The 72,089-nt window shown below is 40.1% G+C and overlaps 2 protein-coding genes across 2 annotated transcripts; both read left to right on the forward strand.

The window, feature by feature from the left end:
• The first annotated feature begins 509 nt into the window (after positions 1-509).
• On the forward strand, positions 510-9,074 carry paqr5b (progestin and adipoQ receptor family member Vb). Its single transcript, XM_070965288.1, has 8 exons — positions 510-632; positions 935-1,062; positions 4,415-4,620; positions 5,236-5,362; positions 6,016-6,060; positions 6,892-6,988; positions 7,994-8,138; positions 8,765-9,074. Exons 1-8 carry the CDS (start codon positions 579-581, stop codon positions 9,052-9,054), a joined length of 1,092 nt encoding a protein of 363 aa, XP_070821389.1. The 5' UTR covers positions 510-578; the 3' UTR covers positions 9,055-9,074.
• Positions 9,075-10,680: 1,606 nt separating this feature from the next.
• Positions 10,681-23,285, forward strand: LOC139332327 (kinesin-like protein KIF23). Its single transcript, XM_070964195.1, has 23 exons — positions 10,681-10,770; positions 11,640-11,706; positions 13,042-13,170; positions 13,288-13,393; positions 13,997-14,133; positions 14,236-14,348; positions 15,838-16,008; positions 16,742-16,854; positions 16,975-17,096; positions 17,306-17,408; positions 17,537-17,616; positions 17,719-17,838; positions 18,094-18,253; positions 18,352-18,516; positions 18,856-19,022; positions 19,156-19,329; positions 19,647-19,859; positions 20,096-20,437; positions 21,684-21,917; positions 22,096-22,184; positions 22,758-22,818; positions 22,979-23,019; positions 23,153-23,285. The coding sequence occupies exons 1-23, from the start codon at positions 10,757-10,759 to the stop codon at positions 23,166-23,168; spliced, it is 2,937 nt and encodes a 978-aa protein (XP_070820296.1). The 5' UTR covers positions 10,681-10,756; the 3' UTR covers positions 23,169-23,285.
• Positions 23,286-72,089: the final 48,804 nt, after the last annotated feature.

Raw genomic sequence — 72,089 nt, forward strand, 5'->3', positions numbered from 1 at the left:
TAAGTTCAGCTCTGAGCTGAGTTTCTGCAGGAAAATGACTGAGGCCGTCTCTGTTGCAGATCATTACTGACAATCACAGCTGTTTTATGTTACTGAAGGGAGATTTTTTCCCCCCAAAACCTGCCTTATTGGCTTGACTGTCATTTCTTTGTGAGACGATTATGCAATTACAGAAATAAGAGATTTGTTTTGGAAACAACTGTCTTTTTATGTGAATGTTAAAATGCTGTGATTGAGGCTGAATTCATGAGGAGTGGCCTCAGTCTGGTCTAATCTTGAAAAACTTGTCTTCCTTAACAGACAAATCTCGCTGTGGCCAAGCGGCTTCTGTGTGTGACTGTACATGCCTTTGTGTGTGTGTGAGAAAACACCTGTGTGCACATACGCTTCCAGAGAGACAGGAGGAGGAGTGGCACAGGTACTCTGGATATTCTCGATGGGTTTGAAGAGGGAGGAGATGAAGGGGTGAAACCTTGAGGACAGCATGGCAACACAAGCCTTATAAAGACGGAGGCGCAACCTGCCGGCGGCCTCAGTTGAGCTCTCCTCCCAGAAAGCAGCAGCAGCTTGCAGAAATCATGCTCAGCCTCATCAGGCTACCTCGAGTCTTCACCATCAATCAAGTGCCCAAAGTAAGTTCATCTTCACTCTGTTTTCTGGACATTTAGGACATTTCAGCTTCCACACAGTCAGACTGAGCTGGACTCAGGGGGGTGAGTCTTGGCCAGGAACTTTTTAAAAACACACCTGGTTATTTTAAAGAAGCCAGATGTATAAAAAGGGGTATTCATTTTGCTAACGGAGCCACAAGCCAACAGGTTTTTACATTGAACACTTTGCGTTTTATCACACTTTTCTCACAAAAGGAGAAAAATAGGTTTCAAGAACCTGTAAAACTGACTGACGATTAAAAAAGAGCTTTCTCTCTCTCAAGGTTTTCCATGAGGACAGCATCATCTCTGGCTACCGACACCCCTACAGCTCAGCCACTGACTGCATCCTGAGCCTCTTCCAGCTGACCAATGAGACGCTCAACATCTGGACCCACTTTCTGCCCACCTGGTACGTTTTTGCTTTTTTTTTTTTTTTTTTTTTGCTGCCGTGAATCACATTTTAATAAACTGTAGACATGTGTTACCTGTCATGTGTTTGGTAGGCTTCCAACGTGTGACACACCCGAAGGAATTTATGTTCAGCATGCTTTTGGAGGCGAGTGGTATGATATGTACAAGAGGTCACAGCTGAGCAACCGAGTACAGTCTTATTTCACTCAGAGAGGAGAAGGAAAAGCAAACACAACCAACTTCTTGTAGAAGCAAAACAGAGCCTTAACAAGCGTTCTTTTGCCAGGTGGCTGTTAAAAAAAAGCTTGTGTAGCATTTAGGTCAGAGAGTAATCCAGATTTTCATTGTGTAGTTTTACAGGCTGACATTTTGATATCTATTATGACACAAAGGTAGAGGATTTCTATAAGTTCTGGCACATGAAGGACTGAAGACTTCCATTAACCTTTACTGCTTATATCCACCTTTACAAGGTCTGTCTCCTTAGTATTCATACTGTAAGTCAGTGGATACATCCCGGTGTTTATTTATGAGCTTAGATGCACTCCTCAAGGAGTTAATAAAAGCCAGGAGAGCAGTGGACTTTATATTGTAATAAAGCTGTTGTGGAGATGGCACAGTATACGTATGGGCCAAATCACTCACTCACAGCCGTCAGTCTGGACTGATGAGTAATGTGAGAAGGATTGTACATGCGCACAGGTTTGTTTTGAATTCATACATCCCAGCAACCATGTGGGTCTCACAGACCTCCTGTGGTCTCACAGTGTCTCTCTCTCAACGACCTTTTATGTGCAACAAGCCAAGAGTCCAACAGGACTCTCAGCACAGTTGCACAGTATAGTCCCTAACCCTATGGCGTATTACTCCTCCAGCTGCTCAGCCTGGAGGAGATCATTCGTTTGGTCATGTCTGGACCCATCAGCCTAATATTTCCTGTGCACATTTCTGACTGTATGCTCAAGGACCTCTCATGGTTTCAGTAATTCACTGGTTTTGAAAAACCTATTTTATTGACTGCTCTGTTTTATACCGTCATTGACTGCTGGCTCCCCACTCGGCTGGAAGAGGCTGCAACCGATCAACATCCGCTTCAGTCTTGACTTGTGTTTCTGCTGCGTGGACGTCACGTTAGCGTTGGTCGATTCTTTTGTTGGCATTTTCATTTGGAAACTCACATTTTGCATTGCTGGTGCTTTGTAACCTGCATATTATCTCCCCTTCATTCCACTGCTGTCATGCAAACACACCGGACACACAGCCTACCCTGCATGCCCTTTTCCCTACCCACACGCTCCCAGACACACCTGTTGATGATCTGCAATCTACTGAGTGCTCTCCTCTCCTTTATCCATTATTCAGTTCATACGTTTACACAGCTTTGTCCCATGCTCTGTGCAAACTGACATTGTTTGGTATACAACGCAGGTGATTGGTTAGGTGCATTTTTAGCTTATTAGCACACCGCCAAACATGTGTTATATTTGCTTTAAAAATCTCCAGAAAGCTTTGTTTTTGCTAATTTGAGGAAAGTCATGTAACAGATTTCAACCTCACATATGCTGTGTTGTGTGTGGGGGAATCAAACCTGACACTGCTTTACAAACAAACTGGAAATCCAGTCTAACAACTATAGACAATATAACTAAACACTTGTTGGATCAACTTAAAGTCTTAAGTTTGTGTACTTTGAAACTTTCAAGTCATCTAAACAAAGAAGTTCGTGTTGATGCGAGGAAGTGATGTAACTACCAACTTGTTTGATTTAACAAACAGCCTCACTTCTTAAACTGAGTTGACACAACTTGTTGGCTATAAAACTGATTAAACTTCAGGAGACTTTGCAGCTTGTTTCGTTGAGTTTTCTCATCTTTACATTTTTGCAGCGTATTGAGGGATTTAAGACAGGGAAGGCATGGGGGCTAGATCTGTCCACGACTGGTGAAGGCTCTGTCACTGCTGCAATTATCGTGTTGTGTTCATGTGAGTCTGTCATGATTTGAAGTTACTACAGAGGTTACTGCTCCCACTAGCCACACTGCACTTCCTCCCGGCTGATACCAGTTGCTTTGACTGCATAGTCCAGGGAGAAAGTGTGTGTGTCTGTGTGTGTCTCTGTGTGTGTGTTTTAAAGATATGCTAAGGACACATGGGTGCTTGTGTCATGGGGCTTGGCACAGACCTGCAGGCCAGCCGCTAATGAGCAGATCTGTGCTTAAGCGTATGCACTGTAGGAGTTGCCACAATTAGTTAAATGTTCAGTGACGGGAAAAGCACAAATAATGTTTATTAGTTAATGAGGTGCACTGAGACGTGGAAACAGTGGCCACAATTCACAGATACCAACGGCAAACTATCACTTCCTGATGAGATTAAGCTTTTTGTGTACAACTGTTAGCTGTTATTGCAACTGACAGTTGGTGCATGATTAATTGAGTGAAAATGAACGTGATACTTAACCGTGAACGTCTTGAGTTTGCTTACACTGACAGGTAATGAAAGGTGCAATAATGACCATTCCAGCCCGCAAATAATTTATGTTTTCATTAGTGTAAAATCACCTGAAAATAATAATTGTTGTGGTACTAATAATTTGTAACTGGACATTTCGCAGGATGTTTTATTCATTTCTGCTATGTTGAAGTTTTTCTCATTAATAAGTCTCTTACTTAGTGGGTTAAGTTTGCAGTATTTACTGCCACAAGCGAGGACAGTAACAGCAAGGAGCTGCTGACATGTTCCAGGCAGTTTTGATTTGCTAAAAGAATAAATGATTGACATTTTGGCAAATACGCTTATTTGCTTTCTTACTGAGCTCGATGAAAAGATGGATGCTACCCTCATGTCTGTGTCTGCATGAAATACGGAGCTGTCGCTGGAAGGCAGCAGTTAGCTTAGCTTAGCATAAAGACTAGAAGCAGATGGAAACAGCTATCATGGCTCTGTCTGTAGGTCAGAAATGTAAATTTAAAAAGAAAAAGCACCATACAGATCTCAAAGGTACTCAGTCATGATCTATACGTTCATGTCCTGTATGGAAGTATCTGCACATTTAGACACTATAGACACGTCCTCTGTATGTTTAGACACTCATTTGCTGCTCCTTTTTGTATTATGTATGGTGTCATTTACTTGACTGTAGATATGATGATCAGGCTCTAAGACTCAGTGATTAAGATTATGAAGTGTGACTGAAGACACTCCTAATTAGAGTAATTAAATCCAGTTGTATTACCCTTTTTTATTAGATGACTCGACTTAATTCTGCTCTCATTATTCAGCTGAAAATATCAAATGTACTGCTGCGTCTCCAGCTGAATCGACTCAGTGTAAACCGGTTGTCCCGGCAGGTACTTCTTATGGAAACTGGTGACGGTGGTGCTGATTCAGACAGCATGGCAGGACTCCTTCACCTGGCCTCTGGTCGTCTTCCTGCTCTCCTGCTGCATTTATCCGCTGGCATCGAGCTGTGCTCACACCTTCAGCAGCATGTCAGCACGGGCACGCCACATCTGCTTCTTCTTCGACTACGGTGCCCTCAGCTTCTACAGCCTTGGTGAGTGTTTGTGGTCCACTGTCACCCAGAGTGTGTAATAGTATTGAATGGTTCTTTTACATCCACATGCACGATGTTGGTGCTGACCTTGTGTTAGCAACTTAATAACATGGTATCTCAACCAGATATGGTCTGTTAAAGAAGTGCATGGTGCACTCATGCAAAAAAAGACAGGAGTTTTTTAAAATGAATTATATAGGACTGCAAGTAATGGTTATTGATTAATCTGCTGATTATTTTCATTATAAATCTATTATTCGTTCAGTTTCATTAGTCATCACCTTCAAATCACTTCTCTTGTCCGGCCAACAGTCCAAAACCCAAAGACTCTTCAATTTCTATCATAAATGACAAAGAAAAAAAGCAAATCTACATTTAATGTTTGACATTTTTGATTGAAAAATAGCAGAAATTATTTATCGATTGGGAAAAAATGTTCTGTCTTTCAAATAAGACAGCCCTGTAGTAAATTCTGTTATTGTGAAGCTTTAATGTTCAGCTTTAGACAATGATTGACTCTCTGTTGTATAGTTGTATTGGATGTCATTATATTGGCATTATATTGTAATACAGTGTTAAAGTTTACAGTTTTACATTGTGAGTGTCCTTGTGCAGGGTCAGCAATCAGCTATTCAGCTTTTGTTTTCCCGGACAAGTGGGCGAACAGCTTCTTCCATGAGTGTTACGTCCCCATCGCAGTGCTCAACACTGTCGTCTGCACCGCCGTGGCCTGCTACTCCAGGTACGGTGAGATACTGTAGTACTAAATCTTATGTTGCCTTTAAAAAAAGAGTAACATGTTACGTATGTTGGTGTGTTTATCAAGTCAACATGCTAACAGCTTGCCCCACTTTCAAGTCACAGAGTGAAGCTAATCCCACCCAGAAAGCTGTTTCACTTCCAGTCATTTAACAAATATCTCTCAAGTTCGTGCTAACTAACTAACTAACTAACTAACTAACTAACTAACTAACTAACTAACTAACTAACTGGCTTTATTCTGTGCTGATTTATTCCCAGCTTTTCTCAGTCTTCAATGTCATTCAGATCACAGTTTAATTTGGAAATAACAGACAATCTTATACTTAAAAACCTCTAGTCCTGATCCGTTAGATTTGTAATGTGCACTTGTGCATTTGAGTAAATATGTATAATAAATCCTGTAAATCCAATGACCAAATAAATTGAAAAGAGACATTTCCAAAGTTTGTATAACCTTTGTCCTTATGGAGAAACACCTCCAGGACTCATTCTGTATCAATACAGCACTGTTTCACCTCTTACATTTACAAAAGTTGTCATATTGTTAGCTCTGTTATCTCCTCACGTACTGGGTTAATGTTGGCTTGGTATAGCTAATAATTATTCTTTTACTCATCTCTCCCCACTGCTAAGGCTTGGCTTACCATTTCAGCAATACAATAATGACATCGTGAAGAGGTAAGGACTGTGTGTTTGCTCAAAATCTGCTTCTCTATCATTTCATTATTCCATCTGAAATTGTGTTTATTGTGCCTCGCTTGATGGTAGCAATGGATGAATGCAATTGAATCCTTTAAAAATGTGTGATTTTCCTTTGAAAGCCTTCAGACAGACTTCACCTCCACACACTGTTGCTCAAGCAAATTGAGCAACTGGCTGTTCAATACAATGGGTGTTACCTTAACTGTGACTACAGGGACCAACCCAAAACAACAATTTACTCTGACTGTAGTTTCAGCTGAGCAGGTTAGAGGAGCTGACAAAAAAGGTAGCAGAACATGAACTCGGAAAAAAAAGGAAAACAAGGTGACTCAAGTGCTCTGGCATTATGCAATGTATGGATAATAACCTTTTAAAAAATAATAAAATAAAAAATGTGTGTATATGAAAGTTCTGTGAAACACATTATTTGTGTACAGTCTGTCACAAATGCATTTAATCATTTAAATTTCAATGTTTTTGATGGATTTCTTTGCTTATCTGGAAATGTGCAGCTACTAAACAGCACACTCAATCCTCTGTGCTGATGAATGATGACATGACACATGGATTACTATACACTTGAAAATTAAATTTTAATTCCGTTAATATTTCAGTATTATGGTATTAAATGAATCACATATTAATTGCATCACATAATCCTGGCATTACCTGTGGTGATGTGTTTCATCCACAGCTGCGTTACGGTCTAAGAATATTAACTGAATATACTTACAAGTATATTCAGTTAATGTACTAGAAGTAAAGTTTGTTTTTATTAACAGTGACATCTTGCTTCTTTTATTTCAGATTCCCTGAATGCCAAAGTCCAAAGTACAGCAAATATCTCCGAGTCATTGCGTTTGCCTATCCCTACCTGTTTGACAACATTCCTCTGTTCTACAGGGTAGGGCTCCGTCTGTGCCCTTCACACATCTGTGTCTGTACTCGAGACACAGGTCAATGTGTGTGTGTGTGTGTGTGTGTGTGTGTGTGTGTGTGTGTGTGTGTGTGTGTGTGTGTGTGTGTGTGTGTGTGTTTGTTTGTGCGTGCATGTGTGTCTGTGTCTGCGTGTATGTGTGTATTTGTGTAGCAGCAGTTTTATAGGGGACTGGGTTTGGAGCATTAAGTCCAGTATATCAGATAAATGGCCTTAGAAGTAAAAATAGTGTCACACTGAATATACTGCTCACACTTTCAGGAACATTACCTTGTGTTAATGTAAATTTTGCATAAGTTATGATATCATATATGATGTTTACTCCACAAAACAGTTGATGCACAAAGGACTTTTCACCTGAAATAGTTTTTTAAAATGGCACCTACATGATATAAGTTCATCTCTGAACATGCATGTTTCATAATGAGAACCTTTAGCAGTTCATTGATAAGAGGTCAGGTTTCTTCTTGTATTGAATGCAGAACCATCCATATTGAGCACTGGAGTAAAACTTTATTTCCTCCTGTAATGCATTATGCATCTTTAAGGAAAATGAAGTATAACTTTATCAAACATTACACAGAATCAAATCACCAGTGCTTTAAGACTGAGAGTTGCAGAGTTACAAAACATTTTATTAGATCATAAAAGGAATGAATCATTTTATTAAAGGTAGAGAACCGATTTATGATGCAAGGTTGGGTGCACAGCAGGATGCATGAAAGGCTTTTGAAAAGGTCTACAAAACAATAACCGTGTCTTGTAAAAATCTTGTATCAAAAAAGTTTCCTCATTCACTCTTGAGACTAGAACCACAGCCTGATGCTGGAGTCACCCAGCGGCTCCATTAACAGACCATTAGTTAAAAATTTCATGCCTCACTCAGAAATGTGAAGGTCATAAAAGTGGTTTTGTGAATAACGGTGAAAGCAGTATAATCTGTTAAAATTGCTCTTTGTGTTGCATTCACAGGTGTTTCTTTGTGAAGGGGAAGGCTGTACAGACAATGATACCAACATCCTCCACTACAACCACATCGCCTTGGCTTTCCTCACAGGCTTTCTGTTTGCCACACATTTACCTGAGCGCCTGGCACCTGGCAGCTTCGACTACATAGGTAAGACTGACCGGAGGAGTAGCTGCTGCTGTCATTAGCATGTTAAGCATTGGTTCGATTGTTCAGTGTGCCAGCCAGTTTGCTGCTTCCCTCGGTTCAGCAGTTCAGCTCAGCACCAACCTTACAGCCTGCATGCAATGAAAAGTTCTCTTTCATCATTTAGGAAAAAAGATGGCTGAAAGATGATAATATCAATATGCTTACATACAAAATGTGTGACTTAAACTTGCAGCATTCTTTATAGAAATATGAAACAAAAGTGAAAGGTTTGCCATAATGATGCGTTCATGTACACCTACAGTTTTGGAACAATTAGTTTCCAGATCAATGAGGTAGCTTGTGAGTGCAGTGTTTTTTACAGCTGTCAGACGTCATTTTTCTGATCTTAGCCCACGACTAATAAACACTGGATTCACATTAACTTGGTAAATGTATTCTCATTTGTTAAACATTGTGAAATAAAGCTAATGTGTAACCACCTCCAGAGTTTTCCAATCCTGTTTAATTCAGTTTCTCAATGTGACTCATTTGCTCAGTTATGAGGGCTTGAATTTGCTCCCTCTCTTTCCTCTGTGACATGTGACTGCTGCCTGAGCTCAAACACAACTCAACTGCTCCCTCTGCAGGTCACAGCCATCAACTGTTCCATGTGTGCGGCATCCTCGGCACCCACTTCCAGATGAAGGCCATTGAACAGGACATGATGACGCGCCGCCCCTGGCTCCTCGAACACTCCATACCCATCACCTTTGCCAACTCAGTGGGTGCAGCGATGTTTTGTGTGGTGGTGAATTTCACTGTCATCATCCTCTTCAGTCTGCCTCTCCTCTCTGCACCAATCTGCCCAGAGAAGAAACATGCTAAAGGCCCAAAGAAAACCTCAACCAAAGTCTGCCCCGCTGCTACAGCTTCATAAGTCACATCTGTGGGATCTCAGCTGGTCACAAGATATACAGATGTGAAAAGAGTGCATTATGGGTGAGACAGAAACATTGTAAAGACCACTCCTGAGCTACGAGGAGCTATCATAAGGTTTAAGTGAATCATAACTTGCAGTCTGCACTAAACTCATGGTGGTTTTGGCCTTTGGACATCACCATGATGACTGCTGTTAGATCTGTTGGTAAACTGAAAATAAGGGCATAAGTTGCGCTAACAAACAGTGGAAATGAAACAATATTTGTTACCATAATATGTAATGAATCTAAATGTTTCTGAGGAAACTTGTTCCTGCAAAAAGCTACAAATGTAGCAGGTTAGCTACATTATGGGTCAGTGCTTTATATGTTTATAACTATCTTTTGCACAGTCCTCTGATTTCCACACATGTGGGGTATGAAGAGCTGCAGAGAGCAAAAACTGTACAATTCAAAATGATAATTTCATATTCAATTTGAAATTATAGTACTGCATTTAGAGACTATACTGTTTTATATTTCTTGTATGAGTGCTTGCACACAGCCCATTGGATTGTTCATGTTCAGTAAAAAGCAGTGTGACTGTACATCACTCATATAAAACATGTCAAGAGTTATGACAAGGGAAAAAAAAAATGTTTTGCTCATGAGTTTGAGCTGCCTGCAAAGCAGCAGGTTCAGTTACTGTTAATGTAAGTTATTCAATACAGACCAAACATTTTCAGAGTAATTTCCCTCAAATGATTGCTCTTTCCGTTCCAGCTGACCTGTGTGACATGTCACATGTCCATTAATTGCAAATCTAAGAGTATTTATGTACCATGTTATTTATTATGGTTTTTCAAATAAACTATTAGCCAAACCTGCCTGCATGTCATTCTAATTCTAAACAGGAGCCACGGGGTAAATGATCAAGTATGTCCTTTTTCTTAAAACAATCATGCAAATTAATCTAGGATTTATTTTGTAAGGCACAGTATCAATTCATTTTTGAATTCAATCAAAACAATCCTGTATTTGAACACACAATGTAACATACGCATGTATAAGAACAAGAAGAGCATAGTGCCAAATTTCTACTATAATTTACACTGATACAGGACAATACAAGGCACTGTTTATAGATTGATGTATGAGACGAGAAAAAAAATGGTATCAAATCAATAATCTCATCTCACTTTTTCAAATTTCACGCCTTTGCTGCCATTTTATTTGGCAATTTAGCTACATTAAGAATATCATTTAGACAGACTAAAGATAAGGTTTGTTTCTGACCATTTTTATCTAGAATTTGCTGAAATAATGATATTGCTTTCCTTTCATTAATTCCATTCCATTTAGGTCAGGAAATAGCGTTTAAATGAAATATTGTTTCTTTGTTTAGACCACAACATGAGTACTACGCAGCCTGTGAATCACACAAACGGTTACTATTTCCATAATATTCCGTACAGGAGAAATCCAAAATAAAATCAAGTTTTTGGGTCAGTGTCGATTCAGGGGTCTGATTCATTTTCACCGTTGACTGTATAAAACACGGGTTGACGTGCTGGGGGCGGGACTTCCGCGTCTGGACGCCGTTTCTGCACTGTGATTGGTTGAAGTATCAGACACTCGGAAAAACGTCTCACAAGAGGGAATTTTTCAAATCGAGAAGAGGCGCTCTGGTGTGCGGTGGAGAGGAGTTTAACAACACCAACAATGCAGAGACCTGGGTGAGTATTACCGACTTTTACATCGAGTATCTTATCTTATTATCGTTTACAATCTACAACAACGCAGTGTGCTAAAAGTTAAGGAGATTATCCATTGAACTAACGTTGAATGTTCTTTAAGAAAACACGAGTCAAGATAAAGAGCAGGATTAGTTTCGTCATGTTAGCGTGACGTTAGTTTGGCTAACGTTAGCCGCCAGCTAATGCTACTTGACTGGCAGCTGGTCAGCACTGGTGTTGGAGTTCATTGTTAATTCTTCAACTAAAGCTGTCACAGATTGGTGTTAACGTCATATCTCTGTGTAAACGGCAGTACGTAATACATTTGGTTAGCTTAACGTTAGCTAGCAAGTTTAATGTTAAATTCATATTTTTGTCAATCACCTATGAATGGACGTTAGCAAGTGGAACCTGAGCTAATTTAGCTAACATTAGTTGGCGTACCTGAGGTTAAGCGGCGGTGGGGATAAGGCACATAGTGCATCACAGAATATTACACTATATAAACAAAATTATGGAGACACTTTTGCCATATACACGCATGTACTCTTGGTCTGATTTGGTGTCTGCCACGGTTTGGCCTTGGACCCTCAGCTCCAGTTCTTAATGTTAAAAGCTATTTTTTACTGTCTCTACTTGACAATCGACAAAGAAATGTCTTTCTGAGTTTGGTGTTGATGAGCTTGACTGGCTTGCACACAGTCCTGACCTCAACACAACCCAACACCTTGATGTTGAATTTGACCTCAGAGTGTGAGCCAGGTGATGTTCAGGTGTAGTGTGCATTATCTTGATTTTTAACTGGCATTTAGAAAACGTAAATTTTTTTTGTGTTTTTGACCTTGATTCTCTATTGTTTTATCGCTCAGGAAAGGGAAGACTCCTCGGAGGCCTGGCCTTAAAAAGCCATCCAACATAGAGAAAGATCCTGTTGGAGTAAGTTAATAATTTTATTTTGTTAGTCCTCAGACTGGAAGAATATGGCACCACAGCTGCAGTTAAAGGACTAAATGTCTTTACATCAAAGATGCTTGGTGCTCAAACGCAGTCAGAGCTAGTGGAAATCTTTCCCAGATGCCACCTTTTTAATGCTAAGATGACCATATTGCCAATGCTCTCTTGTCGCTGCTGTTTACATTCACCCAGATGTAAATTCAAAAAATGCAATGCAGAGACTATTACTGTCTGGGTGTATACATGTATATGTATGTACAGTGACATGAAAACAGTTCTGTTACTGTAAGTGCTTAAATGAGTCATAAAGTTAAACATGAACAATGTTCTTGAACTTTATGAGCAAGATTAGTGTAGTATTTTTGGTTTGTACAATTTTAGACAGAAAAACAGAAAGGAGCACCGCACAAGAGTTTGAGACATTTGAGCTCTCATAACTTTGACCAAGGTCCTTGATTAGCTTGTTAGGACTATGGCTCGTTCACAGTCAACGTTAGGAGAGGGCAGGTGATGCAGACTTTAAAGCTTTATAAATACTCTGACTCCTTAAACGTTGTCCCAACAATCAGCAGCTGCTCCTCTAAGCTAAAGAGGAAGTTAAAGAAAGTTAAAATAGAACAATGGCAGCAATGAGCAAAGGTACGTTTGGAGAAAAATGGGTGCAGAATATTATGAAAAGAACACCTCTCCCTCTCCACCTGTAAAGTACAGGGGTTGTGTTGCAGCCAGTACCATGGGGGAACATTTCACTGGAAAAGGGAAGAATGGAGTCAGTTAAATACCATCAAATTCTGGCAGAAAATTATGGCTTCTACAACAAGATAATGACCCCAAACACACCCCAAAATCCACAATGGACTACCCGAAGAGGCACAGGCTGAAGGTTTTACCATGGCCGTCATGGTCCCCAGAAATCTGTGGGTGTACCTCCAAAGAGCAGCACAAGCAAGACGGCCAAGAACCTCACAGAACTAGAAGCCTTTTGCAAGGAAGATTCACCCAAACAAGAACTGAAAGACTCCTACTTGGGTACAAAAAGCTAAAGTTAACAAGCTGTGATAGTTGGCAAATGCAGTGTTGCTAGGTACTGACCATACAACTTTTGTTTCTGGCCTTTTTCCATTTTCGTTATTTTGAAACCATAAAAGACAAAAATGAAATGTTTGCATGCCACTGCTGATTGCTGATTAGTGATAAGTGGGCTTATAGTCTTTGTGATGTTGCGCTCAAATGAAGTTTGATGTCTTATGGACAGACTTCAAATCCAGATATGTGGCCTCAAACTGATTGAAAATGTATTGAATTTTCTCTGTGCAGGTATACTGCCGTATACGTCCGCTCGGAGCAGAAGATGAAGAATGTTGTATTGAGATGATCAGCAGTTCCACTATTCAGCTACATGCTCCTGATGGCCTTAAAGCCAACCGCAATGGGGAATACAAAGAGGTGAGTATGTTGCGGTTATATAACAGGTTTACATTATGGTAATAACAGTAGTTCTTATTGTCTATTTTCTATTGAATGCCATCACATCTATTTGTTTTCTCATTGTTGTTCCTTTAGACACAGTACACCTTTAAAAAAGTGTTTGGTATTAATACCACTCAAATGGAGCTGTTTGAGGATGTTGCCAAGCCACTGGTCGAGGACCTCATTCACTCTAAGAATGGTAAATGGTTTTAGTATATCAAGTATATCAAGTCAAGTATATCAAATCAAATCAAACTTTATTTATATGGCACTTTTCATACTTAAAAGCAACACAAAGTGCCTCACAGTGGCTAAAAACAGCAAAAAAGAAAAGAAAAGAAAACCCAGCCCTCCCGCCCCCATATATACATAGAGACATATAGAGACTAACAGACACGTACATACGTACACACACGCGCGCACCCATATGGACAAGGCAAGGAATAATATGATGGGCGCTATGCAGAATTCTATAAATGGACCATTTATTGTCTATAGTGCTGAATAGATTAGTTACTCAACGCAACTTTTGCGCTAAACAATTTTGATAATTGATTGTTCATTGAAGTTTATCAAGAAAAAATGTTAAACATTTTGCAAATTCCAGATTCTCAGGTGTAAAGATGAACTGTTTTCCTCAGCTTTTATGTAGTTTAACATCTAAAACCTTTGGATTTGTTAGTCGGCCACAGATTTTATCTGACCAACATAATCAGATAAATGAGTAGTGTTTATCACTGACATCAGCACTAATCCTGTCTGTGAAAAGAGGCTATGTACTTATGATGTTCCATGTTCACAGGTCTGCTGTTTACATACGGTGTTACTGGAAGTGGTAAGACCTTCACCATGACTGGCTCACCTGGGGAAGGTGGACTCCTCCCTCGTTGTCTAGACATGCTCTTCAACAGCATTGGCCCCTTTCAGGCCAAAAGATTTGTAAGATTTTCGTTCATGCTTTGTCTCATTGGACTCTAAAAGAGGATTACATTTTTGGGGAATGTCGGGACATTTATTTGAAGTGTTTCAAATCTTTATCAGGTGTTTAAACCAGATGACAAAAATGGGATGGAGATCCAAAGTCAAGTTGATGCTCTCCTGGAGAGACAGAAACGAGAGAGTCAGCAGTCGGTGCCTAAAACGCCCTCCTCCAGGTACCTATGAGTAATTTTATTTCACTGTTACACTGTTGCATAACAGCCTGGTCATGATAATTATTTCCATTCACCTGTTTAAAAACAGCTGGATGAAACTAACCCAAATGTCATATTACATATCACTATTTCCATGTCATTTTCTACCATTTAAGGTTTAACTGCTGGACTATTTTCTTGTTGCACCCCTTCCTTTAGCTATGGCTTAAGTACCTGAGTGGAGAATTAGCACCGCCAGCTGTTTATCTGGAGGCGCTTAATGTCTAATCTTAGCATAATGGTGGTGGATGGTGCTGCAGAGTACTTTGCATTTTCATTGCTGATTTTCTGTAAATTTGGGTAAACTTTGTGCTGCATGTGGACAGAAACCTGGCAAGTGTTAGAAATGTTGCAATAGATACAAAGGTAGACAGAAGTGTATTGTTTATTTTTGTTCCAAAGTTCAGTGCCACTAAATTGCTCTTCTTCATACGATGCACATTTATTAAACTGTTATTTACGGTGGCCAACAAGGGCAAACGCGCTGCAAACACTGGAATGATGCAAAACCAGAAACACACAAACACATAAAACAAATGCAGCAGTAAAACGCTACAAAGAAAAATGCTGCAATTACAGAAACAGAAGCAAAAACTTACAAACCCACAAAAAAAATGCCAAAGAAAAATGCTGAAAATATCAAAAAACACACAAAACCCCAAACAGCTGCAAGAGAGAAACGCTGCAAATTCACTCCACAAAACTGAACTGCGCCAGGCCACTAGGGGGACCAGACCTGAGGGATGGACCGGTCCTGTGGGACCAGACATGAAGAAGAGGAACGTTGGCTAAGTTCTGGAGAGGAGAGTGAAAATGTTTGTTTTCCTTTATGTTACGGCCAAGTGTTTTAAAAAAATACATAGAGGAAAACATACCGTAACTTAGCCAACTTTCTTCTTCTTCCTCTTCTTCTTCTTCTTCTTCTTCTTCTTCTTCTTCTTCTTCTTCTTCTTCTTCGTGTCTTTCAAGAGGGTCTGGTCCCACAGGACCGGTCCAACCCTCAGGTCGAGTCCCTGTAGTGGCCTGGCGCACTTCTGTTTTGTGGAGTGAATTTGCAGTGTTTCTCTCTTGCAGCTGTTTCGGGGTTTTGTGTGCTTTTTGGTATTTGCAGCATTTTTCTTTGGCATTTGTTTTGTGGGTTTGTAAGTTTTTGCTTCTGCTTCGTTTCTGTGATTGCAGCATTTTTCTCATGCAGCGTTTTACTGCTGCATTTGTTTTATTTGTTTTATGTGTTTTTGGTTTTGCATCATTCCTGTGTTTGCAGCGTTTTGCCGTTTGCGGCGCGTTTGCCCTTGTCAGCCACCGTAGTTATTAGACTTATATTCTGTTCTGCAGAAATTTAAGAGAAACAGACAAATCGTGAATTACAATTATTTGGATGACAATTGTAAACTAAAACTTCTCGATTGTGACTTTCCCAGTGTTCCTCATGTTTTTGTTTTTTTTAAAGGCTGAAGGCTGACCCAGAGTTTGCAGATATGATCAGCTCAGAGGAGGCATCTAAATCTGACAACGTGGATGAAGACTGTTGTTACAGCATCTTTGTGTCCTACATCGAGGTCTACAACAACTACATCTATGATCTCCTGGAAGATGCTCCATTTGATCCAATCAGACCAAAGTAAGAGACTGGATTCCAAATCAGTCTGTGCTTTTTGAAACACAACGTTTCAAAAATTTGAATCCAGATTATTTGTGGTGCTATTAATTTGTGATGGACGACTCCGTCCACAAATTGAGTTGCACAGCTTCCCAACACAGCTACACCCAATTAATGTACCACCATGTTTTTCTAGTAGTTGAGCAACCACACTGAACTAAATCACAACCACTTTGAATGTGTTTTTTGTTCTTTTACTCTGCAATTCTTTCTATTTTGACAAGTTGCACTTTTAAAAATCCTGTTTTTGTTAGGTGGCTTGGTGGAGGCACGCCTGTACGGAACAATGAGTTCATGTATGTGTCCAGTAGAAGTACAGTTAACAGTCCTCTGTTTATTCATAGTCATAACTTGGCTGTAGCTGATATGTTACGTAGGTCATCAGTGCTTTTCCGCCCCATTAATCCAAAACCCTGTAAATAGCATAGGTGTAGCTTATTAGCTCTGTCTCATTTTTGTGGCTGTCATCTTCAAGGATTGGCTTCCTGCTGTTAGTGTGGAGACACTAATGTCCCTGAATGGCTCAAGCTTGTGTGCAAACGCAGTGTGCATGTGTGTCTCCGTAGATTGTAATTTATTTAAACTTTGATGCTAACATCAATTGTCATTTTAGCTTTTGCTGCTCGTCTTACTAAAGCGACACATCGTGCTATGTTGTTGGTGTATATCGATTGTTTTCATCAACTTGTTTCAGACCACCTCAATCCAAGATTCTCCGTGAGGATCAGAACCATAATATGTATGTCGCTGGGTGCACAGAGGTGGAGGTAAAATCTACAGAAGAGGCTTTTGAAGTGTTTTGGAAGGGTGAGTGGTCATAATTTTCTCTAATACACAGCTCAATTTGAATCACAGAGTTTGGCACTATGAGGTTTCTAAACATGTTTAAGCTGTGTTTTTATTCTTAACATTTGTATCTGTATCCAGGACAAAAGAAAAGGAGGATAGCCAATACTCAACTCAACCGTGAATCCAGTCGCTCCCACAGTGTGTTCACAGTGAAGTTGGTCCAGGCTCCACTTGATGCTGATGGAGACCACATTCTACAGGTGACATGTAACATACTGAGAGATGTTTTTCATTTTGTTGTATGTATCTTTTTAATTTTTATGATAAATACTTCAATTCAAAGAAAGCCCATGGATCCACTCTGTTTTTCAATTTAAGCTTATCGGGCTTTGACAGAAAGCAGGTACACATCATGTGCCAAGAAGAAGCCGATGTTTGCTGATACTAACAGCGTGTTAATAAATTGCAGGACAAAAACCAGGTGAATGTGAGCCAGCTGTGTCTGGTGGATCTAGCAGGCAGTGAGCGTACCAGCAGAACCAGAGCAGAGGGAAACCGTCTCCGTGAAGCAGGTCAGTTCATTTTTTACAGTGGGTCCGTCTAAAGCCATCCGCAGGCATTTCTGTTGACTGGTTTTTAGTGTGTCTGTAAATAATGTTTGTTTACACACCACATGTCTCAAGCATTGTCTCGTTTACAGGAAATATTAACCAGTCTCTGATGACATTACGCACGTGTATGGAAGTCCTGCGTGAAAACCAGATGTGTGGAACTAATAAGGTTGATAATTAATGTATTTTACTGTTGCTTCATTTTTTTCTGTGCAGAGTATTCTCAGTTTTCCTGTTGGTGCAGTTTCACAGAGCCTTTATTTTCTTCCAGATGGTGCCGTACAGGGACTCTAAAGTTACACATCTGTTTAAAAACTACTTTGATGGAGAAGGAAAAGTCAGGATGATTGTGTGTGTCAACCCAAAGGCTGATGATTATGATGAAACCATGGTAAGACATTGTATTTGGCTTGAACGTAAAATGTTGTTTCTTTAATCTCAGACGCTTTCCTTTGTGTGAAGTCTGAACTGTCATTACAACAACTGGCTGGTTTGATGTCAAAACCACCAAATACAAAAAAATACAAATACTTCTTCTAAGATTACTGGTGACTCTTTGAATCTCAGCAGTGGGAGTTTCCAAACATCCACATCTGATTTTGGTGTTGCCGTGTGCTCTAATAGTATTCCACTGTATGTGCTGCAGCTGGTGATGCGCTTTGCAGAGATGACCCAGGAGGTGGAGGTGGCACGTCCGGTTGACCGGCCAATCTGTGCCTTAGCTGCAGGACGCAGACACAGAAACCAGGTCTTCAGAGATGAGCTGTCACGTCGCCTGGAAGAGCGAGGAGGTCCCAGCAATGCTGGTAAATCACCTCAAGTCTGTACTACTAATGTAGCTGTTTTATTTTGTGTGTTACTAGTTCCACACTAACTTTCCCATGACTTCTTCTTATTCATGCAGTGGATGACCCAGATCTTCTGAATCAGCTCATAGAAAGCCTTCCAGCCCTGCCTCCCTGTGAGCTGATGGACCCAGCTGATGATCAGACGTTGCCCCGCCTGATTGAGGTGCTGGAAAGGAGGCACCGTATCCGTCAGATGATGACAGAAAAGTTCAACAAAACTGGTACAGGCCCATCTCCTACACCACAAATAATTCTCTGGTGTATAGAGAGCCTACTTCATTACTGAGTTTAGGTATCAGTGAATTATTGAATTTATTCAGTACAGCAATGAGGCATCATTCATTTTTGAGGATATTTATTCAAGTGAGCTCATCATCTGCTGGTGAGCCTCTCAGTTTGTCAGAATGGCAGCTGACCCCTCTTCTAGGTTAGTTGGCAAATTGTGATTTTTTTTGTGTGTGTGTGTCACTGATGGGGTTTTTTTTTTTTTTTTTTTTTGAAAAGCAACATTTCAAGCCAAATGATTAACAGCTTACATTGATGTGTTTGTCCTCATTCAGCCAGTGCGCTGATGTCCATGCTTCAGCAGTGTGAAAGCCAGCTCAATGCAAAGGAGACCTTCCTCCACGATCAACGAAGCAAACTGAGCGAGAAAGAAAAAGTCCTCATCAACCAGAAGATGGAGATAGAACGGTTAGAGAAGAAATCCAAAACGCTGGAATACAAGGTGCTGTCTTCTTCACTTCGCAAACTTATCCTACCGTTTTCTATGTTTGGTTTGCAACATTTTAAACATTCTTGCAAAAATAAGGCTACAAGAATTCCTTTTTCTCTCTCACACTACTGGTCGTCCTCCTCAGGTCGATATCTTGCAGAAGACGACAGACATGTACGAGCAGGACAAGCGCTCACTCGAGCAGGAGCTGGAGACTCGAGAGCAAAGGCTACAGAGAGAGCTGTCAGAGAGGAGGCGCATGGAGCAGCGCATGCAGGGCATGGTGACGGACACGAAACACAAGTGGGAGAAGGAGTGTGTAAGTGGAAGTACTGACCGCAGCTCTGCTATATGGTAACGTTTGGTTTGTCTATTGAAGGCTTGCACATGTCAATAATTTACATCAGTAGAGCTGCATCTGTATGTTTGTTCTTGCACATTCTTTGATTCTGAATATGATGTATTTACTATGTTTTGCTCCTCTATCCTTCATCAGGTGAAATTCATATATCATCTAGAATGCCTTTCATTTAGAAATGAGAAACGTGAGCCATGATACCTCAGATCATTTTGTCAGGTATGATTAAACAGAGAGACTGTTCTTTCAATTGTGACCTGCTGGTGTTTTCTAATTAGGAGAGGCGAGTGAACGCCAAGCAGCTGGAGATGCAGAACAAGCTGTGGGTGAAGGATGAAAAGTTGAAGCAGCTCAAGGCCATAGTGACAGAGAGCAGCAGTGGTGGCGGCGGCGGCGGCGGCGGCCGTCCCACTGAGAGGCCTGAGAGACCCTCACGGGAGAGAGATCGCAACATTGCCCAGAAGAGGTCTGCGTCACCGTCACCACTTCCTGTGAGTTATTTACTCTGTAACTGCCTGTTCCATCAGTGTGCACTCTCTCATCAAACCTTATTTAACATGGAAATTTGCATGGTACTAATTATTACACTGATGATTTGTGAATTCTCAGATTTCTGTGCTCACTGTACACAGCAGCTTCTTTACTATATTACCCTGCTGTGCATTTGTGTTCATCTGGAGTCCCTAACACCCACAATGCTTGGCCCCATTCCCACATCACTTTTCAGGACTTCGGCCAAACTCCTTCCCACCACAGTCAAGCCAGTGTTAGGGCAGTTCAGGACCCTTACCCCACCTCCTCCTCCTCCTCCTCCTCCTCCTCCTCCTCCTCCTCCTCCTCCTCAGCCTATCCCTCAGTAGCCTCCTGCATCTCTGAGTGGGAGCAGAGGTTCCCTGTTGGTTCAAGCAGCCGGGCTAAGCACCCTGGGACTCCCCAGTACAGGACCCGGACTCCCACCACATGCCACAGCACCAGCAGTGTGGGTCGCAGGAGAGGCCTGCGCTGGGCCCCAGAGACTGAGGCCCCTGCTCCAACTCTTGTCTATGGGCTAGACCTAGAGTGCACAAGGGTTAGTGTGTGTGAGAACCTAGACCGTTAAGATTATTTTCTGCGAGCTTGTAGTCTAAGCCTTGCCTTGGTGTAAAACTTCACTCTGAATGTTATCAGTAGATGTCTGCTTGTTTAGAAATGCATCGAGTAGAAGTGCAACATCAGCGAAGGCTAGAGTTTCTGACATCCAGACTGTAGGGCAGACTGGTCTGTCATGCTTGTAGACCCTCGACTTGCATCTTAAGCCTTATGAGTAGTTCTATCATGTTAATGCGTTCTTTCTGCTTGTTGCCAAGTGCTCTCGAGACTTGTTTTTTCCTCATCATCACACATGTCAGAAGCACCACTGACAATGACAAAAACAGACTATGACCAACCTAAAACCTGCCCTTCCATATGGAGCTGCTCGGCGTCTTACAATATGAGCACATGTGCAACTGTTTGGTCTGTAAGTCTGAATCAGGCCTGTGATTTCCAAAATTTGTAAAATTATACTTACACCCAGCCTGTTTCCAGACTTTTGAATTGCGGCCAATATCTCAGATTTACTTTATTTTTACCCTCAGCGATTCAAATAATGAATGATTAATGAAGTGAAACCAAACAGTAGCTGAGTCTGATTATCAGGCTTTAATCGCTGCCAAGCAGAAATGAAATCTTAAATCCGCAGTGGACCATACAAAAGTTTAAATTGGGAGCACCAAGTGATAGTGGACTTCTTCATTCACCTGAAGTCAGTGTGCTGGGACCAAACAGACTAATCTTGTAATAGTTTTATGCCTTAGACTTGATTCCATCAGTTGGCATCTTAAAACAAAAAGATATTAAAAGCCTTTATTAGTCACATGTGCTTCAGACCACCTCTTAAACCGCATCTACAGACCACATCTGTATTCTGTTTGCATGTTGCCTTGATTGCTCGACCTATTTCAACACTATTTCTGCTTTGCATGTTAATTCTCACTCACTCTTCTGTGCTGCTCTCACTGTAGTGTCTCAGTCACTTTATGAAAATTTGTATAACTGGAAGGACAGAATACTGGGTGTGATTTGAGGACAGCGAAACCTTTGAAAAACCTTTTTACCAGAAATGTAAAAATCCAGTGGGACACACCCTGTGTCCATCTTGGACTCCCAGTCATACATTTATTTTCAATACACGCTAACACCCTGTAATGATCGACCTACTAACCCGACAATCTTTGAATGATCCCTGCTGGTGTCACATGTGAATAACTTTGTCTTTCTCACACTGGGATCACCAGATGGCTCCTCCAGTCCATCCAATGCACAGGCGCTCACACTCTGCGGGTGGGGAGAAGTGGGTAGACCACAAACCACCCTCTAATTTGGACCTAGACACTGTCATGCGGCCAATCATACCCAATGCAATCAAGGTGTCGACCCCCAACGAGAAAGCTCTGTCTAAATGCCACAAGTATGTGCTTAGACATCAAGAGCTTGCCTCCGACGGGGAGATCGAGACCAAATTGATCAAGGTAAAGTTACATAATTGCTTAATTTGAGACTTCTGATTATTTAAGATGTTGCATGAATTTGATTCTCAATCACTTTTTTTTTTTTTAAATTTCACATTGGGGTCCTGTTTTAGATATTACTGGGACAGAGTTACTGTGTGGTTTGAGACTATGTGTGTCTTCCTGTATTTTCCTTCAGGGCAATGTTTTTAAAACGAGAGGCGGAGGACAAGCTGTGCAGTTTATAGACATTGAGACACTAAAGCAAGAGTGCCCAACTGCACCAAGGTAAAGTATTTGTGCTGGTACTACAGGTTGGGATATTTGTGCACAGAGCAATTATCTGTAAATTATAGTAACAGTTTTTTATTCTGTCACTCAGTGATTCCTGTAGTTTTAATATATTTGACAGTGTCATGTCACGATTAGAAGTTTAACCATGTCCTAAAGTTGAAGTTAAAAGCAACTTGTATTTGTGAATGAGTGACTAGGTGCCGCATACTTTTAGCCTCTGCAGCAAGACCGATCACAGTTTACACATTCAAACAGCAAAGTGTAAGAAATTAGGGAAAGGTCAAAAACAGAAATATAAATATAGGTATGTTTTGTTAATCAGACCAGCCTTCGTAACAACTGTAGATTTAAGGTTTCTGATAATGAACAGGTAAAATGTCACAAAGTTCATGTTAACATCTAGAGATTTTAGTCACTAATTAGGCTAGCTTTTAGCTCTTATATGATAAATGTCAACAAATTATATTTACGCTTATTGTGAGTCACATTTGTAAGATGAAGTTTAAGTTGGAGGAATCCTTTTTCGTGTTTTGTCCCGAGAACTGACCAAAAGCCTTTTTGTTTCAGTCGCAAGAGGCGATCAGGGTCTGCAGAAGGACCAGCTCCAGTGGAGGACATAGAAAACCGGGTAAGCTTGAAATTAAACTGAGATGCAACAGAAAAATATAAATTTGCTATTAAACTATATTTATTCTTTCTGGTCATTTTGGTGTACAGTTAATATTTAATTCATACAGTTACCCTAATTTACTCTGTTTTGACCCATTTTCACCTTTTCCCTCTGTTAGGCTCCAGTGGCAGGCACAAGTACAAGCCATGTGTATCAAAAGTAAGCAAATAAAAGCATGTGTGTATGCACTGTTGTTGCACCATGTTTTATAGATGACAATATTTCAGCTTTTTGCCTTGGATTTAAAAGTTGAGTGAATGAAGTTTGTGCTTCTCTCTTTTCTGTCACGCAGACGCAGAAAGCCTTAAGTTGCCGTATGCATGAAGACTGCCTGACTGTCGGGACAGTGAAGGGACCGGCGTGTTAAACTATGCATCTATCTGGCAGTCAGAACATTTTTCTATTATATCTGATCTTATTACAAATTATTAGGGTGCAATTATAATTTAATCTTAGCCAAAATGACGTTAACAATTTAGAATATGTCACTTGTAAAATGCTGGATTAGTGTGCTTTTTTTCACCTTTTTGAATGCTGGATAATTACTTCTTAAACATATTTGCATATTAAGTAGCCCAATATGAATAATCCCTGATACATTTGATGCTTTTTTACTCCCTGTTACCTCTATCCAAAGATTAGAATATGTGAGCTTTAGAACAATATCTTTTTTTTGCTTTGTTTTATTGTAAAGTGTCATTGCTTCCTTTTTTCTCCAGGGGTTATTCATTTGTTGGATGCATATTGCTGATTATAAAAAACAGAACAGAACACTGTTGTTGGAAATGTGTAGAACTTAAGCTGTAAATATTGAGCCGGTAAGTAGGTTTTGCTTAAATCAATCTCTCGCTGTAAATACCTGTAATGACACCTGTTTATTGAAGCAACTCCTAAGATGTAGCGCACACTTTTTTGGTGGCATTAAATTTATTCCAACACAAAGTCTTCTCATAATGATCTCTTAATCCATGAAGACAGAAAGGTTTTAAGTCTCCATCTCTCAGGACCTCAACAAATTACCATGCTTTGGAAGGTTCTCTAAGTGTCTGATCAGAATAGAGGAAAAGCAATAAATGCTCTGTACTTAGTTGTTGCGCTTTGTTGAGGATGTGTTTTACATAGGCTAAACAAAAAGGAAACATAATTGTGGAAGAAATTATTAAATCTCAATTCTGATGATATTTAATAGCATGAAGAAATGAATTGCACACATTATGCTGGAAATTCTACCTTTTAAATTCATCTTAATGGCAATGGGACTTCCTCTCAATAAGCTGTATGGTGAGAGGCTGAACTCCACACACTAGAGGTCAAACACACACACACACACACACACACACACACACACACACACACACACACACACACACACACACACACATACACATACACATACACACACATTTCCTGCAACATTTTGTCACAAAGACCCACTCAGCCTGAAGTCAAAGGCTCACTTGAAGGCGAAGCACTCAGTTTACCTTGCTGACAAGTGGACACTTTATCCCTGTTTGTGCAACATTTTTGGCCTGTCAACAGGTGAGAAATGTCAAACCAAACTACACAAATGGGAAGAAGCATACACTAGCAAGTCTGTGTATTTTTTTTCTCACCATTGCTAAAATCCCGTGGACTGGATCTTTGCGTTCTGTTTGTGTGAATTTCCACCAAGGTGTTTAAAATGCTTTGAGGATGTAGGTGTTAGGGACAGATTGCTGTGGCATCAGCTTCTGGGAGCAGTGTGTCATCCTTCATCCAGTCCAAAGCACTAATTCTGAATGAACACTCATGAGAGTAGAATGATGGTCTGCAATCTTCAAAAGTTAAAAGTAATGTCATTTAAATATGCCTTAGTACTAATGGATCTGTAAGCAGAAACTTCACATCCCACAGGTAATTTCTTAGGATGTTTGCACATTTTATTGATGATATTGTGCTGAATGGAGATGTGCAGTATGTATGCAGTGAGTTTTACATTAATGCTATCTGTGAAATCCACTGTCTGGTCAGGCCTAAATGATTGCTGCGCACACAGTCAGCATAGGGAACAGAAAACTTGTAGTTTACAATATGAACAGCAGGTGGAACTAAAGACCCTTGCTAAGCACACATTTCTAAACAGATCATTGAGGAGTATGTGCTTCATATCTGCTTCAAAATAGATTTGGGTTGCATCTTCTTGAGGCTAAATCTGATGTGATATTTGTCAAATCTGGCTTTATAATCCACTAATCTACAAGTTACTTTCCACTTTCCTCAGAATCCAATAAGTTTGACAGTAATCCATTGATGGAAATGACTCAGTCACTGCCATGGACTCTAAACAGTTTGTTTTACCCAGGATGCACTGCTTCCTCATTGGTATCATTTCACAGTGACTGCCTGGACAACCAGGATGATCAGGTCACTGATTTCCTGAACTGCTTTCTGCCTGGATGATGAACTGTCATTAATGTCTCCCTTAGATTGAAATTGCCACATTTTCACTTCACAGCCAATGAAGCTGGAAAGTATGTGTGGTAATGGGCAATGTGCACTTGGCTAATTGACTATAGAAGGAAATTAGGTTACCAGAACTGGTTGATCAAATACGGGCGCCCCCCCCCCCCCCCCCCCTTTCTTTTTTCCTTTCCACTGAACATGAAGTCAAACACGCTGCCTGCTCACTTAAGCACCACGACAATTTCATGGTGGACTACAATTGCAGATTTTAAATGGTAAATGCTAAATCGTTGACACAGGTGTTTGCACCTGTTGTTTGACTTTTATGGGCCTTCAGATATTAAAACTGCCACTTTTTATATGGGAGGTTTTACAAGGTGTTAGAGTGATGCTGGGATTTTCTGTTTGGTTACATTATTGGTGAGCATGTTGTATTTTAATGGACAAATATGTTCAAAATCACAATCATCTTTACTGGTTAGGGGTTAGTATGTTTACCAAGATGGTTTGTTTCTAGTGGGTGGAAAAAATAGATGCATATATGAATATGTATAAAAATAACCCTGGACATATGCAAAAAATGTAATATATATAATATATATGTACAATGTCTATATGCAAGTCAAAGATGCAATAAATATTGAATGGATTATGTCATATCTCAGCTAAACTGCCTTTGCAATGGCATTGTGTTTTATTCTACGCCATGATATAATTCATTGTTAGCCCAGTTTTTGAAGGAACATGGAAAATAAAACCAACAAATACCTAAAAATGAAAGTCTATATTCTAATATCTTCTATCCCCAGCTGACAGCACTGCACATTTAGACTGAGAAAGCTATAGACAAGTGCTTAATGAATAGACTTATTAATCCTTGGCTCACGGTATGTGAACAGGGCTTTTGGCACACCACGATAAAGACAGCAATTAAAGACTGGTGACAAGGATAATGGTTATTTCATCCTGTGGTGATTTCTGTTGTCCACAGGATGTCCGTCCTGTCTGGAGGTTCAACCAGTTTGAGCACTGGTTGGATGTGGTGGGAAACGGCTGTCAGCCAATCTCAACCCTTGTGTCTCCAGGCTTGCCTATGAAAATATTGACCCTTCCTTCCCTGCCTGTTTAACTAGCCAGCCTCTAAGCAGTGTCGGAGCAAATAGCACATGACAGCACTGCTTTACTAAATGGCTTCTTTAACTCAAACACTCGCTAATGGCTGCTTAAACACAGCTCCTCTTATCTGCTGTGGACTTTGTGTTTGCTTTGGTACATTGTATTAGACCGGTCACCTTTGTGTACTGCTGAGTGTGAAAGTGAGAGATTAGAAAACACTGTGTTTGATGTTTGGACCTTTTACTTTCTGGGTAATTTTCTTTCCGGTGTGTAACAGATAGGTTGTGGATACACAGTGCTGGGTAGTTTTTGTTGGCCTGTGTACACACTGAAAGACGTGTTGATGCACAAGTCAACAAAAAGGTGGAAAAACAAGCATGCTGTTCAGTAGAGGTGGTAGCAGGAGAGGCTTAATATGCAACATAAAAAAAATTAATCAAACTTGGTTCTATACCTGTAGACTTTCTGTCACACCAGTGGATATTACAACAACCACTTTGATAATAAGGTGAATTATCTGGTTGTGTAAATATTGGTAGATTTGGCTGTAGCACTGATACAATATTGAGTATATGGTGTGACTGAAAACACTGAAAGCTTTTGAATAATAATAACCACTGTTATGACCAGTGGTGGATGAAGCATTCAGATTCTTAAGTAAAAGTATTAAAAATACTGTAAAAACACTCAACTGGAAGTCCTGCATTCAAAACCTTACTTCAGCAAAAGTATGCAAGTTTCAGCAAGATTATCAAAAGTGTCAAAAGTTGTTTTTTCAGCTAAGTGATGCTGTATTTTTAATCCTTAAAATAAACATCTTATTAATCTTATGAGGGGGGAGAATTTTCTCAACCTGTAAAGGAACACTTAAGTTTTCATTTTATCAGAAAAAGAATCTAAATCACCAAATTTGGAGCTACGTGGTTTTCAGTATAAGAGTGCGAAAAATAGTAATCTGTAAAGTAACTAGTGACTATAGCTGTTAGACAAATGTAGTGGAGTAAAAACAGTAATATTTGCCTTAGAGATATAGTGGCGTAGAAGTAGGAATAGGATATACGCAATAGAATGGGAATACTCAATAAGTACCTCGAATTTGTACTTAAGTGTGGTGCTTGATATAGTTATTTAGAGAGGCGGGGTACACCCTGAGCCGGTCGCCAGCCGATTGCAGGGCCACATACAAGGACAATCAAACATTCACACTCGCACTCACACCTACGGACAATTTAGAGTCATCAATTAACCTAATGAGCATGTTTTTGGTCTGTGGGAGGAAGCCGGAGTACCCGGAGAGAACCCACGCATGCACGGGAAGAACATGCAAACTTCACACAGAAAGGCCCCGTCTGACCCGGGGATCGAACCGGCAACCTTCTTGCTGTGAGGAACGCGCACTACCTGCTGCGCCACCGTGCAGCCCCACCCCCATTATGTCGAAAATGGTACAGTCCACACCTGCGCTAGTTTGGCTGCGGTCAAGATCACGGCTAACGTGACGAATTTCTTTAAGGTTTCCCAGAGAACAAAGTTCCGTCGGGTTGTTTAAAAAAAAAGAAAAGAAAAGAAAATACGGCACAGGGCCAAAGAAAGGAAAACGTAACGTTACAGAAGAGCAACAAGTGACGCACTTCTGAGAGAATATGACTGCTTCAAGGTAACGTTAGCTAACTTCGCTGATTTGTTGAGGTGGAGAAACTGAACGGTTAGCGTCAGCGGTTATCTCCTCAACTAGCTAGCTAGCTAGCTAGCTACGTTTCATGGAGTTCGCGTACGTTGACGTGAGGAAATTTAGTGCACATTCACAGAATAAAATTCAAATTAGCAGTCTAATCAGCTATTTGTATAGCAGTGGAGGGTTTGAGACCTCAGCAGCACGAAGCGCTGAGTTGACAAATGTGGTTAAAGCAGGATAAATATAACGTCATGAGTTCATATGATATTATCTGTTACTTTCAGGCCAAGTAAACGATGTTTCGAAGCAGATGGCTACAGACTGAAGCGCCTGCCCCCTCCCACCAACTAATGATGTTTACTGAAGACAGCAGACAAGGTAGGTACAGAACAGATGCAGTAAGCTCTGGAAAACTGGGCACTTTGTAACAAAGCTGGGTTTTTACTACTATCTATGGAAACTATATATGGAAAATAGGCTATTTTCCATGGTCATTCTTTCAACACTAGGACCTTTGCAATAGGTCCAGAAATTAGGCCTCCATGTCTAAACTAATATTGCAAGATTCACACGAAATCACTAGCAAACTGACCAAAGTATAATGTTTGAAGATGAATGAAACTTCTCGCAGCCATGATGACATAGACACTGTTGAATAATATTATTATTATTAGGGATTGTCCTTGAACCAGTATTGTTCATGTAAATTCTACCAATGACTTTGAGGCTGATGTCTTTGGGCCAAAAAAACTCTTGTCCAACCAACCTGTGGGCCAGAATGCAGAAAAACAGCATCTTTATTCAAAATGAAACCTTTCCCTGTCATATCTGACTTTTTTATGTGTTTGTGTGTGTTTTCCTTGAGCCATTTCCACATGGGGTGTCGAACACCCTGGAGGCCTATAGACAAGGAACACAAATGTCTCTGGCTTCCTGATGGAGCCATGGGTCATGTTCAGAGTTGCTTAGTTGTTGGTTATGCTTGGTGTGCTTGGTGTACTGTTAGGCTCCATTTAGACCAGTAATAGCACTTCATTCATTTCAATGAGAACACTGCTTTGGAACAATGGGGGTGTCGACACAGAAGGCTCCAGCAAAGAAGTTGAACCTGGCTCAACTTTTGTTGTAACATAATGCGTTGATATCTGACAGTCATGATCAATCAAGTATGAACAAGAGCACATTCCTGGGAGATTACTTTGTAATGTGTATGGCATAGTTCTGCTGTTTACTTTGCAAGCATAGCAACACAGGATAAAATGATTGTTTCTGTGATAACTTTCCCTTTGTAAAATCCTTTACTGCATCATATTAAATTTCCTGATCATGTTTCTTCTTCCCACTGGTACCTGTAGCAACATGCCCACACCAGTGCAGCCCCCTGTGTTGTTTAATGCAGGACTACTGTTGAACTGACCTGAATACTCACTGAGGGAGTGAAAGATTTTCCTTTAAATCATGGCTTGTCAATCATTTTTATATTGCTCTTTGGCTTTGTCTTGTGAACATAATGGCGAGGGTAAATTTGGTAGCTCTGACTGATAAGTATTCTTTTGTTTTGTACTGATAAGGGACATTCAAACCAGGACATTTTTCTTTTATCTCTGGCTTTATACAGTAGTCTGTGTAGATATAAGCATCTGGAGATGTGGCCAGTGTGCTAGATGTCGGTATCAGTTGCCATTGCGTATGTATTTTTCAAAGGCTGTTTTTTGCACTATAATAAAAAAATTGTTGTCACGACTAAATATATAGATTGAACCCTCTAGTCTTTCTAAATTACACACTCTGCCACCATTGTCTTAGAAAATGACAGCCTTCTTCTACATCACCCCTCCTCTTTTCCACCTACCTGCTGTGTCCCCTCCTGAGTCAACAAACAGTGTTTGTACAGCCGTTTATCTGTGTGTGTGTGTGTGTGTGTGTGTGTGTGTGTGTGTGTGTGTGTGTGTGTGTGTGTGTATTACTCATGTTGTGGGGACATAAATCTGTTTACGCAGTCACATTGTGGTGACTTGCCTTCCTTCTGGGGTCAAAACACAAGTCCCCATAACATAAATCATTAAATTTTATGGTGAAGATTAGGATAAGGGTTAGGAGGTTAGGGTTAGGCTAGTAGTGGTTATGGTTATGATTAGGGTTAGTCTCCAGGAAATGAATGTAAATCAATGTAACATGTAATGTGTGTGTGTGTGTGTGTGTGTGTGTGTGTGTGTGTGTGTGTGTGTGTGTGTGTGTGTGTGTCCGTTCAGACTAAACAACGGTGGTTTGAAACTGCGCTGAATTTTCTTGTTTCCCCATTTAATTTTCAGGTTGCACCTCAGTGGTCTATACCTATTGCCTTAGACCTTACCCTGTTCAGTGAATGTCAACACAGTTTATCACAGTTGTGATAGTAAAACAAATATGTGGGGGCAGTAAATAATGTAGCACTTAGGAAGGGTGGGGTTTAGAAAATGGGGAGCATTCGTTGAGGAAGGAAGATAGGCGTTTTGAAGAATGACCTCAAAATGCAACCTTCTCCTAAAAATTATGTGTATAGACTAGCAAATGGTCTTCCCTCTTACATTTTGAAGGGATCATAATCCCAGCTCCCTGGATTGCAGTTACTGGCAAGAAGTACACAGGCTTGTATCACACAGAAGTATGCAATGTGTATAACATCATAGAATGGAATTTCTTCTCTTCCTACTGTCACGTGTTACCGTTGACTTTTTGAATATTTACCTAAGGTGATGATCTTCTTTCAAGTTTAACCTCAAGATATTAATTAAATAAATATCCCATGAAGTTTTATTTATACTTCAGTTGCTATCAGCATAACTGTAAGTGAAACAAATGAAATACATCATTTGTGAGCGGTTTTGCTGTTTAAAATGATGAGAATATGAATGTAATTCGAAGGACATACGGTTGCAGATTGACAAGACTTGCCTGCCTTCAAGTTATGTGCTTGAGAACAGACCACAGTGGTTCGAACCAGTCAGCGGCCTATGAAGAACTTCTGGCAGCTACATGCAGCGTTTAGGTGTGATGACAGCGAGAGAAGCGACTGCTTGTCTGGCAACTATTGCGTTTCCTAAAGAGTTTAGATTAGATGCTGCTAAAGCATCACTTATATCAGAACTAGGGATGCACACGGTTAACTGTTTAACCGTTAACCGATAACAGGAACGTTAACCGATTAATACTAACGGTCAATTTTGTTTTTTAGCTACGTAAGTCAATCAACTCATGGGGGCGTGTCGAGTTCGTAAGTTCGTGGCTATTACAACGGACTGCTGGACCGCGCTCACAACAGAGAGCTACGTGACAATTACATGTCACTATATCGATGAGTACTGGAAAGTTAATTCTGCCGTCCTGTTAACGCAGAGCATGCCAGGTAGACACACAGCTGATAACCTCACAGCTAAACTGGTTGATGCAGTGGAGACGTGGGGACTTAGTGGGAAAGTGTCCGCATGCATCCACGACAACGCGCGCAACATCGTGGCAGCCAACTCTCCCGGACGGGTCAGCTGGGACTCGATCCCCTGTTTTGCACATACACTGCAGCTGGCGGTAAATGACGGATTTAATGTGTTTGTGCATCGTGTTATTGTTGCAGCGGGGCGGCTTGTCAGGCACTTCAACCACAGCACACCTGCATGCAAGGCACTGGAGGCCAAACACGACCAAATGCAACTTCCGAAGCACCAGCTTATTGTGCGCAATTACGCACAAAACACACGTTACATTGAATATTATTTCTTTTATCTCCAGACACGCCGCGGGTCGTCCAGGTTTACAGTAAAATGGTTCGGAATGAAGCCGCATCATCCAGATAAACATTGAGCTCCATCAGAACTGTTTAAAAATCTGATTTCAGAAGCTAAAACTTTATTTTGGAAATGAATCAGAACACACAATTAAAGAAATCACCAGCGCGCTTGCTCTCGACATAATTTAAAAAGCAATAGGAGACGATTGAAGCCTACAGTACTGTTAATTATCTAAATCTTGTAGCTTTTTTTTACATTTTAGATGAGTAATCTAACTATTTTCCATCATTGTAAATCTGCAGTTCGGACCGAACAGCGCCAGAGTCAGTGACTCTCTGATTCCAACTTTTCCTTACACGGAAAGCCTTGTCGGAATGGTGGGACGTTTGTGTGTCGGAATAGCGGTATTTCGGGATGGTGATATGTCTAAATGGTGGTATGTCGGAATGACAGAATGTCGGAATGGCAGCATGTAAGGACATTTAAATCTTATCGGTTAACGGTTATTAATCGTTAAAGGGCTTCGGTTAACGGTCATAAAAAAAATTAAAAATGTGCATCCCTAATCAGAACTGGAGATTATTTCTTCATTGAAAGAGGAGCAGAGAACGGTACTGAAGGCTTTTCTCTGTGGAAAAGACGTTTGCGCTCTAATCCCAGCTGACTTTGGCAAGAGTTTGATTTACGTCATGTGGTTCATTGATCTGATTGGTTGAAGTTAGCCCATAATAGACGTAATAGATGGTTCGTCCAAGTCACTTGCCAGGTACAGTTTGAAAGTTTCAAAACAGTTTCAAAGGACGACTTCCCAGATGGTTCTGTATAACAAACCATCTGGCGCATCAGGTTACTGTCTAGCATCTCGGCCCAACATCTCCCATAGGTATTTATTTGTGTTGAGATCTGGCTATAGCACATGATTCATGTCATTGTCATACTCATCAAACCATTCAGTGACCTATGGTGGCCTATGGATGGGAGTGTTGTCATCCTGGAAGAGACCACTCCCGCCAGGATTGAAATGTTTCATCATAGGATAAAGGTGACCACGAGCGTCTGTATTCATTATCTCATTTATTCATGTATTTCCTTCAATTTGTCACCCATCCGAATGTGTGTGTTGTTGTGACAGCAGCCAAGATAAAGCTTATATGGCCTGTGAAAATCCCCCAATGCTTTGCTTTCATAGTTTGAAAATTAAAGGCAGGGCTTGTGTGCTAGGTAAAGCTATAACATCCTCCACAGGTGATAGCCACTGTTAAACCTGTTTACCTGCCTTGCCTGTTGATCTTGCTAAAAGCCTCTCACACCCGCTTAATACACACACAGTCTCTCACACGCACACTAAACATGAGTGTGTGTACCCAGTTTAAACACACACATTAATAACAACTGTAATGCCATTCTTTGTCAAGTGCTTTTACAGGTTCAACATTGACCTTAGTGTTTAATCTTCCTGCACAAACGACCGTCACTTGATATGCAAACAAATCTTTAGTCACTGTCAGCCAACTCCCATGTTCTTTTGAGAAGGCGAACACAAGGACAAAGCTATTCTGTGCCCTGAGATAATTAAAATATTAGACTCGTAAGCTAAGATAACTTATTGTCTGCTTCTCTGATGGCATCATATGTCAACTAAAAACAGAGCAGGGGCAGAATTTTCATAAGAGTCGAGCTTATATTAAAATAATTTACATGTTTCTCACGAAACAGATTTTTTTTGTCTTCTACTTTTCCTTTTTCATTTTGAATAGTTTTTGAGGTTGAGGTCAGCCTGAAGGTGGTGTTAGAAGCTTTGTTGTTAGAAAGCTGTACATGAGAGATATGAGCCAAGAAGAGACACAAAGGAGAGGTTGTGAGGCTGAGAGAAGTGAAATTGCCCTGTTTGTTTGCCGTTGCACCTTTTAATCTCCTTGCAGTGTGTTTGCAGAGAAAGGAGGAAGATTTACGTCTCTCTTCTCAGTTCCTGTTTAAAAAGTTAAAAATACCTGCATATTCTACCCAAGTGTTGGGATCACAGTGTAGTGTACACATTCCACTTAAATGCCCTTTCATTACCCTTTTGAATGAACACAAGCAAAGCTGAAACAGAATGCAAATTAGTTGATTATTTCGTTAAAGTATCATAAAGGAACTGCTTTATCAGCTGATTATTTTTAACATGAACTGAAGTATACATGCACACATCTATCCACACCCTCCCCTGTATTATCATCTGCTGCCGTAAGATGTCACTGTGGTCCGTTCATTCTTGCATTTCCCTTTTCATCCTTCCCCCTCCAAACTGTTGACTCCCTTTCCAATAAGAAACAGATGGGAGACCTTTGCTGCGGGCTACTGCCAAATGGAGCAAATTCTCATTACAATGTCTGCAAGCTCTGTTTATTCTCTCCAAGCTTCACCTCCACCCCTCCCACCATTTTGCCATCTGATGTGTTCAACACTTGTTTCCGATGCAGACGTGTCAGTTTGATATGTCTTGTTTTGCTGATTACAGGATATTTATCATCTTTAGTGCAAAATGAGAAACAGACATCAGACATCATTTTTCTGTAGGCCTGCTTTCAGTGACCTGTACAGCTGTCCTGTGAAAACCATGCAGCTTCAAAACAACCAGCTTTTCGTGAGCCAAGAAAACAACCCTGTTTTCAGCTTCATGACAGTGCATTTCTTTGATAATCCATTGTGTTATTAACTGGTCTGTTTTACTTAGGCTGTGGTTCTCAACTGGATGGTCTTCACATGGTGTCGTGACATGAATGTAGTGGTTTGCAAAATGATTTCATAGGTAGCCAAGAAGAAAAGCCTAATTCTGCTTCACAAATGTATTTTCTTCCTCGTGAAATACTGTTGTCTTAACCTTTCCAACCATAAAAACTATTCAAATTAAACAGTCTGAGAGGGGAAAATCTTTCCTTGATTGGACTGCTCACATAAACATGAAACATGGGGAGACACTGCTTCCTATTGGTCAAACCCAAAAAGATTTTGAATCACCACTAATTCTTTATGAAAGGTGGAAAATTTTGACATCCATGAGCTGTGTTCCAGTCTAATTGTCACTATGCAAAGCGTAGTTTCATCTCTAGTTGGCGGTATATGCTACATTATGCATGGCTGTAATAAACCATATAGAGGTAGAGATTGCGCACTGGAAACAGACTGCTGGTCGCACAGTAAATAGTACGTATACTTCAGACATTTTTCAAGTCAGAGTGAGACAGACTGTTTGCACTGTAACACTTTCTGCTCACTGTCATCCTCACTCATGCCGTCTATACCCACAAACTTTTTCTCTCCCTATGGCTCTCTATCACAGACAAATCCCCAGCTCTGTTTGAGTCCCCAGTCTGGGAAGCTAGCACTTTGAATGGAATATAAATGACATCATTATGTAATATTCAATCTGTTGCTGCAGCAATATCCTATTCCACAGATAGCCCCCTTCACCACCAACCCCATATGCTCCGGACTCGCTGGTCTCCTGTTCTTTTTCATGGAGAATATTAAAGAGTTATTAAATTAATCTGTGCTCGCTGGCGCATGTTATTGCAGTGCAGAGATTTGTGGGGCGAATGAAGCCGTTAGGCCGCACCCTAAGCTGATTTATTAAGGGTGCCAGAGAATCACCAAATAGACCTGATAACCTGTTTTATTTTGCATAAGTGAACACTTTCCCTCAAATCCGCTTATGTTGCCCCCCACTTTTTTTTATACATTTAGCTATTTCTTGTATTTTCCTGTGACCTGAGGCGGTGCAGCCTTGTTGTCACAGTCTCTTTGTTAATACTATTATGAGAGCTAATAATTTACAAATGAATGGCACAAGTCATGCTTGTGGACAGTGTTTCATATGATGTAATATTGCTCATATGATAGACTTGTTTTTCATACAGTCTGTACTTTGGCTTTGCTCTCCTAATGAAAATTGTTCATTTCTCTTGTTTGGTGGAGCTTTATTCATTCTGTGCTTTATTAGAAAAAGGCTGTATATATGGTGTTGAAAAACAAAGAATCTGAAGCTCTTCTGTCACAGTACATCCCCACTGCTGATTTGAATTTCACCCCGGTGGTTTTGCATTCCCAGTCTCAAATCGTGGCTCACTGAATGATGGAGTATTGGACAGTTACAGTGCAAAAGTGTTAGAAAGACAGCTGGGGGGATGTGAGATGGAGCTGCCCAACAAGTGCATGTGCTATGTGCAAAACCAGGCATCTGTGTGTTCTCTCGCCCTGACAGAATCAGCAGATTTAACACCCGCTGATTCCACCCCAGATTCCTAACCTCATTTATCAGAGTGTATGCCAGCAGTGTAAACATTTAATCCAGCGTGAGATTTTTGTGCTCCTTTGGGTCAACAGTTTAGCTGTTGCTTTTTTTTCCAAGCCCCGAGACAAAGTCTGCTTTCAATTATTTCTGCAAAATTGCTTTACAGGGTCCACGCATGATTAAATATTCATTATGTTAAACTAAGCACTTTCTTTGTATATAAATCCATATTAGATTTGGCTGGCAGGCTGCCTGAAGCCACATGAGAAGGATTTCTGGTGCAAAAAAGCCTTGGACCTCCTTAGCAGCTCCTTTCTCCTAGGTTTGTTTGTTTTTGTTCTGATGTAAATGACGACTTGTTGATATTTTCCTACCTTTTTTGTGCTCCTGGCCAGGCACACACAGGCCTTTTCAGATGGGGGGAAATGTCGGAATTTAAAGTGGGCATGGGAAAAATAAACAAGCGTGTCAGTCGGTCTGGCGGCAGGGGAGCAGCACTGATCAGTCCAAAAAACTGGACTGCGTCTGAAGAAAAGCCATTTGTGTGTGCATCTGTGTCTCTAGCATAACATAAAACTGTGTGTTTTTCAGAATGAAGGGGTGTGTTTGCGTTTGTACACTTTATGTGTTTGGAAAACGAGGGACGGGGGTGAGGGAAGCCATTCCATTTCAAATATGACCAGTTTCCCTGAAAATATTTACCTAATATTTTTCTCTTTCCAAGCAAAATTGACCTCTTTGATTGCAAAGATTGCTCCAAAGACCTCATGGAAAATAAATTCAAGAGTATTTGAAATTCCTGAGTGGATTCGCCAGGGCTGCCTAGCGTGAGCCCATGTTTATTTGTTTTCCAACTGCAGGAGGGATCAGGGTTGTGTTGACTCAGAAGGTATTTGGTTTGTCTTCTGTTACAGACATTATGAAGGGGCTCTTACTGCAGATGGTCAGAAATAGGACAAACCTGAAGCAGCTGTGTACTCTTGTTTCCTCAGAAAGAAAAAAATACAGTTGTCTGTCTGCCAAGTAATATGCTTTATAATTTGCTACTGTGGTATTGTGTTTTATATGGCTTTTTTATCTTTATTTTCACTAAACCAGAGTCCAATAACTGTTTTACTAGCCATCTTGCTTTTGGCAGTGCAACCTGTCCTGCCTGGCCCTGAGCTGTTGAAGTGCGGCTGGTTGTTAGAGGCTGAAGAATGCATATCATTCTTGAATGAATTGGACAGGCAATGACCGCAGAACCGAGAGCCTGGTGTTCTGAAGAATAACATCTGAAGAAAAGGAAAATTTAATAGCAGAAGCTTCAGTCCTAACCTCCGTCCTCCGTCCGCATAAGAGAGATGTGTGCCAGGCCTTGAGAGGCAGTGGTATTCAAAGGTGTAGGACAACCATGCAGATATTCTGGGTGGCCTAGCACACAGGGACCCATAGAGGGTGTGTATCTGAAGTGCTTGTAACTTAAAACTTTCAGACTCATGCCAAATGAAAAGAAAGGTATAGGAACTAGCATGACAGAATTAGCTCCCCTCCCAGCGAATTGCACACAAACACACACAGAGTTCATATTACTAAGATAATGACCCCCCACTCACACAGGCCATGACTCACTCTGTAACATAAGTGCATCACTAGAAACACAAGATGCAGCCATAACACATCTTTTCATCCTTGAATTCGTTACTTGTGCTTGTGCTGGGCAGTGCTGTACTGTAAATGTGTTGCTCCCTGTTACAACAAAATGTAAAAGTGTTCAGTTTGCCATTTTATATTATTAAGTGATTGTTCAGTCATTCTTTTAACTCCTATTAAGAATTTTTATTTGGTCAGCAAAAAAAACGAAAAACAAATTTAACAAATCTTGCATACACTACAATGTGACATTTTATATGAACATCTTTTTCACTTTTTTTAGTTACTTAAAGTTGCAGGTCTTTACATTTTGTTAAGTTAATATAGGTGTATGTCATGTGAATAATCCAGTGCCAATGTTGGGTACTAGAGTACTGAGATAAGCAGTCTATAGATATTACCTAAAGTTAGTGTTGCCAGTAGTAGTAGAAATGGAGCAAATATTTAAGTGTCGCATACGAAATGTAGGTTTTGTCATAGCTGGTGAATCAGCCACGCAGATACTTAATTAACTTTACACAATCTGATTGCACTATTATCATTATTATATTGGGCTTTTATTAAATTGAGTCACTGAGCCAGAGCAGCTGTTAAGTTACTACTGATCATGCATTTTATACATTTTATTTTTTCTTTTTTTGGCAGGATACCTTTAAACCAAATAGAACTTTAGTTAAATGAGCCTTGTGCCCAAAGCCAGCCAAAATGTCTAACTCAACATAGAGGAGGAGCCTTTTTCAAGAGTGTTTTTGTCCTTGCCAAACAGGAGCTTGCACTCCAGCCACCTCCATGCCTTTTCCACCTTAGTTACAGAGCTTTTCCACCTTCTCAAAAATGAGACCTAAACAAAGCAGGTGAGGACTGGAGGTGTGTTTTTTTGTTTCCATTAAGTCTAATCATGACTATTTTTGGTGGCTACTCACCTTTGAATTGTGGAAAAAAATCCAACCCAGAGTCATACAAAATAATTTGTTTAGTCAAGATACATATCAGATTTGACAGTGAGGCTTTGCTGTAGGCAAATCTGATTTTTTTCTCAAATCGGATCTTTAAGACAGAATGTCTACACTGTTCTGTTATTTGCATGTGATCACATCAGATTTGTGTGTCCAGACATCACCGACCTAGCTGCATGGGTTGCTGTGGTAATGACATAGGGGTCAGTATCTATGCATGCTGGTGATGCAGCTCCAACACGGAAGCATGAGGAATGGAGATCCATCATCTCCAGACAATCTTGCTGTCAAGTTGTGGTACAGAACTTTCCAACATATGCTCTTTATGCAGCAGCATGGATTCTGCTCAGCCGCTCCGATGTGCTTCCATCAGTCTGGATTTGACATTGACATGCTTCGCATTTTGAGCGATGCAGCCAAAGTGTCCGGACTGAGACACATCTGTAGAAATTCGATTGGAATCGCATTTCATGTCGCGTCCAAATGATGGGCTTTGATCCGATTTGCAACAATCACATTTGATGTGGTTTTTCGCAGTCAAAACTGTCTAAAATCAATCTGGATACAGTCGGGATATGCCAAAAAATAGACTTGGGGTAGCAGTCTGAACAACGCCTGAGATAACTTCTGTGTGTCTCCCTGTCACCTTTACATAGATTCTGCTGTCCTTCACTCTTGATGTCCAATGAAACATCATGATCCCAGTCTAACATGAAACTCTACTCACAGGATATGACTGGCACCTGGACTGAAGAGGGCAAATGGAGAACAATCGAGGAACAAGGGCTTCTCCATTATGAGAATTAATCTAATTGCAGCTCCGAGCTGAAAGCAGGCTTTGTTAATGGGGCCTGTACAGTCAATTATCTTAATTGTTCCATTTAGAGAACCTGCTGCATGTTTCGGGATCAGGCGCTGGAACTTGAGGGATGAGCTCAGTCACTCTCCATAATTGTAATCGTCAATAGATTCGTTTATGAACATCAGGGCGGCCATGAGGAGAATGAGGGTAATCGCAGGTCGTTCAGGGTGAGGGGGTTACTGTGATGATGAGAAGTGGATGGAGGTTCATTTTGAATGGTTTTAAGCATGTAATGAGATGACATGTTTGATATTCTGTAAGGTTAAACAGCGTTCTGTTTAGATTTTCTTAATCTCATTAGGCCTAAAACATTATGCATTATTTTCTTTGCGATGTAGTTCTAACGGCTCATGCTAAACTGTCAAAAACCCATGAGGTAGACACTTCAACATTTTCATTTGTCTGGTACTCCTCCAAAGTCTATTATCCCTCACAGATTACTCCAAGGATGATAATGCAACTGGTGTCAAACCAGAGGAATTACATCCATAAATCACAGAGTGGAAGATAGATTATTTTCACCTGCTGCTCTGCTCTGATGCGCTGTCAGTGTGAACATCAAAGCCCAATCTCCAGCAACACCCATGCCCCTTATAGCGAAAAGCCTCAGCACTGAGGCTGGCCACGGTTGAGGGAGCCTTCAGACAAACCCTGATTGGGGTGGTCTGCAGTCCTTCCTTGTACCCACAAACACTGCTGTGTGAAATACTCAGAGAGAGACTGTCACACCGTGTTGGGACACCCAGTCCCAAGTCAGTCAACTATATCAGGGATTGACTGAAGAGAGAGACTCTAAGGGAGTGGATGAAGTATATTGTCAAAGTGTTTCCTCTCTCTCATATGTGCTTTCTATTTCTCCCTTCTCTGCACATATTCAGTAGCTGCGATAGTTCTGTTTTAATTTGGAGTTGCTGGAGAGTGACTAACATGGAGGCCCTGTGGAGAAGGTCAAGCATTGGCAGCCATTAAACTCACTTGTCTGAGATATCAAGTGCTCTGCTTTTTGACCATGTAGTGTTTGATGAGCTGCACCATAATATAATCACTTGTTCTCTGTACCACGGTGGCCTTTGTGAGCAGTGCTTCACAATGTTAGAGGTGTTATGAAACTGCAAGATTTAAAAAAGCCTGTCACTGAGAGATAGATAAAGCACTGTTTGGCTGAAAGAGAAGATGTTGATAAAAGGGATGGAGAGGATGAGTGGGGAGATTGAAATCTAATTTTAGACAAGCTGTCATGGAAAAGAGTGAAAGTATTGGTGCTTTTGCATCAGCTATAGGTCTTGTTTGTACATAGTTAGCTAATTTGGCTTATGTGGTTATTATTTTTGTTTATTCTTTTAATCCATCTAATTAAACCCTGTCCCCCTAGTTGCTGTGCCAAGCTTCATGTTCCTGCATGGCACGTAGGCTGTTAACATATCAGTGACAAAACCACCTCAAATTCTAGTCATTTTTGAAACAGTGAGTCCCTGATTTTAGACAGAGGTAGACAAAAGCAGGCATCTCATTTCTTGCTGGCTGAAATGTGAACTGTTGTCAGATTTTATTAAGGTAACATTAGCTCCATAAGTTGGTTGAAAACACCGTTTCCAGCTCATTTTAACAAGAACCATGTAATAGGGTCTTACATGCACACTTGTTGACACTTGATACACGATATTCTTCTAAATGATGTGGGCTGAAGCTGCATTTCCAGCAGCAGTATTGGTGAAGAGTAATAGATGAGTTTGGCAACATGGCAGGGATTGCTGGAGTGTGGACTTCTTTAAATCCAGTACGGAGCCGAGCAGAGCTGCTAACTTTTCCCTAGGCTTTAATTGCATCCAGGATCAGCTTCCCCGCAGTGGGAAAGTGTAACTCAGCGGATGTGCCAGTGTTGAGTGGGGCTCTTTCAACGTAACAAACCAATGTAACCTCATTAGTTAGTGATGTGCACCCTGGCCCTTGGAAGTAACGCTTGGTTACAATTGTAGGTAGTAAGCTATTAGCCAGACGTGTTAACATTTGCTGCTTATTTTAAAGCGGATAAATGCTCTGTTAAGTCTGCTCCTTACACTTTTTCTCCTCTTTTTTTAGTTTTGGACAGACTAAAGAAAAGACACCACTCTTAAAACTCTTTAAATGTGAAGTATTGCTCTCACTAGATCTCCATGCACACCACTTTGACTTTGATTTGAAGAAATCCAAAGTTTGACAGGCCTGCTGTGCCAAGTTAAGCTAATCATAGCTTAGCAACAGATGTACACGTTGAATGGTCAATACCAGTTGCAAACTATACGCAATTTAAACAGTGACTGAACCTTTTGTAGTGAATAGAATTTTGATTCATGTATTTCCATAAAACCATTTTCTTGTGTTAAGACTAGCTTAAAAAGTTTATAATGTAGTGGTAAGACCAAAAGTTTTATCTGATCTATGTGCATTGTTTGTTACCGCCTACAAGGCTGTTATTTTCAGTGACCCTTCAAACTCATCAGCAAGCTTAAGCATAAAACACGATTTGGCAGGTATTCAGTCCAATCCAATAATCACATTACTGCCGAGCAGAACTGAAGACATTTTTATAAATAAGCAATCGCACAGTGGGAAATTTAATTCAGTGCTTCATAATTAACCTTGGGAGGAAAACTCATTTAAGTCTATTAAATCATCAAATGAGCTCAGGTAAAGCTAAACTTGATTATGCTACAAAAAAAAAAAAAAAATCCTGTTACAGTCTTTGAGGTGAGGAAATACCATCATTTATGGAAGCCAAAGCAGCTCTCTATTTGAGCCGTTAAATTGTGGCTCACACATCAATGCAATTAAACTCGTCAGAGGAATACTGACTTTCTGGTTGAATTCACAATGTTAATTAGCCAGTTGGGATTTTTTGAAATAAGTTATTGCTCTGCTTTATCTTGTGCTGTGGGTGAGTGATTCTCATAAAGACTAGAGCTTTTCTCTGTGCCTTCCTATCATAGGCAACGTGTGGGGTGAACTTGCAAAATAATTGCAAGGAAGGGTGTAACTAATGATTTCCACAAAGCTGCAGCGCATAATGTGTTGGTGTTTAAAATGCAAATTTCTCCTTGTTTATTCAGGGAGCATATTCAAATTCCAACTTAGAAACCTTATGCTATTTCTCAACGTACATTCAGTTTAACTCGCAAACATTTACCAGCCTCATCTAGCCCTGCAGAGGTTGCCATTTTTATTTGTTTCTGTTAAGGATATGATATCAGGATTTCTCTGAATGAGCTTGTCACATTTTCTGCACATGTGCCTTCGCTGATTGAATTCGCACTTGCATATTTTGCCGTGGTTTGTGTGTATGTAGATTGTCTTATTCAAGCCTTCACAACTACTTGATGCCTGAATTATCTCTGAAGCATCCTAGTCTTTGCGGAGTTAAACATAGCTATAAATAGGCACAGTTAAAGGTGTTTTTCATATAACACACTTTGTTTTATCAAGTGGAGAACTTGTTGAATAGTTAACGCACATTAAAACACAAGTGAAATGGCCATAGGTATAAGTAAAGCAGGAAGGTTTCCTTTAAAAATAGCTGAGGTCACGGTGGTTGCCCCAGCATTGCCCATGACCTTTGGAGCTGCCACCAGTGGCCAGCTGTAATTTATCAACATCTAAACTTTCCCCTGTGCTTGGTCAAACACATGTGGGAGAGCGGCCACTGACATTAAAACTCAATTAGCAGTACCACTTTCTAAATAATACATTAGCAAAGTGCATTAGCTGCACATCGTCTGGTGCCCAGAGCACAGTTCTTGCACTACATCTCAATATGTCAGGACTACAGCTGTCTGGGAGCTAATGTGTTGGAATGGGGGGCATTAGGATGCAGATAAGCTCCAGCAATTAGAGCATTGTCATTTAACACGGAGGAGGAAGTAGGGCTGGGCGATGAATCAAATTTCATTTTCAGTTACGATTATGACTTCCATTGATTATGAAAACAAGATAATCGAGATAAAACGATTATTGTGCCACTTGGTGTTTCGCAATGATGCTCTCGTTTTGCTTGCCTTTACAGCCGTGTGCTTTCGCCCCTCCTTAAAAGCCCAAACTCACTCTCAGCCAGGCTGTGGCATGTTTAGTTCAGCTTGAGCCAAGATGACGGAAAGAGAGTCTTTGGTCAACAAGAAAGGTAAAACCAATTCATCTGATAGAGAGGAAGATATCACATGGCATGCCGGTGCACACATACACACATACACAGACACTCATGCACTGTGAACTTACTGTATCACGGGACAGCAGCCAGGGGCAGTCACTAAAACCTCGTTCAAGTAACCTATGCACGTGGCAGATACCAGCTCTCTATGGTGATGACTGTGTGTGCACAACATACCCAGACCTGACAATGTGTATGAACCAGTGACACGCTCTGTCCTCCAATACTGAATGAATTGATGAATTCAGTGAAAACTCAGGTGTATCACACAGGTAGGACCAAATAAAAGGGCACGGTGAAGCCCATGGTGCTTCTGTACCGACTACATTTAGTTTTAATTTGTTTAATTATATGTGAAGTTGTTTGTTAAAAAGACAATTTAAAGAAAAGTTAAATATATGCACGATGTTTCCAAAGTCAGAGAGTGATAGTGTTAAATAATCATGGTGTCAATATTGACCAATCATTATGATTATTTTTGCCATTATCAAGCAGGCTCAGGAGAAATTTCTTCTTGACCCAGATATTTTGCTGTCTGTTAGTGGGCTTGATTCCTGATTTCACCTTCTACAAGTCTCTGAATTAATCTGAAAAAGGACACATTACAGCCAAGGGAGAAATGTGGTTGTCGAGTGGTTTATCTAGATAATCATGGTGCACGATGCCTCCTTTCAATATTAACTTAGCCACGTGCCTCTCAGGATGACTGTCGGTCAGTCAGTCTGTCTGTCAGTTAATTGGTTGGTAGGTTATTTGTTTGGTCGGTTGGTCTTTCAGTCCGTCCACTACTATGTTCCCGACTCACATATGTCAACAAATACAGTGCTATGAAATTTGGCACAGATTTCCTTGGTGGCCAGAAGATGAATCCTGATGATGATGATGATGATGATGATCCCCTGACTATCCCTTTTTCACCACCATGAGGTTGACATTTTTGTTTTGAGTGAAATGTCTCAGCAGCTGTTAGATGGACGAGGACATGGAATTGCTTACAGACATTCAGGCCTCCATCAGGATGAATTGTGGTCCCCCAGGTGATCCCCTGACTTTTCATTTGGCTCCACAATCATGTCAAAATGTTACTGAGGCCAGCAGCTGAGGCTAAGAGCCAAACACAGGGAAGGTAAACCGAGACAATATTTTCCATCCTTGGATTTATGCACAACCTTGCTGTAGCCATAATCCCCAACATTACTGAAGGTGCTGTGGTTTATACACTACCATATTGGTAATATTATGAAATACAAGCTGCTCTAAAATACATCCGCTTGTGGCACAGTCATAATATCATATCCATAACTTTGAATTTGACTGTACAAAATCCCATTCAGGAGTGCTGCTGCTGAGCAGGGATACACCATCTGCAGCACACAGCCCAAACATAATACAAGCAAATGCTATAAATAGATTACAGAAGGCCTTACCCTTTATCCACACAAAAAGATGCTCTCTGTATTTATTCAGAGAGAAATGTGCTAATCTGGCTTTGTTTCACTTAGAGGCCTCATTTGTCATCCCATTGCTCTGTCTTAGGGTAATGACTCCCTGGCTCAACAGCACACCAACTGTTAAAATAGCTCATTGTAATGCACTGGGTCACCTGGGTTGTTACGCGTTTCCAACCATGTTAAAACATAAACAAATAAGATGGAAGTAAAATTAATCGTCCTGTAGGAATCCCAAATAAAGGCCCTAACTCACACTCCCTGGCTTCAGCCTTGGCGGAAAACAGTTGCAATCACGAACTATAAAAGATAAATACATTTGCAAGTGATTACCGTTAAGCTGGTTCCTCGTCAACACCAACCAGGACATGAAGGTCCCTGCCAAGAACAATGAAAGCTCTGGGTTTTTGCATCCACAAAAAATATTGGAAGGCATTGTTGAGGGATAAACACTCTCAGCCAAAGTGGGTTGGATGTTTTCCTTGTGTTCCTGGCACAGCCCTCAGTTTCTGCAGCTGTCAGTGGTGTGGTTTTGCTAAGGCGCTGTGAATCCCAGGCTGACTTTTTACTGGCTGTGGTTGTCTTTGTGATGACAATGTTGAGACTGATCTCCATCCACCCACACTCATTAAGGTCTCGTATGCATGGTTTTCTATCGCTCTCTCACTCTCTTTATCATTCTTGTTTTAAGCTCCCAGTTTCTTTTTACTTTTAGGTTGTGAGGTTTTTTAACTATGCTGTTGTGGAGTACATACACCATGACAAAGTGATTCAGAAGTCATGCCCTGATTTTTACATCTACTGATATTATATTAATGCAATTTAGCCATCTGCATCACTGCACACAGCACTACCATTTCTACTTTTATGTCACTCAGCACTGGTAACCATGACTCTACTTAGGACACAGAGTTAAGGAAAGTGTTACTACACTGCTATTTTACAACAGCAATGAGAGACACATTAAGGCAAAGGTGGTCTGTGGAAAGAAGCAATACATTGACATGCTCCTATTTTTTTTTCCTGATATTTAGATAACGGCAAAAGGCTTATTGCTGAATGGTCCAGGGCCCAAAAGTAGCTTTTAGAAATTGATGCCAGACTGGCAGCCACCCACCAGTTTGGTTGCAAAGATGACAGAATCGTTGTTGTGTTTTAATCGTTTTGATTGCAGTGATAATGATGCTGTGAAATTACACCACATATTTGATTAAATGATAAATTAAGAGACACATGTGAACACACATGCACGATAGCAACAGTAAGGGCAGCAGTGCCACAGCTTCACTAATTCAGAAAAATAAAATAATAAACAGACAAAATTTAGGATGTATATTTGCAACAAAATGTGTTGAAAGGGTCCATTTTAGAAAAGAAGCCTGTAGTTTGTCCATCATGTCATGTGGAAGGTGGCAACTGCTACACATGCCTATGATGACTCATGCACACTACGGAAGTATGATGAGTAATGACTTTAGAGAGGCTTTGCCTTTCATGACCCTTATTTTCAGGTTGGACCTCTCAGGAGAGCGATGATAGATGAAAAAAAACACCATTCATGGTGTGAATTGTTTGGCTAAAAGTAAGAGGGGTGTGTAGCACCCAATAATAGTCATCAAGAGTTGTTTATCACTTTATCTGTGATAGCCAGAAGTAGAATTTAAGCAGGTTAGGTCTTGCTAGAGGTTGAATGACATGATAGAAATACAAGGCACACTGTCAGATACCCTTTGCTTTTGCTGCAGTGATTAATTTAGACGGCACTGCAACACACTGAATTAAGCAGACGTGTCAACCATTGTCTGATGCTCAAGAAGTTCAGCGATTGGCCACTAAAATGGCTCAGGCTAATATACTCTGTTTGCTTTCATAGTGTTTGATGTGGCTTATACCTGTGAGAAAGGCTAATAAAATGTGCCAACATCTGTGTAATTATAGAATAAGTCACTTATTTATCATTTCCCTGTTGTTGGTTAGCTAATAAAAACCAAGATATGTCCAAGGTCAGAATACCGGGAAGGCTTTGACTATCTAACAGTCAGAAGACGTTAGTGAAGTGTTGGTGTGTCATAAACGTTTGTTTGCTTTGCCTCTGTGCTATTGCCTTGCCTTTTCTCACTTATACTGACCAAATAAGTTTTGTGCTAGTACAGAAAATATGGCCAGCTCAGGGCTTGTTCCCCAAAAGTTTTTGACAACTATGTTGTTTTAGTTTGTAATTTCCCTTTTTCCAAGAAACCTGTTTTCATGGCTGACTACACCTGTTGGGGTAGACAGAAGACTCCTGTACTTTGCTATTTCATGTATCACTGTTTGCTTTCCTCTCCAGTGTATTGTTTAACATCCCTATTAAATACCTTCATGTTCTTAATAACCCCCTTATCCGTCTTTGAGATTGGCCTATCTTACAGCGTGGGACAGGATCATAGGTCATTTGGCCAAGATAACACTACCATAGCTGATATTAATGTTTAACTCACCTCTTGGAAACAGCTGGGAATGAAGGCACTCTGCAACTTTGCTCTTATTAACTGCTGGTGTCATTTACTGTTGGATGAGGAGATGCAGTAGGTGTTTGTATATGAACAGTGCATTTGTTGTGTTGTTTGATCACCCAACCAAACAACAGCTGTGCAAATGCTAATAATGACAAATCTATATAATCTGATATGGTACATCATTTTGGTAGATGTGTTGCTCTCCATTGGGATCTGAAATTGGTGCTTAGGAGCAAGTGCATTCAATCCTGATAAAAAGTATTTTACTACTTATGTGGATGCAATAAAACATTAAGATCTAGCTTATGTTACATTCTAATTAATTTCAGTGCATATTTAGCAATTTTTACAAGTTTCTAGTTCTGCATGCTGCACAGGGACAGGCATGGCATACATCTATGAGGTCGAGATTTCCTTTGACCAGGCAAGGATCTTGTTTTTTTACATGCTGAGATTTACATCCCCAATAAGAGCAGTTATTTTTTTTTTTTTTCTATTGAAAAGCACTAGACTATTTCAAGACGCTGGATTCTAAAACATGTGGTTATTAGGGCCTGAGCTGACCTCAGATGGAGAAGATAAGTGTGCGGAGGAGCCCGAGCATAATTGCACCAAAAGCTGGCAGGAGCAGTGGAGTGTGGTGCATTTTCAGTCACTGGATGAAAATGAGTAGAAATGAGTCATGTATGAGTGGGGCTACTCACAGGCTGCCACAAGAGCTGTCCAAGTGGCTTTTCAAAAGAGACATAATTGCTTTCCTTTTCAACTGAGCTCACACTGGTTACAAGAAAATAGCATACTGAGTCTTTTTTGTGTGTGTGTGTTTTAGAGAAGCTCTTTTTAACAAATGCGACATTGTCACATTGAATGTGATTAGTAGAGATCACACAATAACCCCTGTTATTAGCTATTGACAATGACATGGCTTTCATGTCAGATGCTACTTTTTCCTGATACAACATTTACAATTGAATTTAAAAATATATATTACTAGAGTTGATGATAGTTCTCGTCCAGTGAAAGCTACAGAAATAAATTCCATTGTGCTTCAGATACTTAAGACCCTTACAAATGTATTTTCAAGTTTAGAGCAAACACTGTAGCTCTTGAGACAGATGTAAGATCTGAGGAGGAACCTTTTTGGTCCTTTAGCAATGACTCGTGTAAGGTACTTTGTTTCAAAGCTCCTATCATACATCTGTTAGTTGTGAAATGAAAGGAGCTGTTTTCACCTTTTCTACATTAGGCTGACAGCCGCATTAGTCAGACATCACAGGCTTTGTGTGAATGCTTACAAATGTATGTATTGTCTTGCTCGTAGTTCTTATCCACTGCAGTCATTTTTTCAGATGGGGATGGAAAAGAGGCATGCAAGTCTAAGCACGACTCATCTACTATAATGACATGGAATTGTGGGTCTTTCATTAATGCTTCCTTTAATGAAATATATAGTCACATAGCAACTTAATTTTAAATTTCTGGTAGTCAATTGTGTCATTTAGTGAAGCAATTTTTGAAAACTTGGAATGCAGCAACATCAATTGAATAGAGTTTCAGGAGGGACAAGAAACATGAGTGGTCAGAAGATCAGACAAGTGGTGAACAAGCCAATAGTTTTGCCAGACAGGCTACAACTTTGCTGGTAAAAATGAAAGTGAGCACACCTGTAATGCAGGTGATACTCCACCATTGCAAACAGTGAGTGCACACAGACATTTCCTATGAAATGAATGTAGCTTAAAAGTGTCATCCTAACTACGAAAAGTACAGAAGGTAAAAGTTCCCACAGGACGTTGGTCTGTAATGTACTGTGTTCTTAGGGTAATAAGTCTTTTGAAAGAATCCTTCTATCCAGGTTGTTTTACAGTTTCAGGATTTGCCAGCGTGACTTCCTCAGTATCCATGTTTGTCCTGAATTACCTTTATTTGCTGAACACATTGTGAACAGTGTACTCCACCCTCCTTGGGACCTCCCCTTCTCTTCTGTGGCCTTTGTCTATTTTTTTTCTAGTCAGTTGTTGAATCTATAAACCATATAGTATGGCCAATGACTGTCACTGTTCTGATAGGCTGTCATGTCCTGCCAATGCTAATATTTGTGTACCATTTTATTGGCAGTAGTGGGTTGAAAACAGTAAGGTGGTGTGGTGGTATTGTCTTTTAAAAAAAAAAAAAAAAAAAAAGTTAACTGCCATGCTGTGTGCCAAAGAGGGATAATTGCCTCAGCTAATATGAGGAAGTGATATTGAACAGTGACATTGTTGTTACTGACCAGGTTGTATTTGGCAGAGGTCTCCAAAAACACCTTTAAGTTAATGCACAGAATCTTAATTGCTTGAGCAAGTACATATTTGATGACACTTCCCCAAATAGTCCTCTTGCACATCCCTGATAAATATATGCATTCTAGCACATTTTTAATTATGCCCTACTTCAGTTGGAAAATGATTGTATCATCAATATCATAAGCACCTTGCAGGTGTTAGACATATTTTGTCACATTATAAACACCACTTGTTCTCCCACTTTTGAGTACAGAAAACAGTTAATTGTCTGCTGTGTACATGTGAACCTGGAAAAGGGGGAGGAGAACGTATGATATAATATTACAACCAGTTATCAAGGCTTCGCCTCCCCTCAGAGAACTCTATGTTCATGTTTCCACAAAACCAAATGTTACTGTGATGTTTATGGCCCATGGCTTTGTAGCTTAGGTCTCAGAATGTGGCAGCAAGAAAAAAAATTGGTCAGGGATCAAATGTTGCTCAAATACCAGAGAGAGCACCTTAGTCACCTGCCAAGCAGATTCAAGCTGACCTTCAGGTAAGATACGTAAATCTGTTTAACCCAGACCATCTGTGCCAACTTGATGAAAGAGAGATGAATGATAAAAGGTGCAGGAAGAGTCAGAGGAAAGTGAGACTGAACTTTGCAAGAGCAGACCTGAACAAGCCAAAATCCCTTAAGGTCAATAAACTTGAATCTAAGGTTCAGATGACCCTGACCACTCCTGAAGAAGCAACATTTCTTTAAAACATTGCATTGGTTGTCTAAAGCTAAATGACATCAAAAACCTGTAAGGGGAACGGATGTTGTGTGGAGAAACTGACCCATCAACTGACATCACAATCGCTGTCATTGCATAGACAACATCCACTGTTCACCTACCTGTTTTCACCTCTTACTTTTCAACTGTTCAGCTGCTTCCAGTACGTACATGCAATGGGAATTCAACTACCGAAAGGGCACAAAATTGAAAATGAAATTGATTTTCAATGGCTTTCAGCTGTTCAAATTCAATAGACAGTTTGTTTACAGTATTTTCTCTAGTAAGTCCTACATTTTTTCTATGGAAAATGTAGCCTTTTCTAGTTCAGTCTGTATCAGTCAACTCTTAGAATTGGTAGTTTTTTGGGGGTTTTTTTAGAAAAAATTTCTGATTCACAAAAGTGGGTGAAATAAACGATGTCACTGGTTACTTGTACCTGACATACAGTGCTAAACTGTTATGAATACTAAATATGTATCACCAGGAGATGGCAGTACTACCCATGAAAGATGCTCACTTTGGTAACTGATGTTGTGTACCTGCCCTGCCCCACCCCCACCGCTGTTCCTCTCACATCTATATTAAAAACACACAGTGCCATATTCCTTTGATCTGTCTGTATATCAGCTGCATTTTCAGTCCTTCTTTATCCATCCCAGCTTTCTCTCAACAGTGTGTGCAGGATATTGAAAAATGAGCAGTTTTCTTTGTTTCAGCACACGGATGTTGAAGTGACACACTGTGTTGGCGTTACATTTAAGCACTAGACACTGATTAACCTGTTCATAAGCTTTTATGACCTGCTCTGGTGATGATGATGACAGACCTATGGACAGTGAACTCCACCTGCTGCCTATCAATAACTGAGCAAATTCAAGCTAATGTTTCACAAAGTCAGAGGAATTCCTCTTAGATCTTGTTGTTCTACAAAATCTCACTTTTCCAATCAGGAGTGCTCAACTCTGTCACTGCTTTTGTTTAAGCCAATGAAATGTTCACAAACAGTAGGATTTGCAATAGTCTTTGCATTTGTAAACTGTCTCTGTGAATAACTCCGAAAATATGTAAATCTGATAGTTACTAATTCTTGTGATTTTGTTTTTTAGCTCTCACGACTCTATTGCTCATGACGAACAAAAAACAAAGCAAATGTCAGATACTATATCAACGCATAACATTAGTCAATCCTCACACCTCCACACACACAAAAGGCCGGAATAAAGAAAAACCAACAACACAGAAAACACTGACTCACTAAATGTTTAACTAGTGTGAAAAGATGACATCAATCCACACCCTCAGTGTTCCCCTTTCTATCTGGGCTGCATCCTGAGGGGTACTGGCCTTATTGCCCAGACACTGTTCCCTCACTGTTGTTCTAATACTAGTCAAACATTATTTTGAATGGCCAAACTCAATAGTGGCAGTGTTCAGCCTGGCAGGGTAAATATTAGCAGAGCACACAGAGAAGCAGGAGTTGCTATGTGTGTATCTGTGTGCTAAGTGTCGTCTCTCTGTCAGCTATGTCTACACAGTACACAGCAGCAACAATAAAGTTGGTGGTGACAAAGAAAGGGGAAGAAAAAAACAAAGAGAAAGGAATTTGGCTCATTCTGGCCTGATGCAGTTCCTTGTTTGACAAAGAAAGACATACCATTTCTCTATCATTAGCTGTTTTTTTCTGGTGCAATCAGTGTTAGTCACATATTCTTGCCATTATCTGTGCTATGTCTATTTTGCCTTACACTTATTGTGACAAATCAACGCAGCTGTTGAACATTTTATCTTCCCAGTGCAACCCTTTGCTAACAGACTTTACAGAAAAAAATGCTAACGTCTTTGCTTTGTTGAGAAAAGTCAATTTATTCTGCCAACAGTCTGTTCCTAGAAGTCACATGGTAGCCTACATAAACACGACCAGGGCTACTGCTCTGTAGACAAAAGCTCTCTTTGCAGCTCCTGCACAACTTTTGAAGATTTTGGGCAACAAGTTCACTGACCATCAGTTCATCAGCAAAGTCAAGGACTCTTTGATAACCGATTCTGTATACTGTACTGTATGTTCTCTGGTAATTTGCAATGACAAATGTAGAAATGGCTTTGTTTACTCACCCCTGAGGAGATGTTTGTTTAGTGGAAAGTCAAACATCAGGTGTTAAAGGAAATGGTCTACCTTGAATCATGACTCAGTATCCCCTGTCATTACCTGTTCATAAAAAGTCGCTTTTGAAATCAGCGAATGCAAATTTGGTGATAGAGCTCATTTATACAGTATATTAAGGATTTGTCATCATGTAATTGTGATGTAATTGTTAGACACTACAAAATATAAAAAAAACAGAATGTGATAATTTGCTAATCTTTGTTGACATATAGTCAAGTTCACATATATAATGTTTGACCTCATCAACTTTTTGCAAATATTTGCTTGTTCTGAAGTTGATGCAGAAACACCTGTTTGGGACATTCCACAGGTAAACCAGTTCTCTGGTAACAGGTGATATAAAAGGGGCATCTTCAACAGTTTGTTAGGAAGTAATTGCATTCTGTTTCTGTTATTTACATTTTACACGGCATTTCAACTTTTTTAGAAACAAGCTTGTATAAAAGGAGGGCTGTAGCTGTAGCTCAGGAGGTAGAGCGGTTGTCCAACGATCAGGAGTTCGGTGGTTTGGTTCAATCCCTGGCCTTGGTAGTCCACATGCCGGAGTATCCTTGGGCAAGATACTGAACCCCCCCAAATAAATAAATGATGCTGTGCCATCGCTGTGCGAATTCATATGTATGCCGCTTTGGATAAAAGCATCTGCCAAATGACTAATTGTAACTGTACAAACAAGGGTTGGGTGATTGGACTAATACATTGGCTGTTGGTGATTGGCTGACTCCATCCCTCATGGATTTTTTTTTTTGGACAATTTTTTGTCTTGTTATTTTTCTATTTTAATATCTTCCCCAAAAAGAGTTAGTGAGAGCTGCTGCTCTGCAACAAACTGTCATTCAGCGAGCTAACCCAGTAGCACAAAGAGACCAAACTCAGAGTTGCTGATTGCTAGAACAGTGGAAAAACAAACCTAGATGGTTCTATTTTGTTTCTTGTGAGTTAAAATGAATTGTGTTTTATGCTGAGTTACCTTGGCAATTAAGATATTAACGTTTGTTTGGTGATAGAGAGAAACTTGGGTTTAAGTTTGTTTTGTTTATGTATTAGACTGAAAAAGCTAAGTGCCACACTGCACACACACTTGCGTAAATATATCGGCACAAGTTATGTGGCTGAAGGAAGCTGGTTGGAAAAAGATAACGCCCAACCCTTGTGCAAACGGCAAAACAGTTTTAGTTTAGCTTTTGTCTGTGTGCTCTGTGGTGAGACAAACAAAACTAGAATGCATAGGTTTCATGAATAGATATGAGTCAAGTGGACACCTGTCAATGTTTTGTTGTTTGGTTACTTTTCCATGATACCCAATACCTTGTATACAGCTGCTTTCACTCATATTATAGAAGAATCACAGCTCTGGAGAACTTTGCTGTTCACTCTCAGTTGGAAGAGATAGAGAGAGCAGCTGTGAAAATGTTTGCAGTTCTATCTCAAGAGAAATGGGCGGGAAGTACAAGCGTCTTCAGCTGATTGAGAAGCATTCCATTGAAATACTGTTTGTTCTGGGCACAGGCACAAAACACCAATGTAAGTGATGGCCTAGGCAAGCAAATAAACAAACAGGCTAATATTGACTATAGTTTTATGTTTGTTGGTATGTGCCATATGTGCCTGCTGTTCATGCCAAACAAGTCAAACAAGATTTATCTCAGATTTTGTGAAAAAAAAAAATTTCAAACAAAAGTTTTAGATTTTATCGCCATAGCCTGAATTGTGCCAGTGTTATTGTTGATAAATATAATGAAAATGTTCTCAACAACATGGTTATTTGATGTATTACTTAGCATTACTAAGTGGGAGTTAATGCTGCTTTTTTTATTCATATACAGGCATTAGACATTCTTCTTGAGCTGCTACAGCCTGAGGAGTTTAACAAACAGACAATACTTATTAGGCCACTCCAATTTCTATATCAAAACTTCCCTGACATATGTGTTTTGCATTTATTTTACCCTCAGGCTTTTGCAGAAATGCCTACCTGGTCTTGCTCTTGGCCATAGGGCTTCACCCATCAATTTCTGTAGCTTCAGTTCTAACCTCAGGCCTCCTGCTCTAAACCTGTGCTGACACACTGTATTTCCATACATTTATCAGATCAATTTCAAGGAACTATAACATTAGAGGAGAGTGCCAGTATCCTATAGTCTGACTGCCTCCCTCCTTTTTGTATTTGTGAGCTGGGGTGTGCATCCGTCACTATCTGTGTTGTATGTGTATGTGGTCTGCATCTTCGAAGAGAGAATGCCAGACATTGAGGCATGGCCTTGGGCTCATTCTCATGCAGGCCCATGGTGTGGGGCTGAGGCTAGGAGATAATTGCTTCTCTGAGGAGTGGATGGCCTTGGAGCTTTCTTCATCTACTGGTGCCAGCCACCAAGCTGTCCATCATATGGGCCTGATGACTGACATTCTCTGAGGAGAAACAAAGGCTATTAGCAGTGTATGTGCACAGCTGCTGCAAGCATACAGAATTAACTTAAACATAACTTGCTTGCATACAAAGTGAGACACCGGCAAATACACCATCAACACTATCCTTGTGTTTTTCTTCACTTCCCTTCCCATTATCATCCTCCCTCCCCTCCTCCTCTTCCTGTGCTTTCTAATCTCACTTCACACCTGCTGTCTCTGACATACATGTTTCCCCTGAGAGAAGAGAGTGAAGCTTGAGTGAAGGGCTAAGGCTTGGTGTGGGAGGTGGAGAGGGGGAGACAGATTGAGCCTATTTTATACCAGACCTCCCTGTGGCTCTAGTTTGGGCTTCAAAGATGAGGTGTATCCACCCACAGGGCAACATTAGCACAGGATAAAGCCAAAAGGGGCTGTGGTAATCAAAGTGGACATCACAGAGCTGTGAATTTTTCACAGTCCTTAAATGTGTTTACATTTATGTAGACAAATACCAGAAGAAAGTCATTAAAATGTAATTGGATGTTCATTGTTGATTGGAATATATATCAGAATATTCTAGGTCTGCAACCAACATCTATGTTGATAATAAATGAATCTGCCCATCGATATGTAAATTAATCAATTCTTTATATGATTAAAAAGCAAAAAGCTAAATTTTATTATTTCCAGTATTTTATTCAAGAAACACAATGTCTTTTTGTGCAATGGTATTTCAAACAAATTGCAGAGAAAAAGCCATTAATACATCAAAAGTGCAAAAAATCTATTTTTATAAAATGCACAAAGCAGATCATTTAAACTTTTTTTCTCAGACAAAAATCTGTTTAAATCTTCAGTTTAAAGGAATTTAACAAGTAATTAAAAAGGAACAGATGAATTGTTTTTTGTAAAGTGCACAATGCAGGTCTTTGCGTTTGCTCTCTAAACAAAAACATGTTGAAGTCTTCATTTTAAAAGGAGCTGAATGACTGTTTAGTTTCTAAAGAAGAACAGAAAAGACAAACCAAGTGTTTGACAGGCTTTGCTATACATCAAATGACTCTTTAACAACAGCCTATGTAGGTATAACTGGACTATGGAGGAAATGTTTGTGCAGGAACATACTCAATTACAATTAACTTTGCATTGCACTGCATAAATGTTAGCATGTCCACTTGCTTTGGGCCAAGGCAGACCCTCCTCTTGAAAGCTATGTTGCCTGCTGCAGAGAAGAGGTGTTCAGATGGTGTTGAGGTGCAAGGGATGAATAAGTAGGACTTTACTAACCTAGCCAAGGTGGGATATCTATTCTTGTCAGCCTTTCACCAATGTAATGGATTTACTTTCTTGGCAAAGGGCTTCTCTCTCCAAAGTATGTGATTACTTTGTTCCTCACTTGGCTATTGAGATCCTCAATTTCCCCCTCTCGATGCTTCTCTTCACTGCTGGTTTTGGGATTGAGTAGTGAATCAAGTATTTTCAGTCCAGGAGCAGCTTTAGTAATGGTGGAGCTGGTGCTGGTTTGGTCATGGACACTGTCATTCTGCTGCTGATCCACTTCCCTTGTCACTCCGAGTGCAGGCGTTGGCACTTTGGCTTGCACATTTAGGACTTGCTCAGATGTCAGAAACTTCCATCACTGTTGAAGTTGCTCCATAGCAGGGACTTGGATAGATGCGCTGCCACTCAAAGGCCGCTCTCTGGGTGGACTTCATTAGCCCCATTCACTAGTGGAGATACTGCAGAGATTGTGGTATATTTCTCCACACTATGCATATCAATGGCTAACCATTAATCAGTATACCATTTACAGCTACTGTGACTAAATGCATTGAAAACACTTGAAAACACAAGGCAGACAGGCTAGCTCTGATCACCAACTGTTGGACATCTCTCACAAAACAAATCTACATCACAGCTATCTGTCACTTGATCGGTCCAGAAGCAGGGTTTCCATAATCTTGTACTTACCGTTTTTTTCATATTTAAATCTCTCTGGTCATGATGTCCAGGGAAAATAATTGGGTAGATAGTTGTGGTGAGTTTTGTTTTGTTTCTGTCAAGTTTGAATTAAGTGTATTTTAGTGGACATACACTGACTTAGACACTTAGACTCAAAAACATGGGAAAATAGGAGTCCCTAAACACTGATTAAATTTGACTGGAATTTCAACCATTTTCCAGGACACTGAAATCCTCCAAGACATGACTGTCTGGGAGATACAGTCCAGCATACTTCTCAGTGCAAAATTAACTGGTTAGTTACCGGTTAATGGCTGTCGAACTATTGAAATGCAAAATTACTGAAACTGACATCTCTATTTCCCACTCAGAAACACAAGGCCACCTTCAAAGGGTTTAAGGGCTGTGGAAGGTCTTCAAGCAGGCTCCATGGGTTGGCTTTTAAGTCAAGGTACCATTTGCCCTTGGTGTGACAGTTGCGTCTGACAGCGTTGTGGTTGCTGGCCACTTTTGCTCAAACTGTCAGCTAATCATATAGTATGTGCTGTTCCAGCTCATGTGTTACTGTTTTTGTCCCAGCTTGTTGCACGCTAGCTTTTTAAAAATGTTCCACAAGACAGCTGCACCAATGTGGATCCCCAATAGCTTTTTCAATGCTTGAGTGCTTCAATGCAGAATTGATCGCCTGTTGCAAGGTGTGGCCAGTGCAGTGGAGAGAGAACCACCCATGCTTCTGCTTCATTTTTTTTATTTTTGGCATAGCCACAGTATTAGCACTATTTAACAATGCAAAATGACTGCTACCTCCTCCAACCACTCTGCAATGTTGATTACTATATGTCTGTCTTTAAGTGACATGGTGGATTTACCGCATGTTCCAGTTGTCTCCAATGTAATGGCATGTAATGCCAAGGTACACTTGTCCATACATCAGTGGGGGAGAACAATTTTGCTGTTGGTGGTTTTTATGGCACTCTTCACTTCCTGAATTGTCTCCTTGTTCTTCCTCTCTATCAGTTTGGTGAAAAAACGGATACTTCTCATTGGAAAATAATGAAAATCAGATGTAAATGGACAGACACAGGATCAATTTCACCAGGCTAAGGATTTTATTAAGTTAATTTACTGCTAGCTTACCCTGAAAGCCCTTCACTTGCGGTTCCAACATGCTTCCTCTTCAGGTGCTCACGCAGTGATGTTGTGCTGCTGTGCCATTTGAGATCAGCACATTTTGCAGCTAACAGTCTTCTTTGAAGGCTTTAATGTAAAGTGCTCCCATACTTTTCACAATTTGGGTCGTACCATTTTCTCCACTCTAGCATTCGCCTCTGCCTCCTCTGCTGTAACAACGTTAGCTGCTGCCTCTGCTTTCCACCACTATCTCTGCCATTTTTTGCTCACTTCAGAGACGGAGACAGTGTCCTTACCTTTAAGTTATCACATGAACTATGCAAGGTGTGACAATGGCTTACTTTCTGTTCTTACATTAGGAGATATGGCCACAGTGCTTGCTTTGATCGATTTAATCAATGTGTTGTTGCTGCCCTAGAATTTTCCTCTAATTTGTAATCATACTCAGAGTTAGTTACTTCTATCCTCATGTCATCCTGAGATCACTGAATGTTCAGTAAAATAGTTCCGTATGCAAATGACATATTCAACTCAGAGCAGACATGTGTAAGATGTCAAAGCCTTCAGCAGAGTCCTCTTACTCCTTGTTGATTGGCATTAGTTTGACACTGGTGTGTATTTCAGGCCCCTCCACAGGGTGTGGAGCGCTAATGAGGGGGAAATTTGTGCTTGCTAAGCATGGCCAGATTTATGAGCCAGTAAGGCTCTCCAGCTCTGCACTGACAACGGATAGAAATATCAAGACTCTTCAGGGAGATTCTATCACATCGGGGATTGGGACCCTCCCAACATGATTGTGTGTGAGGGGATGGTTTTACAGGGAGTGAGCTCAAATGATGCATTTTACAAGTCATGGTTAATTTTGGTATTTTACTGTTGGACTGCATTTTGACTTGGCAGCTGCTATTGTCCTGTGTCAGCTAGCTTGTAGTCCTCAACAATAAGGACCATGCTCTAAAGTCATGTGTTAAACAGCAACATCTGAAATTGTATTTTATGTGGCATGCTTGGCTGAAATCCAGACCATTTATTAAAGTTGTTACTTGTGTCAGTAAACAGTGAATCAGATCCTAACTGCTTGTAAAATGACTGCATTTTAGGGAATTGTTAATCTCATGCATAAATGAAGCTGGTGACACAAAATCTTCACTTAACTAATTCGTAAACTAAAAGATGTGGTGCACAGATGTAACATATCTGCAGAAGTTGAGGTCTTTTAGAAGACTTCAGAACAAGTTAGTTTGAAACAGCTTGTAAATCATTCACGAATTTAGTCACAGTTGAAACTTCTTGACTCCATTACAGATTAATTATTCCTAATTATTGCCCAGTATCCTCTTTTCAACCGCATTTTATTTGTGGTGCACAGAGTATTGAAAAATTACATGTTGAAATCAGCAGAAAAAGTGTCCTTCCAGAAACAGTGTCGCATTTAGTTTAGGTAATCTGCAGATGCTACTGTGGACAGTTGTCACTAGAATTGCTATGTTTTGTTCTGAGAAAATAGTCCCAATATTCCTTATTGAAAAAAGTAAAGTACATATACTTAAAGTGGTGCTTGGTATGATAAGACTGTGATGCTTCTTCAGGGACTTCATGATAATGGTTCCTGTCCCACTTGACTTCCATAAGAAATTCATATCCTCATGAGAATTGAAGTTTGCTAATGGAAAATGCATTGCTGCTTATGCTACATACACAAAGCAATCACACTTTGGCTGTCGTGCTTCCTTCTTTGTAGAGAGTTGGATGGGTTTATGCTGGGTGAGTATCTTAGATGTTATTAGTGGTTTGAACAGGAAGAGGGTGATTAAGTGTGCCTGTATACTTTTCCCCATATGTTTTCACTGTTCCCTTGTTCTGTCTTTCAGTGAACTTATTCTTTTTCTGGAATGGCGTTCTGCGTACCGCAGGTGGTAATGAAAACAAGTTGGAGTGGAAAACCATCTAGGATGTTTAAAAACAGAGTCAAAATTTGACATTTTCACTACTACGCAGCTTTATGAGGGAATTGAGGCATTCTTGGGAGGAACCAGGTTAAAGCTCTCATTGTTAAATTATGTGGTCATCAATCATGCAGAAATTAGAAGCGGAAGATGGCAAAATTGTTTCCCTCAGGTTCTAATAGCTTTTAGTCCCAAGGCATTTTTCAGCCGAAACCTAACTCTATAAATGTTTCCACATTCTCTTAATTCAATTTTTGCTGTTGGTATTGCTCTGGCAAACCATTAGGACTGAATGTTTTTTTAATTATTTTGTGCACATCTTACCCATTGAGACAGATTTGATTCATTTTGGATACACAGTCAGCAATACAATATATTTTAATCTCTTAGTATTTTCATACATATAGAATGTTTTTGTCATTATGTAAAGAACTGTCTTTATATTTGTTCTCCACGAGATCTTTATCAGGAGCAGCCTTTCAATCATCAATCTATCAAAAATCATTTATATTTCACAATAAATACGATACGACAGTTCCAGATCCAGCAGTTTCTCAGGTCACTGAGACATGCGAAACTAGAAGAATTGATATTTTAGTCTGTGGACACAGGTGCATGTTCAAGGCCCAAGTGTCTAAAAAGCAGACACTCATGTCTATCTTAGCAGGAAGCTTGAACAATAGAGCAGCCCTTGTATTTTTATTCTGCCTTCTTCAACCAGAACAGAGCCATTAAGGAGCACTCTGGCTGTCAGCTGGATGAAGTTTTATTCCCTGCATCTCTCTGACAGGCAAAGATTTGTTCTCTTGCTGAGAGAATTGGTTTGAGTCTTACAGTTCTATTGTCCCCAAGATGACAGTGGTCCTAACAGCTTCGCTTTAGCCAACACCTTGAACGCCCACTGCCATCAAAACCACAACACTACAGGCAAAGTGCAACTTGATGTTAGCTGTACACAGCACTGTCTATCCTAAATCTACCTTATACACAATGCAGTGTTAGCCATAGAGTGTACACATATTATGGCAGAGATTAACTATATTATTTCATAATTGTTAATCAGTCAATTCTGATCAGCATTATGAATGTGGTTTGATATTTCCAAATTAGTTATTTCTAGCTTGTCATTGTTATTTTGGAAGAGACAGCGGTATTGTGCAGTGAACTGCTATGTTACTGTACGTGGCATTATGTAGCCGTGGACGCTGTGGTGACAGAATTATTTTTCTTTTTAGTAAAATTATTTTAGTCCTATGTTTTGTGTCAGATTTTGTGTCATTCTTCTTCCACATGGTGACTTCTCTGTAAATAGCTGTCCACTAAAACATATTGCAGGATTTCCCCTAGGAAAGTGCTGCCTTGTGTCTTTCCTTTCATCAGTTTTCCCTTTCACTGACTGACCTGACTGGGACTGGTTGAGCCATTTGCCTTAACTTTTCCAAAATTGTAAAAAAGAAATTACAAAAAATGCTGCTCTAAATAATTGCTGCCAAGTGAGGAAATTATGATGTATTGATCAGTGTCCACTGAGCTGAATCAACCTGATCCTGACACATCCCGTCTTCTGAGCCATTTAGGTACTTGATGGTGGTATAAGCTCTTGACTCGCTCCTTCAGTATGTGACATTTGCAGTGTGAATTTGAGCCACTGTTTGTTACCTTCTGATGTTAGCTTGGACTCTCACTATTATACCCTGCCGCCCTTGGAGCTACTGAGGGCAAAATAAACCCTTTAACCCCTGAACCCCCTCAGGTAAGATTGAAGTTTCAAGCAGTCCTCATTAAACCTCTGATATATGTAGCATTAATGGCTGTGAAGCTGTTTAGCAAGGAGTGGACAGATTGAATTTTATAAAAGTAGTAATGGCACAATGGAAAATTTCACAGCTTTGAATTAAGCTTGCTGTTGAATTCAAAGAGCAGGTATGAATTAAGCAGCAAAGGTTTTGTTGTACATGGGCTGTTAAATTCAGCACAAGTGAATTAAACTTGCACAAAAAGTACAAATAAAGCACCCACTGTGGCCAGTGGTCTCTTTTTGGCCCTTAATTATTGATGCATTGACCTGTAGGAAATACTGTAGCATTAATTACGCCATTTACTGTACTTTTGTTTAGTTAAATCTAAGAATTCATGATATTTCAAAGGTGACATATTGAATACCAACTTGGTATAGCTACTATGAATTTAAAAGGCATTCAGAAAGCAATACCATGTGCATTTGGGACTTCAAAGTCAGGTTTACATGGATTACCATTTGTTAGTTTAGCTCATCATCATTAGACAAGCAGGAGGGATTGGAAGTGTCTTCTGGTCGCCTCTCAGCACCATTGGAGCTTTGGGGACTGAGTGGAATATGTGAAGATAGCAGGCATCCAGATATCTGTGGATTATAGGAAATCCCTCTTATAAAACCAGTCCCTGTTTGGAGGAGAGAGCTGACAGGGAGTGGAAAAAATTGATTTGTCACTGTAAAAGTATCTGTTCCCTGGGTGAAGAAGTGCATATTGCTGTTAGTGGGGGGCAGGTCAGGTTAATAACATGGTGACCAAAGTGCATCTAAGCATTAATTTGAGGGCGTGAAAACATCAGTGGGGGAATACTGAAATGAGAGTCAGAGAGAATACATTTAAGTCTGTTTGCATGGATTAAGCTGTGTGCCTGTGCAGTGGGTGTGTGTGACGTGACTTGTTCAGTTGTGCATGTACCTACACTGTATGTATGTTACTTTTGATAATGGAATTGAGATTTGCCTCCAGTCACCAAGACTGGAGTGAGACCTTCCAGTCTGTATTTGGTGATTCACTTTGTTCATTTTGTTCATTTTCAGCTGCATTTCTATTTATTCTTGTCCTTGCCAAGATCAAGGTTGGATCTTTGTATTTTTTGGAAAATAAGAGATCATCACAAATTGAAATCAAATCAGGACTATATTATTCAGTACCCACCTCTTCCAGATTGTCATTTAATTATCGGGCAACATTGTTAATCTTTAAATTGGATCAAATGAGTATTTGTGATATGAAAGATAATGCTTGTAGTGACAAACCCACAGAGAATTGTCACCCATCTCAGCAGCTTGTCTCAGCTCAGCTGAGTGTTATAGCCTGTTTCAGTTTATTCTTTTGGTTGTCTATTGTGCAGCTTCACTGTTCGGTTTACTATTAACACCTCCACCAGCATTTCAACAGTTTGGCAAAAAACTACGAAACCCCCTGTGTACTACCTGCTCAGTGCCACATGACAGACAAAGTTAGCAACTACGTGATCAACATAGTGGACCGTTTATCTAGTGTCCCTCAGGAGTTGGTGGTAACCAAAACACTTTCAAAGAGTTGAAAGGAGAGTGATTGTTGGACTTTACGTCATCTGTCATCAGCAGCTTCAAGTCTTTAACTGGGTATAATTTTGTGTCAAATTTTTTAGTACTTTTATACTGCTTTTAAAAATAGAGCTAAAATGTGGGTCTTCTATGGAAGATTGAATCAAGGGCAACTTCATTTGGTTGTAGATACTTGAAACCTTGTCACCTGTCATCCAAGGGCCTTCTTCAGTTCTGACTCCAACAACTCTAACGAATACTGTTAGCAGTGTAGACCACTAATGACCCAAGTGGTATCAATGACCTTGATAAGGACCCCACAGAGGTTAAATACTTGGGAGACATGGTCAAAAAAATCATTGCAGCAAGGAAAGGTTTAAATGTATTGGTCTGTATGTTTATATTTAATAAAGAAACATAAATTGCCTCATTGAATTTTTAATGTGGGATAAAAACACACAAAGACGCTCCATACACAGACACCTGGAAAAAAGGAATTCCTAAAAATTAGACCTCCACAACTATATTTTTTGGACTCATTGACAAGTCCAGGCAGCAGCGCTTGTTATTTGTCGGTAACATTTTCCTGCCGGTGTGAGAGAAAGAGAGAGACAAAAATATAAGCAATAAAGCCAGGTAGAGTTAGTCTTGTGAAATGCGATGGCTTGTTCCTAGTTAATTATGTAGTTTGCTCCAGCTCGGTGTTCAGTCCTGTCATGTCAGAACCACTGTAACCACAGGTTACACAAAGCAGGGAAGGCCCCTCTCCTTGCTGTCACAACCCACCTCTTCCTCCTGTCTTGATCCTCCTTTTCTCCACCCAGGAAGAACAAACTACAGGGCTTTCTCATTCTTTTGTACATATATTGTCTGAGCAGAGCAACAGCAGCACACTTCATATTTACATATAGTGGAGAGTCTGCACAAGGTGTTACACACTGAAGCAGCAAAGAAAAAAGTCCTTGAACATCGCATCTTAAGAGTGCCAGTCCTTTCCATATTTAGGAAACCCTTTGCACTGGCCATCCCCATTTATTAAAACTTTGGTTTTGTTTTTGACTTTTTGCGAGCATCACTTCAGAATTTCAGTGATTGAATAGACACTGTAAATCTGAGTAAAGCATATGCCGTTGTGGTTAATGCGGTCTTATGGTAGGAATATTGGTCAGAGGATGTGCTAGCAAAAAAAAATCAACTGTAAAGTACACACTAGAAAAACCACTATGTTTTTCAGTGCTTTTCTAAATTTAAGATGCCTTTAAATTGTGCATTAAGTGATCCACTGTAGTACTAAAGAGGTTGTTCATAGTCACTCACAAAGACTCACAAAGATAACAAAAATTTTGAAAATTAGTTATCTCATTTTTTTTAAACTGTTTTTAAATAACTTAAACTCAAGCTCTGAAATGCATCTTAATGTGGTTAAATTTCAGGTTGATATGATTATGCAACATTAGTTTCCTGTGTTTTTAAAATAGTCATAGTAACAACCTTGATGAAAGATGTATTTTACAATCCTCAAACAAACTGGTTACCTCCCACTTTGGTCTGTAAATTCTTCTCACCTGTCTCGTCTTCACCACCCAGATTAGATTGCCTTCAGGAATTCAAGACTGGACTTGCCACAAGGGTTGGGTATTGACAACCAATTCTGAGTTGGAACCAGTTCTAAATTTGTAAGGGATTAGTAAAACATACCTTATAGTTCCGCTTATCAATTCCAGACTTTTGGACCTACTGGTTACATATAAAATGCTTTTGATTACCAAGCTGACAAAACTTCTAATATTGCTGAATGCTAAATTAATCTCAGAGGACTTCAAAGTTCCAACAAACATTGGTTTGTGGGACAAACTGCAAGAACAATCAGTTGCTTAAAAAGTATTATTTCAAGTGATTCACCACCAGTATTTCCTTTGAGTAATGACTAATGAGATCTTTTTGTATTCTGAAACTCTGGTACACCTGGCATTAACATGCATCCTTGGTGATAATATGGTGTTTTAATAGAGTATAAATGCAACAAAATTGGGTTTAAACCTTATACACCTGATACAATGCAAAAATGCAGAACTAACAACATTCCTGTTAGCCTCAATTGGTCTTGGTGTTTAGTACCATTTGGCAAATATTAGCATGCTAAACTGCTAATTTAAGATGTTGAACATGGTAAACATTATACCTGATAAACATCAGCATGGTAGCATTTCATTGTGAGCATATTAGCATGCTTCCATTAGCATTTGCAAAATACTGCTGTGCCTAAGCCACTAAGTATTGTTTACCATCATCGTCAATGTATTTTCCTGAGCTGTAACTATTGGTCAGTTAACTGTGGCCACCCTCCATTGTTCACCTCTGACAGACGAACTGGCAAACACACATCATTTCATTGCTGCTCACACCCTAAAACAGTGCTAAGCAAAAGTGGTACAAAGATGTTTGGAATGTGTCTTACTGTTGTCAAATGCCAGGCTTAGATGTAAATGAACGTTTGCCCTTGGGTATGTGCCTCTTGCACAGAGATCATCAGTAGTCTTTCCCTTCCACTCATGTTTTGTTTTCTATGATTAAACAAGAGTTGTTTTGCCACTTGTCTGCAGATGATACAAAAATAGTGGCTGCCTTTATCAGATGGCTGATTACTTGACCCTGAAAGAAGCAGACCACACACTCTCCCACATAATTGTCAGCACAGGTAAACACACGCATATGAATATGCTGTGCTGATGGTTTCAACGCATGATTGATAACTTTGTCCTTCCAGTTGAATGGTTGGATCTCCAAGAGGCATGGTATGCAGCATAAAATGTCCATCGTAACAAGCCATTGATGTTGTAGGCATTTAGCAGATGCTCTTTTCTAAAGTGGCTCACAGTTGGGTGAGCCTGTTCAGTGTTCTGTTCAAGGACGTTGACAGTACATGTGGCTGCAGCTGGTCTCATCCAGCTTTAATATGTGTCTTAAAGTCAGCGAAATAACAGTTCTCTCATATTTCTGTTGTGTGAGTTAATTTTAATTAATTTCCTAAAACAAAAATAAGGTATATTTGCATTAAAAGAAAGAAATACATAAAACATACACCATTAAGCAGGGTTTGTCCTCCTTCGTTCTCAAAAAATAAAGCCATATGTTTTTGACCAGGTGCTTGTGTCCATATTAAAATGCAAAAACACAGATGAGTGGCTGTCAAGAGCATGCCAAACCAAAAGACAACTTCCTGTAACTAGAAATGAAATAGAACTAGTCTGTCTTGTCCTAAACTGATGATGATGTTGGTGGTGGTGGTGTCTGTGTCTTGGGAGTGTTGGTTTATGTGGCCATGACCTTTGTATGCATTCTGACTCCTCCGTTCCTTGGTAGAGTGGAAGAGTACATTTCTGTGTAACTGTGAAAAGTCCTGTCAGCAAGATTAGCAGCAGCACTGTTTTGGCTACATCTGCTATTGCACAAAATAACTCAAAGTAAATGAAAGAGATAACAGTGCATGTTGTTTTCTCTGTCTAACACTGCAAACTGAGTCTCTGAACATCTGAACATCTTCACCCTGGAAGGAGTTTTCCTAACCTAAAACTGTGTTTGTGTGTAGCCAAAAAGCCAAAATGCATAGAAAAGGGTACATTAAAAAAATAACCTGAGTACATGTGGACTAGGACTCAGTGGCAGAATAGCTGATGTGTCACTTGTTTAGATCGTTTTTGCACTTGTTTTACGTCTCTATGTTGCTTTTAAGTTTTCTACCTGTATACACAATACTGTCCTCAAAAGAAAAATAACAGCATTTGTTGATTTTTCAAATATATAAGACAGCTTATGCTTATATTTACCACACAAGAATGTGTAGTGGCCATGTGAAGTAAGACTTTTCTGTCTGAAGTTAAGGCGGAAGCACTATCGCTGTTATTGGTACCACAATCTTGCCTTACCTTTAGCAGCTTTTTTGTTTGTTTGTTTTTTTTTTTTTTAAGCAAAACCATTTTGTTTTCCTTATCACAACCAAGTAGTTTTTGTGACTAAACCTCACCAAATCGTATTGTCTTAGCATATGAGCAAACAGTCATGTTAATAGTTTTTGCAAAAGTCAGATGGAACTGTTCGGGAAGGCACTGCCTGAAGGGAAAACTGTCATTTTAGATGGCAATGAAAAATCATATAGATTATAGTTTAGTTGGAGGAGTTGTTGGAAGGTGTAGTGAAGTTATGTATAACTATTAGACAAGATTTTATTCAACTCCCATGGTTCTGTGGCGAATATGCCATTATAACATGATAGGAGCTTTAATGTACTATACACAGCAAAATGCTCCACTATTAAAGATGCAGAATGGCATTTAATAATGCTGACAAGATCCTTAAGTGTGATATGAATAATTTGCACTCATACCCTCAGTTGTTCATATTGACAGTTTGCTACATTCTGACTGCTTTTGTCTGTGCATGCGACTCATCTACTCATTGTGCTGCTTTCTGCATGCTTGAGAGCACTCTGCCTGCACAGGCATGTTTGTGTGCACTTTTCCTAACCCTTCAAAGATAGATAAGAGCACCCTTATTGATGCTTTGAGGACATGCACTAATGTGGGCGCACTCAGACAACAACCTGAAAATCTTCAGATACTATGAGTTCAGGGAAACAGAGAACAAAGAGAGACTGCAATGCAAAAACAAGGAGATGCTGTGAAAAAGCCACTATTTATTATGAAATAGTAAAGGATGGAAAAGAGGCAATATGGTTCTCTGAAAAGGTTAAAATCTTATATAATGCACCTGTATCACTTAAAGCATGAATTTCTATCAAACCACCTGGCCATGCATCATAAGTATTATGAAAGTCAGAAAAAAAGGATAATGACTACCTGCCACAGGCTGGGAAGGAAGTGTCTGCTACCTCCTCTATCATAACGTGACACCACCTCAGATGTGTATATGTGTACATGATGTATTTTCCATCAACAGCTGTCATAAGTTGTCATTTTGTTCAACTTGGTATTCAGTATTCTGACTTTCAACAGTGTTGAAGGAATTCTGGCTGCTTTTATTACCCTGTTTACGACAACCTAAGATTTGATTTAGATACAGCTGTTAAATCACAATAGAGTCACTTGGAGAAATCAAGTAAATTATATCGTTGGCAGTTAATCATTTGCCTTATAGCAACATTTCAAGTCTCCTTTTCTGCAGGCTTTGCTGCTTTGACCTATACAGGATAGACTTATTGGACCATTAGTGGCCAGTCAGTAGTTATTAATTACAAGGCAAACTGAGCTGACACTTGCTGATTGGAATGAGAAGCCCTTTTAAAGGAGACGGCTACAAACATCCCTGATAGCTCAGGCATCCGTTACTTAGCTGAATATACTGCCAGAATGTGATCAGTGATCAGAACATTGGATGTGGGAGGGTGGAGTAATGAGGTATTCTTTTTCACCAGTGCAGTAAGGTTGGACAACTTGCAGTATGATAAGTAATATGTTTGTTATCATGTGGTTCACCATCTCCATTACTGAATTTATAGGAAAGCTCGCAAAATTGACTCAGTGGAATAAACTGTTTTAACTACTTAACAATGTGATTTGACCCCTGGTTGTCTGTGGTGATGAAGACATTGCTGCATGGTCGTCTTCATCGTGCGGTGATATCATTATAAACACGTTCAAAACAGACAAAAAAAAAAGAAACCATTTAAGTACGGAGCATAAGCACAAAAATCAAGGGAAACATGACCAAATCAGATAAATCATGCTTGCTCAACACTGTGCTTCTGAAACACTCTTGGTGGCCCATGAAGGCGTGTGGAGGACGGAACAAAACCGCGTAGCAGCCAGAATGCGATGCAGCTGTGCCCAGTGGAATCTCTGGGTAAGTCGAAATCCTTCCAGTTGTGTGCTGGTGGTAATTTTTACTTGCAGTTGCCTGATTGTTCATGGAGAGTAGAGAAAATAACTCTGACAATGACCATAATGAGCTCCATATTGCAATAAGCATCGTATCACCTTGATATTGTAGTAACCAGTTCATCCATAGCGTGTGTCTGCATCTAGCTCCCTTGATTCCTTGACACTAAACTTGTTTACACATTGGCTGAATTTAGCCCTGCCCTGAATTCATAACACAGCAATATCAAAGAGCCTATACAGTTTACCATATTTGGTAGAGTTTAAGTCAGAGATGTTAACACTCTTTTCACCCTTATTTGTTTGAGAAAGCGAACTCCACAATATAAATTAAAATCAGCTAGGTACAGCGGAAGTGCAAATCAAATCCATACACAGAAAAATGCACATGTATATTGCGTAATAATGAGGCTGATCACCCTGAGTGTGCTAATTTATCAAGCAACTCCATGTCCAGTGACGCACATGTGTAAAGGCTAATAAATGTATAAATCTGGGGAACAATGTGCCGCGTCGTCGTCTCCTCCTCTGTCTTTTGAACATCTAAAAACATCTGTTATACTTGCAAATGGCAAACATTAATTATCCCACATGAAGTCTTACTAACATTGTGAAATTGCTTTGTGTGTAGAGGTTTTGTAGCCAATAAGCAAACTCCAAATATTATTAAGAAGAGTGGAGACGATAACAATAAATCTACAGTATCTAATTCCTTGATAAATGCAAGTAAGTGAAGTTGATTAAAATATACATAAAAATGATCACTCATGATTATTCACAGTGTGCTGAAAATCATAGTGCACACTCTGGATTTTATGCTTTTGATGTAATCTCTTCACTTTTTCATCCTGTCTCTAATGCCCTCCGCTACTCCTCTGGCCTCCCCTCCCCAAGCTCATCACAGCTTGTCACATCATTTTGGGGTCACTTCATTCAGAGGCCAGCAGCAGGAGACCTCCGCAGGTTCTAAAAACAGATGTGACAGGCCTATTAAAATGAGTGATCTGTACTGCCCTGCTCTCCTCTGCCGCTGTAGCTAGAATGGGTACTAAGCTGTGTTCCCCAGGGCACGGACAGGAGCAGCAGGGCGCAAAAGGCCTGAAAGATAAGGTGACAGTGGCACATAGCTGGCATTGTTGAAGCTCCCAGAATTATCTCCTGATGAGCTTTTCAGTTTTGGGGAGGGCAGTGGAACCTGAGCTCTCATGCCTTAAGGTTGTTAGGCACACAGTAAGAGATAAACAAAGTCTGGAAAGAGTGGGTGTACATATACATACAAACACTAGAAGTGGATGATGCAGTCTTAGTACAGCAGCATCTAAGCAAACTCACACAGGTTTGACCATAAACAAATATTATTAAGACTCAGACAGATAAACTGCAATATATCCATAAATAGTCAGTGGAAAACAAAGCCTACAAACACACAACACCAAAGGCACAAAAGCATTTATTTTCCAGTAGCTGTGCGGACAGGCAATCTGCTTGTCCCATTTTTATATCTACAGCAGCCTGTACTGTATCATTTTCTTTTCTGCCAATCTCCCTGGGACTGTAATACAATACTGCAGTTTTAAGTCCCAGCACTAACTCATTTTCAGCCTCTGGAACAAAGATAATCCTACATGAAAACCCTATGGACAAAGGGCATGTGATAAGAACATGTAATATAAGATATTGTGCTCCAGTGTCTAATTATGTAGTTTTAATTTGACTGTGAATCTCTTTTATTCCAGTGTTTTTCAGACACCAGTGATGTATTTTTTGAGTTTTAAATTACCATTGTGCAACTGAACTTAGGTATCCAATGTGGTTGATTTGTTTGATTTCTTGATTGAACTTTTGACTGACAATTTAGAGACAAAGTAGCAAGTGCTTGGTAGAAAAAGCTGGTTTGTGAATATTTCAATGACTAACTTCTAATTTTAGCATTTTAATTAAGATCACAGTATTGACTTTTAAACAATGTATCAGATTTGATACATAACCACATTTCCATTATGCTGTACTCACTTTTGGATTTGGTATATATCAGTACTCCATAATAACTATAGACAAAAACGAAAATCGACACACAAGAACAAAGTAAAATCTTAAGAAAAGCAATTTATATTCCTTTCAAGAGCAACACTGTAGGGTTTTCCGTGCATCCGACCTCTGTCAAATCTCTCATAAAAACAAATCAAAGTGTTTCTAACATTCCTCTTCAACACCTTGGTCCATGTTTGAATTGTAAATTTGTTGGCACGAGGTGAAGTGGGAGCTGCTGTTCCAGAATTATCTATTCTGTTGGAAGGGCTGCCAGAATGTGCGAGAGGGTCTTCCTCTGAGGGCCGCAGCTCTGAGCTGCTGTCTCCTGCAATCCGCCCTGATCAATGGCTCGCTCTGCGATAAGCCAACTCTCTCACTGAGGGGCAAAGCAAGCAAGGTGAAAAGAGGAGCATTTTTCGTCAACAACATTAATATGAGATCAAAGAGATAAGGCTTACATGTCACAATTCCTCATTTGTTAGCTTGTGGGGCCCTCGTG

This window comes from Chaetodon trifascialis, chromosome 1 (assembly GCF_039877785.1).
Source record: "Chaetodon trifascialis isolate fChaTrf1 chromosome 1, fChaTrf1.hap1, whole genome shotgun sequence".
NCBI lineage: Eukaryota > Metazoa > Chordata > Actinopteri > Chaetodontiformes > Chaetodontidae > Chaetodon > Chaetodon trifascialis.

Coding starts and splice junctions, on each gene's coding strand:
- LOC139332327 (XM_070964195.1), top strand. Junction 14,134..14,235: donor CCTTTCAGGCCAAAAGATTT/GTAAGATTTTCG, acceptor AATCTTTATCAG/GTGTTTAAACCAGATGACAA. Junction 17,839..18,093: donor ATGATTATGATGAAACCATG/GTAAGACATTGT, acceptor TATGTGCTGCAG/CTGGTGATGCGCTTTGCAGA.
- paqr5b (XM_070965288.1), top strand. CDS start 579: ATGCTCAGCCTCATCAGGCTACCTCGAGTCTTCACCATCAATCAAGTG. Junction 633..934: donor CCATCAATCAAGTGCCCAAA/GTAAGTTCATCT, acceptor CTCTCTCTCAAG/GTTTTCCATGAGGACAGCAT. Junction 4,621..5,235: donor CCTCAGCTTCTACAGCCTTG/GTGAGTGTTTGT, acceptor GTCCTTGTGCAG/GGTCAGCAATCAGCTATTCA.